Raw genomic sequence first — 72089 nt, forward strand, 5'->3', positions numbered from 1 at the left:
TGTTTTCTGGCCATGTTTTCAGTATCTATATTTTTGTAGGATATTTCTGTTAAGGTTGTTAGAGTTAATTATCCTTAATCATAATCTAAAAACTCTCAGACCTACTTAATGCTGGAAACACAAAGACATATAGTTTTATTCTTTGTCTTTCCTTTTACTAGACTTTATACTGACTACAACTCTCTTCTCCAAAATCTTTACATCTTCTCTATGGCACTGCTATATTCAACATGTTATAATGGATGAATCCACATTTTACATCACAATGGGAAAATTAGTCAATTGAATACAATTATTTTTAGGATTCCTGGACCAAGTGCTGAAGTGGGGTAGGGGATTCCCTCATATACAACACCTAACAATTCTCAGACACCACAGTGTCTCAACTCAATTTTGCCATTATTTACTTGAATGATTATCATATTTCCCAGGTTAAGGGTTCAGTCCTGGAAGCCTGCCCCTCACCCCTAATTTCAGATGACAGAGGCAACCCAGTATCTATTACCTGTGTTCTGATCTACAAGCTACAAATTGTATGTTCCAATGACCTTCTTTTTAGGTTTGATTAATTTGCTAAGAGCCCCATAGAGCTCAGGAAAACACTTAATGTTTCAACATCCAGGTGAAGAGAGACATAGGGCAAGGTTATGGACAAAGAAGCTTCTGTCCTCCTGGAACTTGGGTCCTTGGCTCAGTGACACACAAGAGTGTTCAGGTTCTCTAAACCTGGGAGTGCTTCAAAAGAGAACGACTAAAAAGCTTTCCCTCTTGGGTTTTTTGGAGGCTTCATGAAAGAGGTCTGATTGTGGCCATTGGCTTGTTTAACCTTCAGTCCCTGTCACTTCCCTGGAGGTCTCAGGGTGGGACTGAAAATTCCAACCTTCTAATCACCTAGTTGGTCCTCCAGGCAGTGAGACCTAATAAAGTTTCTTTGGAAAGGAAACCTCATTAATATAATGAAAGACACCTTTCTCATTCCCAACACTTATGAAATTCCAAGTGTTTTGAGAACTGTGAACCAGAAACAGAGATGAAAACCAAATCTATATTTCTTATAATAAATAAATCTTTATAATAATGAATAAATTTGATAATACATTATAAAATTTAGTATAATAAAGAATAATAAAGTTATTTAATGAAAAAACATATTTTACGCTATTCAGACCTCTAAAGAATAAAGCCTATCTATGATAGTGATAAAAAGATATGTTTTATGAAAACTCACTGAGAAATTACCTCGGTGACATTTTTCTATTATCTATGGGAAGTTGTAAACTCTTCAGTGATAAAAATTTACATAAGAAAATAAGACTCCTGGGACTGGATATTAGAAGACATTTATACACGCATGTTGAATTTAATTTCAGGGTTTTTTTTTTTTAAGTTTATTTATTTTTTAAAATAATCTTCACACCAATATGGGGCTTGAACCCATGACCCTGAGATCAAGAGTCACAGGTTCTTCCAACTGAGTGAACCAGGCACCTTGATTTCAAGTTTTGATTAATCAATTTATTACTTTGTCTTATGATTTAAAAAAAAATGTTTAACACATGAAAAAGTGCTCAACATCACTTAGCATTGGGGAAATACAAATCAAAACTGCAGTGAGATACCACCTCACACTAGTCAGAATGGCTAAAATTAACCAGTCAGGAAATGACAGATGTTGGAGAGGATGCGGAGAAAGGGGAAACCCTCCTACACTGTTTGTAGGAATGCAAGCTGGTGCAGGCACTCTGGAAAACAATATGGATGTTCCTCAAAAAGTTGAAAATAGAGCTACCCTACAACTCAACAATCGCACTACTGGGTATTTACCCTAAAGATACAAATGTAATGATCCAAAGGGGCACACGCACCAGAATGCTTACAGCAGCAATATCCACAATAGCCACACTATGAAAAGAACCTAGATGTCCATCAACAGATGAATGGGTAAAGATGATGTTGTATATATATATATATATATACACACACACACACACACACACACACACACACACACACACACATACATACAATGGAATACTATGGAACCATCAAGAGAAATAAAATCTTGCCATTTGCAATGACATGGTTGGAAATAAAGGGTATTATGCTAAGCAAAATAAGTCAATCAGAGAAAGACAATTATCACATGATCTCTCTGATATGAAGAATTTGAGAGGCAGGGCAGGGGTTCGTGGGGGGGTAGGGGAGAAATGAAACAAGATAGGATTAGGAGGGAGACTCTTAATCTCACAGAATCAACTGAGGGTTGCTGGGAGGTAGGGGATTAGGGATAGGGTGGCTGGGTTATGAACATTGCAGAGGGTATGTGCTATGGTGAGTGCTGTGAATTGTGTAAGCCTGATGATTCAGAGTAGTGTACCCCTGGGGTAAGTAATACATTATATGTAAAATAAAATAAAATAAAATATAAAAAAATGAACAACTCATAGAGATAGATATTATCATACAAAAAATGTTTAAAACTACATTTTGAAAAATCTTAGTGTTTAAAGTATCATTAGAAAAATAACACTGCTTACTTGAACTCTATAGTTTCTAATCACTGTTTTGTTAACATTTTAATTAAGGGTTCACTTTTGAAATATTTCATTGGTTTTGTTAACATTTTAATTAAGGGTTCACTTTTGAAATATTTCATTGAAACAAATATTTTTAGAACAATATTTTTAGAACATAATAGAACATTATTCACATTTTTTGCAGCTACAATTTGGGCTTTTAAGTGAATATGAAGTGCAAATTGCAAATGTAATCTCAGCAACACAACAATGCTCTCATGGGTTTAGGTTGAGCTGGAGATGATTTATCTTGTTTATTTTTAAATGACTTTTGTTTACATCAATTTAACAAAATTAAAATTCCCATTCAAGTCCTCACATAATGGATTTGTCTTATTTCCTGCTTATCTAAATTAATAGAGTTTAGAAGGAACTCAGTGTTAAATACCCTAAGAAAATATATATTTGTGGTTTGAATGGTTTAGTCATTTTATTTTGTCCCTCTACCGGATATCCTTTGGAGTCACTAACAAAACATCAGTCAATACTTGAAACATAAAAATGTGAAAATACTAACTTGTCTTAATCTTTTGTGTAGTGCTATATTAGAGGGAAAGATAAATAGATGAGGAAATCAATAGAATACTAGGAATCTGCAGTTGGGCAAAATCATCTAACACAAAGTCTATTTTATAATAATAAATATAGTGATTTATTGAATACTGCACTGAAAGTGAAAAACAGATGGGCACAAAACGATAGCAAATATATCATTTCTTTAACCTTGTGATCACATGGCTGACTGGGAGCCACTGCCACTGCTCAGCATCAGGAGAGAAGATCATAGACGATATCACTAGCTCCAGAAAGGACAAAATTCAAAATCAAAAGTACAGTTTCTACTTCATGCATTTTAGTTTTGCACATTGAAGGATCAAAAAAACTGTAAGTTGAACCATCATAAATTGGGGACTCTCTGTAGTTTCTCTTTAAATTGTCCCTGTCATGCAATAGAAGTGGTGGGTGGAAACATTTTGTGAACAGAAGTCACTGCACGAAAACTAATGATGTATTTTATGGTGACTAACATAACACAATAAAATAATAATAATAATAATAATAAGAGGAAGTCGAAATAGCCATGCCCATCTAGATTAAAAGCAAATATTTCCCAACTCCTTTTCAAATTTCTCTTTCAATTTGTTTTGCTTGGCTGCAGTCTCTGATCAAACAGTAGCTTTTGTAATGGTATTGACAGAAATGTGGTTTCCCCATGTGTACCTATTCTGTGTGGCAGAGCCAGGCAGGGACTCCAGCACCAAAGCCTTTTCACTCAAGAACTGACCCATGTGCAGGTAAGAACTCAGGGACTGGAATGTCAGAGAGACCCTAGAAGGGCATACAGCCATGCTTTTATGGCCTGGATCATGATTTTCTAGTTGGAAATCTCCGTATTGAAAGAATTGGAAAAAATGGAACAAAAGGAACTAATTGACCTTGGGGAGATCTGGGAGTGAAAAAAATGCTCTGGATGGGGGATAGGCTCTGAGGGCATCACAGAGGGGATGCTTTGCAAGGGCTAGGAATTGTCTGACCCTGTGAATTCCTTCTCCTTAATCAAGTTTCTTCAGCTTCAAAGTCTTTGGTTCCCCAGAAACAGAATAAGATTATGAAAGGCATATTTGTATATTTTCTATCTTGAAAATGAATACTCTTCCTCTTTCAGTGCTTGGTTTTGTTTGGTTTTTGACCTGTTAACATTTCTTTCTGAAAGCACAGAACATACAAATTAATAATAGTATTAATAAAGTAGAAGTCATTTTGGTTGTTTTTTTTTTTTTTTTAATTACTTGGTAAATGATAGTCATGAAGTTACTTTTTGTCCTTTGGTACTGTAACAGACACAGAATTTTGAAATCAGTTAATTTTGAACATTTTGTTCTTTATTCTAATGATGAGAAAGTGGGTTTCCAGAAAATGTGTTATTTATCAATATCACAAATAATAAGAAAACCTAAGTCAAACCTCCAGTATTTAAATCTAGCCAGGATTAGTATTATTTTTATTATATCATACTTTATTGAGTTAATAGGTTATTTGAGTTGTTATTAGCTACATTGAATTATTAAGTATTATATAAACATTTAGTCATATGTATCATATATATATATATTTACACTCTATTTGTCTTTTGCATAACAAATCAATAATAAAGGAAATGTGGGTGGTTTGAAAAACTATGATAAAACATTTTATATGCATTATATTTTCATTGAGTAAACAAGAAAGTATTGAACATATACAGAACAAAAATAGATTTGAAGGATATCAATTAACTGTCAACATCAGTTTTGTTGGATGCTGAAAATACTGGTAATTGTTATTGATATTTTATACCTTTTTTATTAAAAACTTTTTAAATTTAAATTTACATATAATAAAATTCACATATTAAAAAGTACATTTTGAAGAGTTTTAATAGATGTGTGTATGACAAAAACATCATAACTATAAAGATAATCAATATATTGGAGCACCTGGGTGGTTCAGTTAAACATCTGACTCTTAATTTCAGCTCAGGTCATGATCTTAAGGTCCTGGGGTCAAGCCCCAAGCTGAGCTCCAAGCTCAGAGGAAATGTGCTTGTGATTCTCCCTCTCCCTCGACCTTTGCCCCTCCCGTCACTCACTCTCTTTCTCTCAAATAAATAAATAAAACAAGCAAACAAAAACACAAAAAGAAGATAATCAACGTATTTCTCACTTCAAATGTTCTCTTGGTCTTTTATTTAATCAGTTTCTTCCCATCTGTTATCCCTAGAAAATCACAGATCTGCTTTCTCTCATTGTACATTAATCAGTATTTTCTGGGTTTATGTAAATAGAATTATATCTGCTCTTATGTATCCTACTTTTTTACTAAGAAAATCAGATTTAGGGGCCCCTGGGTGGTTCAGTTGGTTGAGCGTCCAACTTTTGGTTTCAGCTCAGTTAATGATCTTAGGATCATAGGATTAAGCCCTGCATGGGGGTCCATGAAAGTTAACATTCTTTCTTTCCCTCTGACCCTTCCCACCGGTGTCTAGCCTTGGCAGGTACAGGTGTCCCAGAAAGAGGGGTGACATCGATGAGATGAATGGGAGAACCACACAGCGAGTTCTGGTCAGTAGTCAGGCATCTCCATCTTTATTCTGATTACCGAGCTTCTTATATGGGCAGTTTAATTGGGGTAGGGGGTTACAAGCACCCATCAGATAATTTCTCTTTGTTCACCACATGTTAGTTAGTTTAATTAAGCCATGGCTCCAGGGATGGGGAAGAGGGTCTTGCTTCTTGAGTAATCATGTCCTTCAGAAAGCCATGGGAAGTAGCACAAATATGTGCTTTTTAGTAACTTATTTTGGGGTCTGCAGTGAATGAGATATAGGTTAATGGAAAACGAGAAGCTATAGGGATGAACTAGATAACAAAGAACTGTAGGTAAACAAGAGAGAGGTTAATGGAAAACGAGAAGCCATCTGAAGAAACTATATATAGGAGAGAAGTAGGAACGAGAAGGCGTTACCTTTGTAGGAGGCAGGATGTGAGGCAGGGTGTATTTTAATTTCTTGACTTGTGAAAGCCTTGGACAAACATCAACTTAAATAGGAAACCGTTTATTACAGTACACATTTGAAGTTCCCCATTGTCTTAGGTACAGAATAATGTATCTCCTTGGAGCTGCTCTGGCCCATAAATCTGAGAGATGTTTGCCTCAGATTATCAAGGGGCTCTTTGTTTGAGAGAGATACAGGGATCAGAGGAAAAGACAAGAGAATAATAGACCATGCTTATCTGCAGGGTTATCCCACCCTCGGTGGTCACCTGCGGGGTGATCCCGCCCTCAGCAGGTTAAGCCTGCATTAGTTCAAACCTTAACCTAGTGAGGCAATGCCCTCCACCAGGCCTCATGGCTCCCAACACCTCCCCCTCTCGCTCTCTTTCTAATAAATAGATGTTTTAAAAAATTAAAAAAAAAAAACAAATAAAAACAAAAAAAAACAGATTTATTTGTTGCATACAATAGTTTGATTTTATTATTACTGATTAGCATCCCATGTACAGAGATATACCATAGATTTGTTTTCCTTTTTTTACTCATATATCTATGGATATTTGATCTCTTGCCAGTTTTCAAATACTAAAAATGAAACCACTGTGAATATTCATGCACAGGGATTGGGGCTGATACATGGTTTTATTTCTTATGTGTAAAGACAAAGTATGGATGTGTGAAATATATGGTAGGAATAATTTTAACTTTTAACATATTGCCAAATGTATTTAGAGGGATTATACCATTTAAATTTCCATTAATCCGACACCTAAGTGGCACAGTTGATTGATAATCCACCTCTTGGTTTCAGCTCAGGTCATGATTTCATGGGTTGTGGGATTGAGCCCCATGTCGAGCCAAGCAGGGAGTCCACTTGAGGTTCTCTCCCTCTGCCCCTCCCCCACCACTCCCCCTCTGTCTCTCTTTCTTTCCTTCTCCCCCTCTCTCTAAAGATGTAAATGGAATCTTTAAACAACAAATAAATTTCCATTAACAATATATGAGAAGGGCACCTGTGTGCCTCAGTCAGGTTATCTGCCTTCAGCTCAGGTCATGATCTCAGGGTTCTGGGGTGGAGCCTTGAATCAGGCTTCCTGCTCCAGGGAGGATCTGCTTCTTCCTCTTCCTCTGCCCTTTTCCCCTCTGCTTGTGTTTTCTCTCTCTCTCAATCTCTCTCTCAAATAAATGAATAAATAAAATCTTAAAAGAAAAAAAATGTATGTATAAGAATTCCAGTTGCTCCTCACCCTCACCAACCCTTGAAATGGTCAGCCTTTTAAATCTTAACTGTTCTAGCATTGTGGAGGAGTTTCTCCATGTGGTTTGAACTTGCAATTTTATGATATCTAATTATGTTGAACATATCCCATTTTCTTACTGACAGTCCTGTATCCTCTTTGGTGAAATGTGTGTTCAAATATTGCTTGGTTTGATTTGGTTTGATTTTGCTTACCTTCTTACTGTTGACTTTTTAAGAGTCTGTTACATATTCTAGAAACAAGTATTTGTTATATATTATATAACCTACTTTATATAGTTTACAATGGTTTTTTTCCAGTCTATGACTTGCTTTTTACATTTGTAACAGTGATGTTAGAAAAGAAAACATTTTTAATTTTCATTGAGTCTAATTTATTAAATTTTATTTCACTGTTGGTTTTCTTTGTCTCTTATATTTAGATGTATGATGGCTTCCAAGTTAATTTCCATATGTTTGTGACATAAGGGATGAGAATTTTTTTTTTTTTTTTGTATATGACTATCAGTTCTTTCAACCTCAATTGTTAAAAGATTCTTCTTCTTCCTTCGTATTGCCTTACTACTTGTTCTGAAAATCAATTGACAAAATATGTCTTCATCTATTACTGGACTCTTTATTCTGATTTATTGATCTATATGACTATTTTTATTCCAGTTGCACAGTTTCTTCCTTATACAGCTTTGTAATGAGGTAGTATTAGTTCTCCAACATTGTTTTCAGTGTCAAAATTGTCTTGCCTTATGTTATCTTTGGAATTTCAATATAGATTTCAGATTAAGTTGTCAAATTCTATAAAAGGAAAAACCTGCAGGAATTTGAGGTTTTTATTGGCATTGCATTGAAAATATGTTATATATACATTTAAGTTTGTATAAATAACTTCTTAAGAATGTTGAGTTTTACCATCCATGATCTGTCCTTTTTAGTTAGTTAGGTCTTCCTTATTATCTTAGTAATGTCCTATTGTTATTGCTATTGTTAGAAGGGGGCCATGAGCCAAGAAATATGAAGTCTATAGAAGCTAGAAAAGACAAAGAGTGCATGCTCTCCTAGACTCCACAAAACAAATGCACCTCTCCCACATTTATTTTAAATCCTTAAAACTCATTTTGGACTTCTGACCTCCAGATTGTAATTTGATAAATTTTTTTTTAATTTAAATTGCTAATTTTGTAGTAATTTGTTATAGCAACATTGGGCAAATAATATATATGTTGAATTTCATTGGTTGATTTTTGTATATTGACACAAAATTGCATTTTTGGGTTGCACAACAGTATATTGTGATTTTTTTTTAGGATTTTATTTATTTATTTGACAGACAGAGATCCCAAGTAGGCAGAGAGGCAGGCAGAGAGAGAGGGAGGGAAGTCGCTCCCTGCTGAGCAGAGAGCCCGATGTGGGACTCAATCCCAGGACCCTGGGATCATGACCTGAGCCGAAAGCAGAGGCTTTAACCCACTGAACCACCCAGGCACCCCATATTATGATGTTTTAACCATTGTGTATTATCGTAGTTGACATACTCATGTTAAAAATATTAGTCTATGTTTCTGATAGATATTGAACTACAGAATTTTTTCTTCATGAAAACTCTTGGGGAGGTTTCTTAATCAGGGTAATTATGACCTCATAGTACATGTACCAAAGCTTATCTGTGCTTCAGTTTTCAGGAAGTTTATATAAAATAAATATCACTTCTTAATTAAATGTTAAATTAAATATTAACATAACTAGTAAAGTCATCTAAACCAGAAGTTCTCATTTGGAATGTTTAAATACAAATCAAGTGTTTTTATTATTTTTACATCTTTTCATGTTATTATCTCTTCTTGAATGAACTTTAGAAATTTAGGACTTTTAAATCCATTTGGTTTATCTAGGTAATTAAATTTATTGAACACATTGCTTATATTATTCTCTTATGTTAACTCTCTGCTTTCTGATATTAAGATGTGTTGTCTTTCCCTCCTTAACCTGTTCAATTTGATAAATCTTTGCCAGGGACTAGCTTTGGTCATTGATTTTTTTTTCTATCGTATTCTAAAAATTTCATTTATTCTACTCTATTATTCTATCCCATCTACATGCTTTCCATTTAATTTGAGGTTTTGCTTGTTGGGTTGCTTTGTTGTTTCTTAGAGTGAAAGTGAAGGTCATTTTTATTTGATCCTTTTAAATAGTCATCAGGTACTATAAATAACTTACTTGTACATTTCTTTAGGGGCATCCTACAAATTTTGATGTGTCTTTATTTTTCCTTTTTAACTTATAAAACTTTTTAGCTTCTCTTTGACAGTTTCTGTAAAATAATTATTGGACTTCTCTGCTCACCACTCTATTATTGATTGAGAAATAAGCAACTTGTCATATTGTAGAACCTATGTGCTAGCCAATTTTATGACATGTTTTCATTAAGGTCTGAGAAATTTTGACTGTGTTGACTTAAAAATGGATACAGATTTGCTCTGTTTGTCTGTACTTATCAGAGATTGTAGAATATCTCTACTTCACAAAGATAAATAATCTACAAGATATATTTCAGTTGCTTATGTTTGGCCTTTGTTCCTATGGACTGGTCTGCTCACCATCATACTATATCCTTCCTTTGAGATGATATGATAAAACTTCTGCGTCCTGGACATGAGGAAAGCTGATTTAAGGAGTCGCCTTTATAAAGAAAATTTGTAAAGAAATACATATACTCTGAAAGGGACTTGAGGAACTCAAACATTCATTTCATTTACATAGAAAAGTATTTCAGCTATAAACCATAAACCTTGAATGGACTTACATAGGCATAATTATCCTTCAGGATTCCATTATGATTTCTACCATGGATTTCATGTTTAAATTTTTATTTTTATTTATTTATTTATTTTTAAAGATTTTATTTATTTATTTGACAGAGATCACAAGTAGGCAGAGAGGCAGGCAGAGAGAGAGAGAGGAAGGGAAGCAGGCTCCCCGCTGAGCAGAGAGCCCAATGCAGGGCTCGATCCCAGGACCCTGAGATCATGACCCGAGCCGAAGGCAGAGGCTTTAACCCACTGAGCCACCCAGGCACCCCTCATGTTTAAATTTTTAAAAGGAAGCTTTTTTTTTTAAAGAATGAAAACGATACCAATGAATGTAACTAGATAATTAAAGAGAAAATTGGAAATAATAAATGCCTTTTCAGATGAAAATTGTATTTAAAAAGCATTTCCCTAATAACGCTATCATTTTGAATAATCGGGTGAAGATTTTCAAAATATTTAAATAAAATCTAGGCTTTTTATATTTATTCCATTATTTATTAAGATATTCCAAAACTTTTCTTATTCCCTACTGATATATAATACACAGTGAAACACATTAGATATAATGATGTAATTCATTTAGAAAATTTAATTACAGTTCTATGAGAAGAGTTGGTGCATAAGTGTGGAGCAATTTCAAAGTGTAGCGTTCTGCCAAAATCACTAAAAGGACACATCATATACATTAAAATACTGGTTTATGGGGTGCCTGGGTGGCTCAGTTGGTTAAGCATATGTTTTCTGCTCAGGTCATGATCCCTGTTTCTTCCTCTCCCTCTGCCTGCCTCTCCCCTTGCTTGTGTGCTCTCTCTCTCTCTCTCTGTCAAATAATAAAATCTTTAAAAAATAAAATAAATTTGATACTGGTTTCATTAATACACTCATCTGCTGACATTGAGATTTTGCCCATATGACTGAAAAATATCTTAATTTGTTACACTTTTAGGTAATATGAGAGAATAAGCTGCCTCTCAAAAGCATCTCTCACTGTTACCAAATGCTTCAAATTATGGAAAATGTACTTGCTGTATTCCGTGCATATCCCTTTGTCCCAATAACTGTGTATCAAGGCTTTTTCTTGCCCTATAGGTCTCCTTTGTAGAAAATACAAACACCCATCAGTAGTTCAGAAAGTAGTTCAGAAAAGACTGTATCACAAAACATTGCCCAACAAATGGAGGATAACTCTAAAATTATATTAATTTTTATTCAGGATGACGTTAAAATTTTTCTTGTTTTCACCTGCTGCTGTCTTCCTGCCTGCCTGATGATAAGAATATGTAAAGATTTTATGTTTTCTTATTACTTTCAAGGTAAGGATAAGAGCTAACCCTTAAATAGACCTTACTATGTTACAGACATTTGTTGACACAAGGCACACTGCTCACCAATTCTCCTAAAGATCCTGTTGGCCAAGTTCTACTCTTTATCTTATTCTGCTAATGAAGGAACCAAGGCAAAAAGAAGCTAAATCTTGTATCCAAGGTCACACAACTTTAGCAGTCTGGCTCTAAGGACCCAGGCCTATTTAATAGAGCTCCTCTGGCTAACATAAACATGCTGAAAACCTCAGAAATTACTTCATTACAATGGGTCCATTAATTTTCTGTGACTAAACAGACAAAAAATACTTCACTTTTTTCTTCCATGAGAGGATAAGCATTTATCAGGTAAATATATAATCCAATATAGATACCTGATTTGAAATTATGACAGGAACTTTTATATCAAATTTAAATATAAAATGGAAAGCTGTCCCAGATGGGGAGGGGTGTGACAGACTGTCAGCATGGCATCAATCTATGAGCCCTGATGCTCACTCCTCATTGAAGACAACAACATCAGCAATCACAGGGCAGAAGTAAAGTGCTAAAAAGTATGCCAAAGAATATAACTATAATAATTTGCTAAAATTCAATAATAACCTTCACTATGAATAATCTAAGCTTTGCTATAAAAAAAGCATTTTCATCATTTACACAAAGCCTGTTATCTGTTTTATTATACGTTTATTTTTTTGATTTTTAATTGTGGTAAAAATGTATAACATAAATATTTTAACTGTATAGTTCTGTGTGTGAAGTGTTTTCATATTACTGCGCAACAGCTCCACAGAACATTTCATCTTATTAAAAACTGAAGCTATATATATATACTCATTGAACAAACACTGTCTTCATTTTGAAATCAAAACAAAATTTTGATTATTTTTCTACATGGGTTTTTATATTTATTTTACAAAACATATTTTTAAGAGAAGCTGCAGTCAATAGTTTTTTGGGTTTTTTTTTAAGATTTTATTTATTTATTTATTTATTTACTTGAGAGAGAGAGACAGCATGAGAGGGGTGAGGGGCAGAGGCAGATGGAGAGGCAGAGGGAGAAGCAGTCTCCCCATTGATTAGGGAGCTCAATGTGGGGCTCATCCCAGGGCCCGGGGATCATGACCTAAGTCGAAGGCAGACACTTAACCGACTGAGCCACCCAGGTGCCCTGCAGTCAATAGTTTTAATAGAGAAATGAGTGGTATTCATATTTTCAAATGCCAAATAAGAAAGAATAAAGTAGAAAGCAGTTTAATTCTCTGAATGAAAGAAACCCACCATGTGTTAGGTTATCAGGTAGATTTTGAGGCTTCCATCATTCATCTGTCTTCCCAAAGCAAGTGGCTGGTAGAGTTCTCAGCCCATGCCCCAAATCTCACAGTCATTGGAACAGGAGCCCTTGATGACGTGTCTTGCTTCAGAAGAAGAAACCGAGGCCCAGAGGAGGTAAATGACTTCCCTGAAATTATACAGTAAGTAAGGAACAGAGCGCTAATTCCAACTCAGACAGACTAGCTTCGTTTTTGATGAACCCTGGGACAGTGTCTCTCAAACTTGAGTGTGTTTTGGAATCAGCTGGAGGACTTTTATAAAGTGTAGCGTCCTGGGTCCTCTGAGTTCCTGGGTCAAAAGATCTGGGATGGAGACCACACCTAGGTCCCAGCTGATTCTGATGCTGCCAGCCAGTATCATCACTATAGACAACTTTAAGCGAGGGGTTCCATAGCTGTCTTCCCTGGGCAGATAAATACTGGCAAATCTCCATCCCAGTTTTTTTATATCCCATATAATGAGAGAGAAATGGCCTTTTTGCTATGAACCTGCTGTGTGAACAGACTGGGTTTTATTAAAAATAAGATTTCAGGAAACCTTAGGTGCTTGGGATTGATAAACCTCGCATTTTTTTTTTAATCTCCTAGAAGTATCACTCAGATTTTGGGGATCCTAAAGCTTGTTCCTTAACCCTAAAGTGTCCTAAACTAAGAAGGGTTAGAAATAATGCAGGCTATAGATGGTGACTGTAAGGGAAAGCTTCTTCCCTCAAAGGACAAAGGGGAGAAAGCAAGTAAATAGAAAAATACTTCAAAATTTGTTTCTCAGTTATCTTAAAAGCCAATGTGTTATTTAGGGGCATCTGGGTGGCTTAGTCGCTTTAGCATCTGACTCTTGATTTTTAGCTCAGGTTGTGATCTCAGGGTCTTGAGATCAAGTCCCGTGTCAGGCTCCTTGTAGTGGGTGTGGAGCCTGCTCAAGGTTCTCTCTCTCTCCCCCTCCCTCTGGCCCTACTCCTGGTGCATGCTCTCTCTTTCTCTAAAAAAAAAAAAAAAAAAAAAGGCCAATGTGTTGCTTAAACAGAAAACAAAAACCAATAGCTATCATGAGCATTCTTGTAGTTGACAGGCATTCAGTGCTTACTAAGAACCTTATTATAGTAACTCATTTAATTTCCATTTAATTCCTTCAATAATCATGTAGGGTAGATAATATTATTATCTCCATTTTATAGATTATAAATCGGAACCCCACAGAACTTAGGTAACTTATCCAAAGTCTTAAATTTTGGAACTCAGATTAGAATGTAAGTAGGCCATCTCAAGGGGTGCTCCTCTTAATTATTCACTTCAGTTAGGGTAAAAAGGCTTTAAAATTTTTAGTTTTCAGATCAGCAATTGGTGTGCCCAGGAGCTGCTATACAATTAAAGAATATAAGGACAGTATAGTTCTGATTTCAAAAACCTTAGTATTGAGAATTAAAGACAAATAAAAAGAAAACATTAGGAAGTAATGAGGGAATGAATTTAAGTGGTAAGGTACAAATGTAGGAGATCAGTATGATTGATTAAGAGCACAGTAAAACTGACTAGCATTGCAAGGGGGATAGAAGAGCTGAACTCTTCCAGGAACAATGCACAGGGCAATGAATATAACGAAGCTGATAGAATTAGCAGCAGCTAATTAAAGGAACAGGAATAGAACTGAAAAGACAAACACAACTGCCAGGCAGAGGTTTAAAAAAAAAAAAAGGAATAAAGGTCAGTACAGAGCATTAGGATGTGATAAAATAGAACCACTCGTTAAAACCAGCATTTATGGCTTACTACAAACATAAATAATCACTTGCAATTTTAAACACGGATGTATCACAAAAAGGGAGTAGCATACTAACAGTAATAGAGGTAATATCTAGAGACCCTTTTTAAAAAGATACATGAATTGCAAACTAAATGATGCATATTGCAAGTAATTTGCCCAATTAAGATAATCATACTGATAGAGGTTAGCATGTATGGTGTTTACTGGGGAGAAGATCTCCAGTTTTACATCTTCTTGTGGAGGTAGTGAGAGAAGCAAGATTGGACACACAGAGAAGATGAGTTAGGATGGAGTCAGAGACCCAACAACCCCTACAGAAAGTGCCACAAAAATGTACATTGCCTGCCATTTACAGTCCCCACACCTACTTGTCTTGAATGTGGGTTTTCCCAAAGAAGGGATTACTATGATGGACAGGGCAATGTTTAGAAAAAATAGACAGGAGGGCTGCCTGTGGTCAGGACTGACAGCCTGTTGGGGGAATAAGTCTTTCAGCGCAGAAAGGGACCTGCCTAATACATCACAGCATGCATGGATGTGATCATCCCTGAGTTAGCCAGATAAATTCGGATCTAAGCACTTGATAACCTGTCATAACTGACAAGATTTCTTTAGTATAATTATTGCCAGGAGATCTTATCCCTGGATGGGGTGTGTTCTGTCATCTCTATTTTTCAGTTACATATAGTGTTGACAGAAATGTGTATCTTTGTATGAAATAATCAAAAGCTGCAAAACCACGTTATTACTCTGTGCCAGGCTATTGAGTTATTAATTCATCTAGAATATTCAATAACATGAAGGGTAATCCTAGAAATGAGCACAAGATGGCAGCATATACATACGATAGCTATATTTTTATTTGCACCAAGGAAAATAATGAAACTCTATTAGATGACTATCTTAAACTTATTTTAGAGAGAAGATCAATGCCTTACAAAAAAAAAACAAAAACAAAAACAAAAACAAAAAACAAAAAACCTTACAGTAAAAACAACCTCCACACTTTATTGGCAGTCTGTTGTAGTCCTTCAAGGGGACATACACAATGAGGGAATGGGAGGCTTAGGGAGGTTATTTGTCCCACAGCTTCTGATAGAGAGGTTCTGCCTTTCATCTGACCTATAGAATAGCTATTGCTGACACCCACCTGATAACATTTGTGCCTCAGTTTCCTCATTTCTAAATGGGGATAATAACACTACTGTCTCCCTTGTGAGTTACTGTGAAGTTAGAGAGAAAATCTACACTGAATCTATAACAGATACTGGTATGTTATATTAGCTATTAATGTTTACTTTTACACGCAATTTACCAATGAGATGCCAGGCACCTAATTTTAATCTAAACTGGCATTCATTAATTGTGCAAGTAGTACAAGATTTAGCATATCACAACTATATCACATAGGGCATTTCATTAAATAATTGGAAAAAATTGGGAGTGTGGAAATGGGTCACATTTCCAGATGTAGAAACTGAAAGACAGAGAGGCTAGATATTAACATGTCTGAGGAAAGCTGTGAACAAATGACTAGGATGGATTTCTAACCCTCCTCTGATTTACTGGAAGCATTTTCTTCGACTCTTTACTGCATCTGAAAGAAAAGCTGTATCTGCATATTATTACTAAATTACTAAATTTTGATTTTGTGACTCAACCATTGATACATTAAATTGAGATATTGGTCTTCTTCTTCCAACCAGAATATTTAAGAATAATATGATTATTTAAAAGTTTAGCTTGCACGATTGAAGATACCGATGTCCCCTCTTTTTGAGTTTGCATTATACCCCTTCACGTGTGTAAAAGAACTACATTAGTACCTGTTTTCACTAACTGAAAGAAATCCAGAGGATTTTCGCTTTTATAGAAAAAAGGCAAAAATAGCTTTCAGCATTCATTTTGCTTTAACCTTTTATGAGGCAGAGCATACCCCAAGCAGGAAGAAACCAGCATCTCAGCATCAAGCTTCCAAAGCACTGACTATCCTCTGAGCATCTGGGCTTTATCTGCATTTATTTTCTGCACCCATTAGCAGATGCAACCTAAGGTATCAGAAAATCCTAGTGGAGGTTATTTTTTAGGTTTGGGGCTGCTTAAAAATTTCTCCCCATAAATTAACAGTAATGCTTCCTCCCTTTACTTTATTTTTTTTTACTTTTACTTTATTTTACTTTATTTATTCCTCCCTTTATTTTGGCTTATGAAAAATTTCATAGAAACTTTCCACTTTCAGATATTGGGAGAAACCTATATTGCTAGTACTGGATTTTTAGAGGAAAAAAAAAAAAAACACCCTAGAATCTTCTGGAAATTTTAATATGACTGTGTGCTTGATTCTTATTCTTGTACTGTAGAGTCGAGTGAAACTGCACAAAATTCCAAAATGTTGTCAAAGCAGTGTGAACTCAGAGAACAACACAAAGGAGTGGTAGATTATTAGTAACTGTATGTATGTCATTTGAGCCAAGTCTGTGCTCAAGAATCACAGGAACGGGGTCACGTGACAATGATAACGTCTGCCATCCAGTCAGTATTTGTCTTTGTACCCATTCATGACAGTGAATGTGACAGTGAATGTGACCACTGCTTCCGTGTGTTTTTTTTTTCTTTTTTAAAATCTGGTTATTTAAATCTTAGAGATCTCAATCGCCAAGAGAAAAGAATCTAAAAGAAAAAGCTGAAAGTTATAGAATGCTTGCATAATACAATGATGACCAGATTGATGACAGATAGATGGTAGGTTTCCACTCTGGGTAACATTCTCAGCTGCCCGCCGTATCACCTCAGGGATTTCTTTCGCTTTGGGAAATGTGTGATATACAACCATACTAAGTTGGCCATAAGAACAATTTTCAGTGCTGTAAAACTAACCCAGCTCGTGGCAACATGAAGACCATAAAAAATAAGTGTTTGCTGCTTATTTCCAGAAAAGCCATTAGCATTTTCTACACAAGCACTTTTTAATAGCTTTTTCAAAAGTATTTTTATTACCACATAATAAAAAAGTGCTGAGGTAAATTTCATATGCACAGATTATTGGACATCTTAGCCCAATATTGTTGAAGATTAATTAACAGGCAAATTGAAAACTAAAGTGTTTTACTCACCACAAACTTTTTTTTATTTTTATTTTTTTATTGTGTTCAACTAATCAACATATAGTACATCATTAGTTTTTAATGTAGTGTTCAATGATTCATTAGTTGCATATAACATCCAGTCCTCATCACCACATGTGCCCTCCTTAATACCCATCACCTGGCTGCCCCATCCCCCACCCCCCTCCCTTCTGTAACCCTCAGTTTGTTTCTTGGATTCCAGAGTCTTTCATGGCAGGCTCCAGAAGACAGACCGCCAGAAGACAGACTGGAAGAACAGGTGAATGATAAGCAGAAAATAATTTTTTATATTGTATACTTTAACATAGGTCACGTGTCAAGTGTTATTTTAAAATTTCCTGTTGTGTATAGCACATGCATGTCTTTCCCACTCCCTCATTTGCCCACTTTATTAATACACAGCAGAAAAAAAAATGAGCTCTTACAAAACTTTAGATAAAAAGTAGCATTGTGTGCAGAAGCCAGCAGACCGATGTTTTTAAAAGAACCATGTTATTAAACCTTCCTACTGGGTAACAGTAATAAGACAGCATTATGAACATTTCAACACCTCAGAATTTCAGCAGAAATATGATACTTTTAAGCTTCCTAAAGCAAAAATGCCTAGAGTCTGGATGAAAATAGAATCAACTTTAGTAAACATTGAATCCACTTTCTGCTTCTGTGGTTAACAGAAATGGGCACTGCTATGTTTCCTTTCATCAACCTGTTTAAAAAAAAAAAAAACTAAATGTGTGGATATTTAACTATGCAAAATATCTATGTTTATAACTGATATTAAGTGTATCTATAGAAAATACAAGCCTGATTATACAAACGCTACTATAAATTCCGTGATTTTTTAAAAAGTTCTGTCGACTTGTTCCTTGATATGTGGTGTTTTTATTTTTTCACGTTGTTCCTGGTGGTTCCATCCTTCATATTTAAATATTAAATACATTTACTGAAAAAAAGTTTACTACTAAAATTACACTGAAGTGGTTATTTTATATACTTTATTAGAAAAAATATGGTATATACAGCAAGGGGAAACAGAAAACAATATCCCACAAATATAGAGAATGAAACACTCCTCGCTCAAAACTTGAGATAACCTATATAGAAAATAATGTCAATACAAAGTATATAACACTGTCAGTTGTCCAAGCACATTGGACATCTGTTAGAGCTCTAACCAACGTTGGCAGAAAACATGATGCTGCTTTGTCATATGCCAACATGAATAGACTTAAATACACTTCCAATAGTGGTCATTCTTATGAATTTCTGGCTATTTGGGGCCATGAGAATGATTCCTGTGGCATATTTGGAAAGCAGAACTGAAGAGCCATTTTGTAGCTCTGGGATATTGCTGCTGATCTGCTAAGTTAACTTGTTAGTCAGAAGCAGCAAGTGTGGGGCGCCTGGGTGGCTCAGTCAGTTAAACATCTGCCTTTGGCTCAGTTAATGATCCCAGGGTCCTGGGATCCAGTCCCATGGCAGGATCCCTTCTCAGCAGAAAGCCTGCTTCTCCCACTCTCCCCACTTATTCATGCTCCCTCACTCTCTGTCAAATAAATAAATCAAATTTTGAAGAAGAAGAAGGAGGAGGAAGAAGAGGAGGAAGAGAAGGAGAAGAAGAAGAAGAAGAAGAGGCAAATGCATGGCAAATCTTCCCCTGGATCTTCTTTCAGTTTCTACACTATCTGGGGTGGGTAGACATAATTAACTCCAAGATGAAGGGTCTTATTCTGCCAGGCATCTGTTCCACTGTATGAGAGATAACAAGAACAGACATGATTTTCAGATTCTGGGTTGGCTCATTTGTCCTGGATGTCTCTCACTCTTTAATCCGTCATTCTTCCCAGCTGCCTCTCCAGTGGCCTTAATCTCCAATAGGAGTTGTGAAGAATAAGCCTTGCAGAATGAGTCTTACAGTTAAAATTCAATCTTACAGTTGAAACCTTAGTCATCTTCCACAATTGTGTAAGATCAAATACCTGCAACAAATCTATGCATATGTGGCTTCTCAAAAACAAAACAAAACAAAACAAAAAACAAACAAACAAAACCCATCTCTGGTACAGCACACACTCTTTTCCAGTACTGTAGGGGAGGAAGAACTTCTTCACCCCCATGGCCCCTCTAGCTGGATTTAGAATCAAACTGACAAGAGACAGATTAGCAGGAGAAAATCAAATTTAATAGGTGTACATACACAAAGACATGGAATTCCAAAGACATGAAGGGACAGGAAGTTTATATGAGGTAGGCAGAGGGGTAGAGCCTGAGTAGACAAAGGTGAGAAGGTCATTAGCAGGAAGGTGAAAGGAGATGTTTTGAAAATCAAAGGTTGATCTATCATGCAGTTTCTTAAGTAAAGAGAGGAGTCTCTGTTAATAGCTCTCCATTCCAATGTAAATTTAGGCAGTGGAGGGGCAGCAAAGAGCTTTTCTTGCACTGGCTGGCTTTTGATTATGTCTAACTCAAAATAATCCAATAGTCCAAGTAAATTCTTATCAAGATGGAACAAATTCTGGTCCCTATAAGAAATTTCAGGGGCACCTGGGTGGCTCAGTCAGTTAAGCATCTGCCTTCCACTCAGGTCATGATCCAGAGTCCTAGGAATGAGCCCCAGGTCAGGCTCCCTACTCAGCAGGGAGCCTGCTTCTTCCTCTCCTTCTGACACTCCCCTGCTTGTGCTCTCTCTCTCTGTTGATAAATAAATAAAAATTAAAAAAAAAAAAAGAAATTTCAGTGTTTTAAAGCTAATTAAAAATTTACAGATTAGGGGTGCCTAGGTGGCTCAGTGGGTTAAGTCACTGCCTTCGGCTCAGGTCTTGATCTCAGGGTCCTGGGATCGAGCCCCGCATCGGGCTCTCTGCTCAGAAGGGAGCCTGCTTCCTCCTCTCTCTCTGCCTCTCTGCCTGCCTCTCTGCCTGCTTGTGATCTCTCTCTGTCAAATAAATAAATAAAATCTTTGAAAAAAAATTTACAGATTACACTGATATCTAATATAAAAACAAATTAAAATCAATTACACAAACATCTGGAACATTCTCAAATTTTTGTGATCTAAGCGGTGGATGCATATCTAAAAAGTCATGGCATCTAGGAGAATTCTAAATAAAATTAGAAAGCATTTTCAATGAAATAAAAAATGTATATAACATTCAAATACCTTCAGGATGAAATTAAAGAAGTGCCTATGTGGGAACTTATTTATTTATTTATTTATTTATTTATTTATTTTTAAAAATTCGTTATTTATTTATTTATTTTTCAGAGAGAGAGAGAGCACAAGCAGGCAGAGGCAGGCAGAGGCAGAGAGAGAAGCAGGCTCCCTGCTGAGCAAGGATTTTTTTTTTCCCCTCAATGGGAGACTTGATCCCAGGATCCTGGGATCATGACCTGAGCCCAAGGCAGCAGCTTAACTAACTGAGCCACCCAGGGGAACCATATGTAGGAATTTATAAGACTAAATGCCTACATAAGAAAAGGATGAAATTATTATCATTATACTTCTAAGTAATCAAGACAGTATGGTATTTGCTCAAGATAAAGAGATATATAAATAATCAATTTATTTTCAACCTCTTTGCACTTAGTGGGGAAATATCTTTCAACAGATGAGGTTGGAATATTGCATATGTGCATATATAACAAAATTTAACTTTGATCCATATATGGAAACTTACTAAAAATTAACTCAAAATGATTGCTTGGTATAAATGTAACATGTGAAACTCTAAAATGTCTGGAAGGAAACAATAATATTTGTAACCTTTGGCAGGCAAAGATTTCTTAGAATGAATGCCAAGAACAAGATTTATTTTTAAAAATTGATAATTTACTCTTTATTAAAATTAGAAGTGTTTGATTTTGGAAAGGCAGTATTAAATTAAAGAAACACAACTCAAAAATGGTATAAATTAATTCAAAATTACATGTGTAATACTGGAACTGTATCCAGATTCATGTAAAAATTCCCACACATCAACTAGAAGACAAAAAAATTATAATTTGCAAAGTTTTGAACAGACAATTCACCAAAAAAGATATATAGATGAAAAAAAAAAAAACACACACACAGGAAAAGATGTTTTACAATACTCACCATTAGAGACAACCACATTAAAATCAAAACAATATGCCACTACACACCCATTAGAATGACAAATTAAAAAGACCACAATCCCGTGAGAATGTGGAGTAACAAGAATTCCCCTGCTCTGCTGATGGAAATGTTAACAAGGGTACAAAACCTTTCAAAAATAATTTGGCAGCATCTTAGAAGTTAAAAATTAACCAGCCATAGGACTTGGCTCCACTCTTAATGTATTTAATGAAGAGAAATGAAATCATAGTCCACGCAAAGAGTTTTACAGGAATGTTCATAGCATTTTGTTCTATTGGCCCAAAATTAGAAATCACTCAACTGTCTATCAACAGGTAAATAAGAGCCTTCAGATTTTCTACAAAATATTAATTTTTCAGAGTTATGAGATTTCTTTTAGTTAAATTGAAGAAGGATTTGAAAAATTACTGGGAACCTAGTGATGTAGGAAAGATGACATTAGGGTTCTAAGCTGACGCCAATCTCAAAGAATTCTTGAGATGTCTTTGGTGCAAAGAGGTGATTTTACTAAGGCACTGGCACAGGACCCCTGGGCAGAAAAGAACTGCACTGGGGTCATGAGGAGTGGCCCATTATATACTTTCAAGTTGGGAGGGGGTTAGGGACAGCGTAAGTTTCTAAGGAATTTTGGAAACAAGGTTTCCAGGAACTCGAGGGGGCTAGATGTTGCTGGGAAAAGGTCATTTATTACCATCTAATAAAACCTTAGTCATGAGACCCTTTAGATATATATCGGTGGGCCATCCATATGCTTGAGGGGTTTAGAGATAAAGGAAGTTTCCAAAGGAATTTTTATATGTTAAAGTAAATTTACAGGATCCTGGGGTGGGGCTGTGGGGGGGGGGGGTCAGACTAGGATTGTCTTTTGCCCTTAGCAAAGTATTAACATCTAGGCAGTTGAGTCCCTAGAGGAATGTCACTCTGCCTGTTTCAAGGACTTATCAATGGGCTATACATAGTAAGGAAATTCAATGACTTTCCTTCTGCCTTTGTTTCCCACATCTCCCAGTACTGTATGGGAAGCGAGGATAAGGACAAAACATGTCTGTCAAACTTACTACAGATCTACTGTTTGGTATTAAAATTGGGGTTCCGATAGTGATGTAGCTAAGGCCATAAGTCTCTCCAAGAGTACAACATAGAAAGTGAATGACAAAAAAGCAAGCATGATTATCTACGCAGGCACACTTCAGGGATACTGTGGATTTGCTTTCAGACCACTGCAATGAAGTAAATACAGCAACAAAGTGAGTCAAATGATTTATTTGGTCTCCTAGTGCACATAAAAATTATGTTTACACCGCAGTCGATTAAGTGTTCAATAGCATTATGTCTAAAAAAAAGTACAGATCTTATTTTAAAAATATTTTATTGCTAAAAATTCATCCATCATTTGAGCTTTCAGCAAGTCATAATCACTGATCACAGATTACCATACCAAATGTAATAATAATTAAAAAGTTTGAAATACTCCAAGATTACCAAAATGGGACCCAGAGACACAAAGTGAGCAAATGCTGCTGGCAAAATGTCACTAATAAGACTTGCTGAACACAACCATCACAAACCTTCAATGTATTAAAAAAACATGGTATTTGAGAAGCAAAATGGAGAGAAGCCCATTAAAAAAAAGTTTGTATGCAGAATACCACTTAGAATAAAAATAAACATGCTTACCACTGCATAATTATAACATGCTTTATCAAAAGAGAGTGGTTCAAATAAATTTTTGGTAAAATATCAGCAGAAGTAAGAAATGGGTATGCAGAGATTTGACAAGATGGCACAACAGTTTCATTAAATTCATGTAGGATTGATTTTCATACATTGTAGACATATTACACACTCACAGTTGTCTTACTTCACCTTGTGACTATATGAAATGTCTGAAACATAATTCCATCTGCTCAAAATATTATGTATTCGCAAAAGATTTCCTTCTGAAAGAATTAATGTCCATTTACAAAACAAAATATACTTTAAGTTGCCAGTGGATTTGTAAGGGCTTATTTAGCCAGAGCAAGTCCATCCAGTTAAACAATGATCTTGAATGACTTTGTTGTTTATACAGTAAAACTTAAACTGTCCCTGTCCCCCTCTTCCCCCCAGGGGACTTACCTAAAAAAACAAGTCCTGAAAACCAGTCCCAGATAACAAAGCCCAAATATAAGGGTGGGTCAGGCCAGGTGGAGGTATCCAATCAGTGGGGGCGCATACTGTCTCCCTAGCTAACAAGGAGTGTGGGCTCTGCCTTTTGGGCGCCTTTTGGGCACCAATTCTGACCAAGGTGATAGGCTAGTTCAAATAGCTACTACAGGGTAAATTGTAATTCAATTGGTCACTTATGTGGGACCTAGCCTGACTGTGTAGCTTTCTCTGTGCGTTACAATCTCATTGGCCACCTGTGTGTGGCCAGGCCCAACCACACAGCCTTTGCTCTATAAAAGTTAGTCTGTGAGGCCAGGAGGGGTCGCCTCTTTGTAAGAGACAGCCCTGGCTGGTCAGTTTGATTCTCGATGCTTGGCGCGACATAAAGCTTTGCTTGACCTTCGCTTTCTATCAGTCTCACTCCTTTAATCATGGACCCATTATTAGGAGACTTTTCAGATTCTGAAGTCCATTACTCAGATTGCAACTTTCTGAAAAATGGCAACAGCTAACTCTCTAGAGAGTTAGAAGTGCCTTCTGTGGGTCTTCCATGATCAGATCGGGGCCCCCAAATGTGGGACTACAAACAGGGTGGAAGCCAGTGGTGCTGGAGGCAAAAAAAAAATTTACCTGAGGCAGAACAAAGGAGATAGAAGTTTATTGCCTTCACTTCAGGGGAGCTGTGGGCAGGACAGCAGAGGAGAGGCTGTCTGACTTGCCGCAGTGATTTGGGCTGTTTTTAAAGGGGGAAGGTGAGGCATCGTGGGGTCCTATGGAATTTTCGCTTTCTTGGTAAGTGTGGCTGTTAAGTAGCCCTTTGGCCAGAGCCTATTGATATTTTGAGGTTGGTCACCTGCCGGGCCTGTCTGCGTTCAGCCAGGGGGCGCTGTGGGCCCTTTTCCTTCCCTCTACATTGCATTACTTAAGCCTATTGTCTAAAATGAGCTCTGCACTTTTCTACCCTTTTAAGACTGAATCTGTCATCCAAAAATTCCAAATTAACATAACCACAAATTTTCAATTTGGGAATGAAAGTGAGGGAAACAACTACAAAAGGGTAAAGCAGATTCTTCATCTCATGAAGAATGAAAATTGTTGAAAGACGGTTTCTCAGACTGCTTCTTGATTGCAGTATTTTCAGGGGGTAAATATTTTTAACAGTTTCCCTTAAATTTCCTGTCATCCAAGGAAGTGGGGAGCAGAAACATTTTGAGAACAGAAATCAAAATTTCCCGGGGCACCTGGGTGGTTCAGTCCCTAAGCCTCTGCCTTCTGGCTCAGGTCATGATCCCAGGGCCCTGAGAAATGCTCTGGATGGGGGGTGGGCTCTGAGAGCATCACAGAGGAGATGCTTTGCAAGGGCTAGGAATTGTCTGACCCTGAGAATTCCTTCTCCTTAATCAAGTTTCTTCAGCTTCAAAGTCTTTGGTTCCCCAGAAACAGAATAAGATTATGAAAGACATATTTGTATATTTTCTATCTTGAAAATGAATATTCTTCCTCTTTCAGTGCTTGGTTTTGTTTGGTTTTTGACCTGTTAACATTTCTTTCTGAAAGCACAGACATAAAAATTAACAATAGTATTAATAAAGTAGAAATAATTTTGGTTGTTTTTTAAAAAAAAATTACTTAGTAAATGATAGTCATGAAGTTGCTTTTTGTCCTTTGGTACTGTAACAGACATAGAGTTTTGAAATCATTTCATACTTCGTTCTAAATATAAGGAAGTTGATTTTTCGAAGATATAAGACTTATCAGGATGTTAATATTAAAAAAGATAATAAGAAAACTGAAGCCAAACCTCTAGTATTTTAAATCCAGGATTAGTATTATTGTTATATCACAACTGCATTGAGTTAGAGTTTTATAAATATATGTGTATATATATATGTACACATCTATATGTATTTATACATATCTATACGTGTATAATACAGCCTAATTTATTTTTGTTAAGTTTTATCTTATAGTTGGTGAGTTTTATGTCTTATATTTAGAACTATGATGAATTTTAAGTTTTTTTTTTTCCCCCGAGTGGATTTTCATATACTTTGCAAAGTAAGGGATGAGACTGATATTTTGGTGTATGCCTAACCAACTGTTTCAGCTTCAGTTTTTGAAAAGATAGTCCTTCATCCATTGAATTTACTTGATACCTGTTTGAAAATCAATTGTTAGATATGTGTTCATCTATTACTAGACTCTGTATTTTGATTCATTTATCTACATGACTATTTTTGTTCCAATAGCACACTTTCTTATTTATACATCTTTATAATAAGTATTGAAGTCAAGTAGTATAAGACCTCTAACTTTTGTCTTTTACGTGAAAATTATCTTGGTCATACTCATCCTTTGTTTTTTGATGTAAATTTCAAAATCAGCTTGCTTATTTCTAAAAAAGAAGTACTCTCCTAACGTTGGGATTATTGGTGATATTGCACTGAAAATATGCATGTGCTAGTGCAATATTGAGTTTTATCCTCCATGATATCTCGTCTTTATTTAGGTTTATCTCATTACCCCATAAAAATGTCTTATTGTTATGAGAATACAGGTCTTAAATGTCTTTTGTTAAATTTATTAACAAGAATTTCATATTTGTATGCTATAATATTTAGATTATAAAATTTCAGTTTCTAATGGGTTAGTGCAAATATGCAAAAATACCATAAATTTTGTATATTGATATATATTTTGCAACCTCTCTTAAATCACTTATTAATTCTAGTTGCTTTTGTATACAGGTTTTGTGGGATTTTCTTTATAGATGATTTAGGTGTTAGATGAAAGGTGTTTTACCTTTACATTTTCTATGTCTATGCTTCCTCCCTCCTCCCAGTTTTATTGAGATTTAATTGACATATAACATTGTATGACTTTAAGGTGTACAACGTAATTGATGTGTGTGTATTTTATACATATATTTTTTTCTTTTTTAAGTTTTTATTTAAATTGAACTTCATTAACATGCAGTATAATGTTAGTTTCAGGAGTAGAATTTAATGATTCATCACTTACATATAACACCCAGTGCTCATCATAAGTGCCCTCTTTAATCCTTATCAGCCATTTAGCCTATCCCTCTTCCCCTCTCCTCCAGCAATCCTCAGTTTGTTCTCTATGATTAAGAGTCTGTTTCCTGATTTGCCTCTCTTCCCCCACCAATGTTCATCTCTTTTGTTTCTTAAATTGCATGTATGAGTGAAAACATAATATATATATATCACAATAAATTTGGTTAACAATGATCACCTCACACAGTTAAAAAGAACCGTCATTAGTGTAAAATTCCTATCCATAGAATGTCCAGTCCATTATGCTTTGGACCAATATGATGCCAGTGATTCAGAAATTCTCAAAACTAGTCCTGGAGAAATGAAAACTAATATACTAAGAAACCATTAATTAAAACACACTATATACTACTATTTATTCATTTTAAGCTATGAACCCAAATTGCCTATAGGAATCCAAATTCTGTATTTAATGTGATAAATTCTGTCTGAAGGAAGACTAAGTAGCAATTTTCTGGTAACAGGCAAAATAAGAAGATACCTATATAACACACTGTCCACTGATTGACCAGCTATCCAAGCAGAAGTTGCTACCCTACATTACACTGTCAAGAAATAAATAGTTCCATCAGGCCATAACCTGTTGAAGATGATCATCTTATTAAATAGCAACAATGTTGCCAATAATACTAATAGTGTTTCCTGACTCTTTTCAAGTTCTAAGCACTTTTAATATGCCAAAAGTTTGGCTTTCATAAACAAACCTATAATGTAGCAGAAGACATGGAGGTACAGAGGTGGTAAACAACTTTCCCCAAATCATATAGTTATTAAATGACAGACCAACAGTTCCAAGTCACTCTAATTTCATTCATAATGTACCCTAGGACAGTGCTTCCTAATCTTGAAAGCACTAAGAGTTACTTGAAGAACTTTTTTAAACACAGATTCCTGGGCCCCACTGTCTGAGATCCTGATCTGGAAAGTCTCCGGTGGAGACCCCTGCAAGCTCCCAGCTGAAGCTGATGCTACCGGCCAGTACTGTCCGCACAGCGAGCTCTAAGTTATAGAGGCAATTCATAACTGTCTTCATTGGGCAGCAGCCCAGAGGCTAGACTGTCATCTGAGAATCAAGCTGTCCAGATTCGAAGTCAGGGGGTCCTGCCAGATAAACCAATATTGACAAACCTATTTCCCAGTTCCCTGGCACCCCATAAAAAGAGAATTGTCTTTCCACTATAAACCTGGTGTGTGAGCAGAGTAGGTGCTACAAAACAAAACAAATTTAGGGCAGTCTCAGAAATACCAGGTGATTAGCCTCCTATGAATCTCCCAGAAGTATCACTCAGGTTTTTGTGCAACCTTATCCTGGTTTCTTTAACTCTGCATCAGCCTAGAGTAACAGGGGTTAGTAATAGTGCAGGCCTTGAGGAGTGATTCTAAAGGACATCTTCCTCATGCAAATGATGAAGAGGAGGAAGCAGAGGAATAGAGAAATGATTTTGAAACTTATCTCTTGGACTTCTCTGCCTAAAGTGTTACTGGAACAAAACATTCAAAATTAGTAGCTATTAGACATTTCTCCAATGAAGACATACAAATGGCATCATTAGCCATCAGGGAAATTCAAATCAAAACCACATTGAGATACCACCTGGCACCAGTTAGAATGGCAAAGATTAAAAAAGCAGGAAACAACAAATGTTGGAGAGGATGTGGAGAAAGGGGAACCCTCTTATATTCTTGGTGGGAATGCAAGTTGGTGCTGCCACTTTGGAAAACAGTGTGGAGATTCCTCAAAAAATTAAAAATAGAGATACCTTATGATCCAGCAATTGCACTACTGGATATTTACCCCAAAGACACAGATGTAGTGAAAAGAAGGGCCATTTGTACCCCAATGTTCACAGCAGCAATGTCCACAATAGCAAAACTCTAGAAAGAGCCAAGATGCCCTTCAACAGATGAATGGTTGAAGATGTGGCCCATATATACAATGGAATATTACTCAGCCATCAGAAAAGATGAATACCCAACTTTTGAATCAACATGCATGGGACTGGAGGAGATTATGCTGAGTGAAAGAAGTCAAGAAGAGAAAGTCAATTATCATATGGTTTCACTTACTTGTGGAACATAAGGAATAGCATGGAGGACATTAAGAGAAAGAAAGGAAAAGTGAAGGGGGGCAATCAGAGGGGACGATGAACCATAAGAGACTGTGGACTCTGAGAGACAAACTGAGAGTGTTAGAGGGGAGGGGGATGGGGGGATGGGTGAGCCTGGTGATGGTTATTAAGGAGGAAACATATTGCATGGAGCACTGGGTGTTATATGTAAAGAATGAATCTTGGAACACTACATTAAAAAAAATTAGTAACTATCATAGGCCTTCTTATATTACAAGTGTTGTTAGCTGACACACATATGGTGCTTACTATCAACATTCTTCTAGAACCTTCTTAAATTAACTCATTTAATTTCTTCAATAATCTTATAATGTAGGTAATAACATCCTTATTTTAAAGATTATAAATCTGAACCTCAGAGAAATTAGGTATCTTATCTGAAGTTGTAAGTATTGGAACCCACATACAAATGCAAAGGAGCCAATTCCCAGTACCTGGGATATAAAAGTTGCTGGGGAAATAGGTTCTAAAAGTTCTCATCACAAGGAAAAAATTTTAACCAGATGTGCAGATGAATGTTAACTGCACTTATTGTGGTGACATTTTACAATATATGTACGTCAGGTCATTGTGGGTACATCTTAATCTTTATATAGAGTTTGTGTCCATTGCGCCTTAATAAAACTGGGGGGGGGGGAGGAGAAAAATATATATATATATATAATCTGGCATTTACAGTTACCACATCTACCAGTTCTTGAATATGGGTTGCCACTTGCAAGAGTTTATGGACATGAATAAGGGCAATTTTTAGAGAAAACAGACAAGAGAGCTCTCTGGTCAGGACCTCCAGCTGTTGCAGGAATAAGTCTTTCAGTGCAGAAAGGGACCTGGATAATGCATCACAGTGTGCATGGATGCAATCATCCCTGAGTTAGCCAGGTAAATTTCAGATCTAAGCACTTGAAAACCTGGTCATAACAGATAAGATTTCTTCACCAGTGAGTACATTACTGTTATCATTGCCAGGAGAGCCCATTCCTGGATTGAGAGTGTTCTGTCAATAATATTCCTTTGGTTGCATAGTTTTGATAGAATATGGATCTTTGTTATGAAATAATTAAAAGCTGAAAAATCTCTTTTTCCCCCCTCTGTGCCAGGCTCTTCTTACTTCATTCCCATGGTTCAGAAAATTTATTCACATGAAGGATAATTCTAGAAAATGATCACAAGATGGCAGCATGTCCATATGATAGTTAAACTTTAAGAGAAACCAAGGAGAATTAAACTCAGACTGATAGCCTAAACCTATTCTAATGAGTGGCCGAAGGATTTCATAAAAGCTTAAAGTAAACGAATGAACAAAATAACTTCCAACACTTTGTCGACAGTCTGTTGCAGTCCTTCAAGGGTTCTTACACAATGAGGGGATGGGAGTATAAGGGAGATCCTTTGTCCCACACCTTCTGTTAGAGAGGTTTTACCCTTATCTAACTTGTAGAATCTACCGCTGACCTCCACCTGATAACGTCTGTGCCTCAGTTTCCTCACTTGCAATTAGGGATAATAATACTAGTGCCTCCTTTGTAGAGAAGCTTGTGAGGCTAAAGTAAGGGAAAATACGTACTGAATCCATAACAGATCCTGCCATGTGGTATTAACTATTAATTTATATTATTCATAATTTGTAATCGAGATGCCTGACACCGTATTTGCTTCTAATTTATCATTTATTAATTGTGCACATGGTTAAAGACTCAATATATTGCATTTGTATTGCATGGCACATTAAATCTTTGGAACAAACTTTGGATGTGAATAATGGGACATATCTATAGATGCAGAAACTGAGATACAAAGAGATGAATTAAATGTGCCTGAAGTAAAACTGCTAATAAATACCTGGGCTGGGTTTCTAACCCTGTTCTGGTTGACTGGAATCATTTCCACCAACTTTGTACTATATTTGAACATGATTGCCAAATTTTGATTTTGTGAATTCAATGGGTAATATGTTAAATTGAAATATTGTTCTTCCTCTTCCAATCAGAATATTTAAGAATAATCTCATTATTTAAATTTTTGGTTTACACAACTCTAAGAATGGGACACGTGGGAGCAGAAACAATTTAAATTGTACAGCCATTCTGGAAAACAGTATGGAGTTTCCACAAGATGTTAAAAATAGAGCTAACCTATGACTCAGCAATTGCACTACTAGGTATTTATCCCAAAGATACAATGTAGTGAAAAGAAGGGGCACATGCACCCCAATGTTCATAGAAGCAGTGTCCACAATAGCCAAACTGTGGAAGGAGCCAGGATGTTCTTCAACAGATGAATGGATAAAGAAGATATGGTTCAGATGTACAATGGAATATTACTCAGCCATCAGAAAGAATGAATACCTACCATTTACATTCACATAGATGGAACTGGAGGGGATTATGTTAAGTGAAATAGATCAAACAGAGAAAATAATTATCATATGGTTTTATTCATATGTGGAACATAAGGAATAGCACAGAGGACAACAGGGGAAGGGAGGGAGAATTGAATGGGAAGAAATCAGAGAGGGAGACGAACCATATGAGAATATTGACTCTGGGAAACAAACTGAGAGTTTCAGAAGGGGGTAGAGGGGGGTGGGGTTGGGGGATGGGGTAGCAGGGTGATGGGCATTAAGGAGGGCACCCGTTGTGATGAGCACTGGGTTTTATATGCAACTAACGAATCATTGAACACTACATCGAAAAGTAATGATGTACTATATGCTGGCTAACTGAACATAATAAACAAACAAACAAACAAACAAAATGTAACACCTGGATCTGTAGATGAAGTCAGTTTAATGCATATGAAATAAAATTTATGAGAACAGCATTCCTACATTAAAAAATTGTGGAAATTATGTAAGTTTAAAGTGAACAATAAAAGAAAGAGATAAATAAAAATGTTACTTATAAAGAAAAATAAAAAACTCGTTTGACTTTAGATTTCTCCAGAATACTACATAGCAGAAGTTATTGGAAGAATGATGGATAACTGAGTTTAAAAAAAAAAAAAAAAAAAAAAAAAAAAAAAAAAGGAAGCTTGTGTGTGCTTGTCCATGGGAAAGAGCCAGGATAGGAAAAGAGCCAGGATAGGAAAAACACTGCAATGTTAGAGACATACCCACAGTATATTATTAATGCCAGACAAGCATCAATTGCTTTTGAGAGTCAGGAAGCCAGAGGTTAGAATGAGAAAGATTTTGCAAGTGAACAGAATTTCAAGGGGTAAGATTACTTGAGGACAATGGAACAGTACAAGATCAACCAACTCAAAATGCATGGAGGGCTTAGGGAATATTGAGGATACTGATATGGGGATAGAGAATGCTAGAAATGTTTGCTCTAATTTTAAGATTTTGAGACTAATCAATACTCCAGTCCTACTTATTTTTATATTTTTTTCACTCATTCTAAGTCACTATTTGGATAAAAGGAGATTCTGTGCATCACAAAAGTAAAACACACTTCTCTCCCATTCTGTGTCATACATACACAGTCCATGGATAGAATATTCATTGGTTGTATTGGATCGATCTATTGATCATATTTGGTTTATCCATTATTGTTCTATCCATTGACTGTATTGAGATTTTGAGTAATTGTGAAGGAAGTCATCAGGCATCAGAAGAACATTTATCTTCATCCCTAGGACACTATAAGTAGGATAGTACTTTACAACAAAAAAATTTAATAACTGGAACTCATTATAAGAAGAATTTAACCAATTAGTAATAATTTGTTCTTAGAAATCAAACACATGCATGATAGGATATCTTAATTCACTTCAATATTATCAGGTGCAGTGATTGGTTTCAGCTAACAGTGTTAGCATTTGGTTATGGAAAGTTACAGCCCAGTTTCATACTCTATAAAAATTGCAGGTGTTGTAAGAGAAAACTTTCACAGTGTGTGATCTTTGCAAATCAAGTTCTTCTCTCCGTTCCAGATGCTTTCAGAAAATTCTGAAATACTGAAGTCACATAGCAACTTTAACGATCATATCAGTAGTATAAATATAGAAATAGTATATTGGAAAAGATGATCTCAAAAGTGGTAAGATACCACACACACACACACACACACACACACACACACACACATGCACATACATCTTCCTTACAATCAAAACCAAGGCAATATTTTTAACAAATAATACCTAATTACATCGGTTTTATATGTAGATATTGATGTGGCTAAATGTGAATCATCTTGAATTTTTTTAAAAGATTTTATTTACTTGAGAGAAAGCAAGAGAGATCATGAGAGAAAGCACTAGTGGGAGAGAGGAACAGAAGGAGAGGCAGAAGCAGACTCCCCAGTGAGCAGGAAGCCTGACACAACTCTTGGACCTAGGAGCCTGAGATCATGACCTGAGCCAAAGGCAGCTGCTTAACCAAGTGAGCCACCCAGGTGCTCCATACTTTGTATGTTTTTTAGGTGAATTTTATATTTAAATTTATTAGGTAGTTCATCAAGGAAACCATACGAAAAGTCAGGCAATCACAAAAGATGCTTTTTCCTTTGGCCTAACGTTGGTTTCCTGCAAAATTTATATATTGAAATCTTAATGACCCATGCCATGGCATTAAGAGATTGGATTTGAGGAGATGATTATGTCATGAGGGCAGAATGTTCAAGAAATGGAATTAATGCCCTAATAGAAACTTACCTTGCACCTCCAGTCATGTGAGGACATAGCAAGAAGTCAGCCATCTGTGAACCAGACATCCTTCACCAGGACCCAATAAAGCATGCTGTGATCTTGAACTGCCAGACTCAAGAAATGTGAGAAATAATTTTCTGTTATTTATAAACCATCAGTCTGTGGTATTTTATTATGGCAATCTGAACAGACCTGGGCAGTATTCCAATAAACAGGCAAGAGCTACAAGGAAATATTTTTTAAAATTTAGCTATATACCATTTACTGCATGAAAATTCTAAAAATTGTGATTGTATTGATTTGATCTGAGAGTATAATTTTTTCCTGGTGAAAGAATCTACCCAGAGTTTGTTTTTGTTTTGTGTTGTGTTGTTTATTTTTTAAAACAGTCTCAACAGAAATATTTTAACTCTTTTCATTACTTAAGGTATCTTTATTTTATTCTTTCATTTAATTGCAAATACAAGACATAAAGTTTTTGTTTAAAATGTTTTTTTCCAAGGGTGTCAGAGTGGCTCAGTCAGTTAAGTGTCTGACTCTTGATTTCAGTTCAGGTCATGATCCCAAGGTTGTGAGATAAAGCCCTGTGTTGGGCTCTTCACTTAGCTCAGAGTCTGCTTGAGATTCTCTGTTTCCCTCTCCCCCTCCTCCTCCCCCACAATTTGCTCTCTAAATAAATAAAGAAAGAAAATCTTTTAAAAATTAAAAATAATTAAAATGTACTTTTCCTTAAGTACTTAAAAGAGATTTCCCTATTTCCCCATTTTTACGTTGAAAAGTTAGGTATCAATTTCAATCTATCCTATCATGTGATTTGCTTTTCCATTATGGAGATTTTAAACATTTTCTTCCTGCATTTGATTTTGTTTAAATTCACTATACTGTTTCTAAGTATATGTTTGTTTTAATTCACAGTTATTTTGCATGGTATATTATAAACACTTTTAATTTGAGATCATATGTTGTTATTTACATACATATTATTTTCTCCAATATTTTATCATATTTCTTTATACTTTCTTGATTTCTATGACCTTCTATAATGAATATTGACACTCCCTTTAGTTTCATATCTTAACTTTGTTCTCAGCCCTCTAACATTTGGTCCATTTCTAATTCATTCTGAGTTTCTCCACCAATATATTTACTCATTAATTCATTCCCAACCTATTTTTATATCTAATTTACTATGTAACCCCCTTTTTTGAGTTTCTCATTTCAACTCCTTTTTTTTTATTTCTGTTATCTCCAACTAGTTATGTTTTATAATCACTTGATTGTCATTTAGATTTTCTTTCCTTTTTAAAAAGATTTTATTTATTTATTTATTTATTTATTTGACAGAGAGACACCCAGCGAAAGAGGGAACACAAATGGAGGGGGGCGGGTAGAAGAGGGAGAGGCAGGCTTCCCGCTGAGCAGGGAGTCTGGTGCCAGCCTCAATCCCAGGACCCTGGGATTATGACCTGAGCTGAAGGCAGACACCCAATGACTGAGCCACCCAGGCACCCTGTTGTTTAGATTTTCATTATACTTATTTCCCTTAAAGATATGTGTTGAGTTCATTTTCTTGTATTGACTTTTTAATGCCTCAGCTTGTTTTAATATGTTTTGTCCCTTTGTTGTCTTTCTTTCATAATACTGGGAATAGTCAGATGTATTGAATTTTCCCTAGGGACATACTTGTTATTTAGTTACTTATAACTCCAGGGATCAGAACGACATTATTCTGACTTTATTTTTTGTAGTGTGATTGGTGGAATTGGAAAAAGACATTCATTCTGAGAAGCTTTATGTTACAGTCCATGGTCATCTGTTCCCTACCCTCTGTCCCCACAAATGGAAATTCTCTGTCTTCAAGATGACATTTCTGCAGCTCTATCTCACAACTTCTCTTCCTGGCTGACCGCATCTCTTTTAATTGTGAAGGACCAGAGGCTGCCAGTACTAAGTATTTTTGTTTTTCTGCATTCTTGGCTCTTCACTCTACCTGCCTCCAGCATTGTCTCAATGTTACTCATAATTGGCAAAGGAAGAGCAACACATATCTATCTCTATCTCTAGAACACTCTTCTCAAGATTAGGGTATATGTTTCTTCTTTCTCCTCTAAGTTCTTGCAGTATCTTTTAATTTGATGCCTGATTTTGATGACTGCTCTGATCTAAATTTTAAACCAAATCAGAATGAATTTCATCAAACTTCACATCTCTTCTAACTATTACCACAATGAAACCCATCCTTTCTCAGTCAATGGCTCCACAGGCACTGGATCTTGACATCCACAGGGTGTAAGAGAGAGAGAAACAATGTAACAATAATCCTATAAAGCAGCCCATTTCTTCTCTTTGGACTTTCAACATCTGCTGAGGCTATGTTTTTGTGCCCACTCCCCCACCTCCCCAACCCCTGCCAAAAAGGATCCACCCATCTTAGGATCCAGCTACATTACATCTGTTTTACTGCAAAAAAAAAGTGCCTCTTAAAATTCCTGTCTCATTTCTGTCATCTCCAGAGCTAGATGAAGAACAGAGAACAAGCTTGTGTCTCCACCTTATAAGGACTTTGGTGTTGTCTGACCATGTTTTGGAGTGTATATATTCTTAAGGGATATTCCTGTTAAGGTTGTCAGAATTAATTATCCCTGTCTCCTTCATGGTCTATCTAATAACCTCCTTAGTTCCTCTACTTAATGCTGTAGACACAAAGACAAACATTCTCATTGTCTTTCAATTTGCTAGGTGTTAGGTTTTGCAGACCTCTAGAGGATATAGCATAATCGTGTTGAAAGATGGAAAGGTTTGTTTTGTGAGAAGTCAGTGAGTAATTGCCCTAGGCACAGTCTTCTAATTCCTATCAGAATTTGTAAACTTTGCAGTAGCAAAATTCAAGTAAGCAAATGAGATTCCTGAGTGTGTATATTAGAAGAAAATTACACAGGCTTATTTTTTTTTAAGATTTTATGTATTTTTTGAGGGGGGAGAAAGAGCAGGAGTGGGGGAAGGGAGGGGCAGAGGAAGAGGGAGAAGCAGGCCACCTGCAGAGCAGGGAGCCCAGAGATGAGGCTTGATCCCAGGACTCTGAGATCATGACCTGAGCTGAAGGCAGATGCTTAAGAGACTGAGCCACCCAGATGCCCCTGTGCAGGCATTTAGAAGGTGTTTTCAAGTTTTGATAACCAATATATTACTTTATTTTATGACAGAAATAATCTTAAAGCTAAATTTTAAAAATCTTATTAACTGAATTATCATAGACATGTCAGATAAATAACTAGTATCCAAAATCTATAAAGAACTTATCAAACTCCACCCAAAGAACAAATAATCCAATTAAGAAATGGACAGAAGACACGAACAGACATTTCTCCAAAGAAAATATCCAAATAGCCAACAGATATATGAAAAAGTGCTCAACATCATTGGGCATCAGGGAAATACAAATCAAAACCACAGTGAGATACCACCTCACACCAGTCAGATTGGCTAAAATTAACCAGTCAGGAAACGACAAGTGTTGGTGAGGATGCGGAGAAAGGGGAACTCTCCTACACTGTTGGTGAGAATGTAAGCTGGTGCAGCCACTCTGGAAAACAGTATGGATATTCCTCAAAAAGTTGAAAATAGAGCTACTGTATGGCCCAGCCATCTCACTACTGGGTATTTACCCTAAAGATACAAATGTAGTGATCCAAAGGGGCATGTGCCCCTGAATCTTTATAGCAGCAATGTCCAAAATAGCCAAACTATGGGAAGAGTCTAAATGTTCATCAACAAGTGAATGGATAAAGAAGATGTGTTATATATATATATATATATATATATATATATATATATATATATATACACAATGGAATACTATGCAGCCATCAAAAATGAACTCTTGCCATTTGTGATGACGTGGTTGGAAATAAACGGTATTATGCTAAGAGAAGAAAGTCAGAGAAAGACAATTATCATATGATCTCTCTGATATGAGGAATTTGAGAGGCAGCATGGGGGTTGTAGGGGGAATGGAGGGAAAAATGAAACAACATGGGACTGGGTAGGGAGACAAACCATAAGAGACTCTTAATCTCAGGAAATAAACTGAGATTGGCTGGAGTGGAGGGGGAGGGGAGCTATGGAGTAGCTGTGTGATGGACACTGGGGAGGGTATGTGCTATGGTGATTGGTGTGAATTGTGTAAGACTGATGAATCACAGACCTGTACCCCTGAAACAAATAATATATTATATGTTAGTTTAAAAAAAAAAGAAAAGAAAAAGAAAAAGAACTGTTAGTATGAATTTGGACTCCTTAACTCCTTACTTTTTTAAAGATTTAATTGAAAGGATCACTTTAAAATACAAATTAAAAAGTTTTAGATCACAATTTTCTTTACTCTGAGGATGAATCTATGTGTTGGATTCTTAAGTGAATATGAAACACAATCTAATTTCAGCAATACACCAATCCTTCCTTAGGATTAATTTGAGCTGGAGATGATTTGTCTCATTTATTTTTAAATGGTTCTTGTTTACATCAGTTTACTAAAATTAAAATCCCCGTCTTAGTCTTCATATTATGGGTTTGTCCTATTCCATGCTTCCCTGAGTTAGTAACTAGTAAGAGAGTTCGGTAAGAATTCAGTGTGCAAAGATCCTATAGAAAGTAGATATTTGTGATCTGGGTGATTTAGTCATTTTGTTTTGTCCCTATAGTTATCTGAAGCCCTTTACATTCATTAAGAAGAAAAAAACAGCTCAGGCACCAAATCTCAAACCTGAAAATAATAGAAATCATCAGTGCAATGTCACAAATCATGTTAGTCCTTTCCTTGATTTCCTGTTTGCTTTCGGGAGGTCATGATCAACTCATCTGTACTGACAATGGGGAAATGTGTCCTTGTGGTTTGATGTCTAACAGCTGAGTGTCTCACAGTCCTCAGCTCAGATTCCAACTCTGCCACTTGTGGCATGTGCCCTTAAGAGAATTGCTTCTTTGTAAATCTCAGCTCTCTCACCTGTAGAAAGGGACAGTGGACAGATTGCAGCAGTTTCAGTGGGAGGATTAAATGAGATCTCACATGTTAAACTGCTGTCATTGTGCCTAGAACATCAAAACTGCTCAATGAATAATAATTGTTGGGATAAACATTTAAAAAAAAAAAGAAAAGAGTCCCTATTTGACAAAACTTAACAATACTGTATTGTCTTAACATTAATTTGTTTTAATATTTATGCAATAAAAGTATGTTAATGAAAAGCATAGATAAATAGATAAATCAATAAAATATTTGGAAGATGAAACTAGTACTTTAAAATGTTTGTATTGTTCCTCTTTCCACACTGTTACTCTATGAGTCTTTCAGCTTGTTGAAAGTGGTTCTGCTTGAATAATCAAGAAACAAAGTTGTGTCACCACGTTTTTACCTCTAATAACAATAATAAAAGCTCATGGAAATTTTTTACAATGCAAGATTAGTAGCTCATGGCTAGTTTCCTAATGGAGATTATTGTTTCATAAAAGCGAAGTGTTACTATTTAACAAGAAATTGATTCATTGTGGTCATAGAACAAATGATTAAATTTGCTTATAGGCATATAGATTATTGCTCATCTCAGCACCAAGACCCTGTACATAGAATAGTGGAATGCACATGCCATGTAAATTTTCAATAGAAATGTGAATTGAAGCTAAACTGCACTAAATTTTCAACCACTTACTAATTGGACAGGTAATAGATTATTTCCATTTCTTATGTCCTTTCTCAAAGTTGATTTTTATACTATTTTTCTTAAATTGACCCTCTCTGGTACAAATACACACTATTTTTCAGTACACACAGATATTTATTAAGATAGAATGTATTCTGGTCCTTCTAAGATATCTCAATGTTTCAAAACTACTTCACAGCACACAAAGTATACTGATCTCTGACTACAGTGGAAATAAATTATAAGTCAATTATAGAAATATATCTAGAACATTTTCAATTTTTTTGGAAACTAAATAACTCACAACTAAATAACTCATGAAACCTGAGATGAATGGAAAATAAGAAGCTACTTGAACTAAATGAAAATAAAAACAAATATTCAATAATTTTGGATAAAATTAAAACAGTGCCAACTGGGAAATTTATGTTACAAAATGCCTATGTTAGAAAAGAAGGAAGTTCTTATAATTCTAGGTAATTTTTTGTAATTCTGGGTAATCAAGACAACATGGTATTTTCATCAAGATAAACAGAGTCTAGGAGAGACAGATATAGTCATAAGTGATCAATTTATTTTCAATAAAGTTGCAAAACATTCCATTGAAAAAAGAAAGCCCTTCAACAAATAATGTTGCAATGGTTTGGTACCCACGTGCATAAAAACTGGATTTTGATCCATACATTGAAACTTATAAAAAAGTTAACTCAAAATGGATCTTTGACATTAAATGTAACAGCTAAAACATCCAGAAGAAACAAACAAAAATATTTGTGATAGTTAGTAGGCAAAATTTTCTTAGAGTCAACAAAAAATGAAGTTCAAAAGTGAAAAAAAGTTGATAATTTGGTCTTTTTCCAAATTAGGAATATACAATTGATATTTAAAAGATACTGTTAAGCAAGAAAAACACAATTCCAAAACTTGTAGAAATTATTTCAAAATTGCATATGTGATACTGGAATTGTATCCAGATTTACATAAAAATTCCAACAATAAAAAAAACCCAAAAAATATATAATTTGCAAAATTTTGAACAAATGTTTCACATAGAAGACAGGAAATATACACATAAAAAGATGTTCAGCATCATTTGTTATTAGAGAACTCCAAATGATGAGATACAACTATAACCCACTGGAACAAAAATTAAAAAGACTAAATGTCTGCAAGAAAGAATAGCAATTGGAACTCGAATGTACTGCTGGTGGAAATGTTAAATGGGGCAACCATATTGTAAACAGTTGGTAAGTCTTAGAAGTAAAAAAAATTAACCACCAACAGACTTGTCCATTCCACACCTAATGATTTAACCAAGAAAAATGAAATCTTATATCTACACAAATATTTGCACATGAACATTCATAACAAGTTTTTCTTTGTTAGTAAAAAGCCAGAAACTACTCTAAACACATCAGCAGGTGAATAAGAGCCATCTGATTTTCTAGGTAGTATAAGTAATTAGAAGTAAGTTTCCCCTCTGTTCAGCTGAACAAGGATTTGAAAAGTTACTATGTACACATAGCTGTGATTTGGAAGCATGGGTACATCAGCTGGTCAAAAAATATCCATAGAGCCCCTGCTTGTGACTACAGTTGGAGATACAATAGAAATAGTGCCAAAGCCAGGAAATCTTTAAGTGTCTCCTAGATTAGGGTGTAGAAGGTGAGTAACAGAAAAGTAAGCATGATATTCAAAACAACGAATAGCAGTTAATCAACTTATCACTGCAAAGTTGTAACACAACCCACCAAAACAGAGTGAATTAAATAAATTGTTGTTAAAACATTGGCAGAAGCTGGAGTTGAACATGCATAAGCAATGTGTAATAATGTTATCTAATTCCCTACGCACATTCTTACCCTAAAATAAAAGTTTTTCAAACAATTGCAAAAAAAGAAAACTATATGTGTATGTAAAACTTGCAGATATCTAGAATCTTCTCAATAATAGAGAAAATACTGTATGTTCTCAAAGGAATTCCTTTTGAAGCAATTAGAGCTCATTTATAAGATACACTTTAAATTACCTGTGGATTCTTAAATTCATTAAACAGATCAAACTTTCTAAAAAAAATAATGCCAATAACTAACTCTCCTTAGCAGGTTAGTGGTTTTTCCTTGTCCTTGGACACTGACTTCATCTATATTCCATAAAATTCCATATTAACTTATCTGCAGATCTCTAATTTGGGAATATATTTCCGGATTGATATCCTATACAAGACCTTGAGAGAAGACACAAGACATTTTACTATCATCTCTATAAAATAATTTTTCCTTTCCCTGTATACTCAAATAAGTTCAATTTGAGAATAACTTCTGTTTAAAACATTGTTTTCCTTTGGACTTCCTCCTTGAAGTGTTAGCTCTAGCAAAATCTTTATTTGTAACTGATGAGTATCAATATTAAAAAAATAGCAAAATTTAAAAGTGTCAGGAAATGTCATTGTGGATATTCTCATACATTCCATAGTCACAAAGCGAAGGGACAGAACTCTGAGTATCAATTTATTTATTGGAAAACCTCTACAAATCTATGAAAATCAGTCCCACATGAATTAATGGAATGTGTTTTCCTTCTTTATCAAGTCTCTTTGTACTCATTCATTGCTTAACTTCTGTGCTCTGTCTTATTTTCTCTCTGGGGACATAACGTGCTCACCTCATGCTTTTTAATTATTCATATTCATGATGTGAGGCAGAAATCCAGGTGGCCTATATTACCTGCCCTAGAGAAGCAGTTCAGTACCTGAGCTGGCCATTGCTGCTGTTTAATGTGTCAAGGACCAGAGATGAATACTCTTTCCTGGGTTTTCCTAAGCTGTTTTAATTTCTTTGGTGTGGAAGTTCAGATAAGGTTTGGATTTTTTGTTTTTGTTTTTGTTTTAAGATTTTATTTATTTACTTATTTGACAGAGAGAGCGAGAGAGCACACAAGCAGGGGAAACAGTAGAGGAAGAGGAAGAAGTCGTCTCCCTGCTGAACAGGGAGCCAAATATGGGACTTGATACCAGGACCCCAGGATCAAGACCTGAGCAGAAGGCAGATGTTTAACCAACTGAACCACCCAGATGCCCCAAGAGTTGAGGTATTTTTGAGAAGAGAGACATAAAACACAATGCAAAAGAAGGCAGGCACGACCATCAGGTGGACCCCCTGGATTTGATTTCCACATATTTTGGGCCATTCTGAACTGAGGCTCATGGCCGCTCAACTACTCTAAGTACCTGTGATGCAGGAGGGGGCTGCGTTTAGAGTAAATGGGTGAGAAACTGGTATGCAGCTGTAGACCTGGGGGACACTGTGGAGACACTGAGCAGTAAATTAGCAATGTGAACCTTCTTTTGTCCTAGGGCAAGACAGATCACTCCTGAATACTATGCTTGATCAAGAGCCTACACCGTGAATGAATGGCTAAATGAACAAATGTTTATCCCAAGGTCCTTGGGTGTTGAACACCCTCTGTGGCTGCTTACGAGTCATGGTCCCTGTTACAACCCATAGGCTTCTCTGATTTGCTTTCACTCTTCTCTACCAGCTTGCAGCAGCGTAGACTAAAATGTTAGTTCATTTGGTTTCAAAGTTTGCACATCATTTCCTACTGTTAGCTTTTCACCAAACCTGAGCCCCCACGTTCACTCACCTTTAAGAGAAAACATTGCCGGCAAAAATACTATTGAATTTGCCTCTTTTTATAGGATGCTGTTTATATGATCAGAGATACATTTTAAAAAGGAAATAACCTGGAACAGTATTTACAAGTTTGGGAGAGCATGATAATCCCTATTTCCTTTTTTCAGAGACTATTTGTGGAGAAAATATGAAATTGGCATATTATCCAGTTTCAAGGTCAAATGTAATTAAAAGCTCGTGTTATAAGTCTAAATATTTCCAGAAAAAGGAATGGACATCATCAGATGAGAACATAGCAACTAACTATTATAAACAGGTAACTCGTGTGCTGGAAAATACATACATTGTTTAAGTGATACAGCATGAGTGACAAAAAGGTGGGAACAACTAAAAGTCTGCCATCTTAATGCGCATGTACTCTTGGCCCACTGAGTTCCTCTCTTTACACATTTGATTTTCTAGGAAGTCACAAAACCATAAAATATCAGTCTTATTTGTAAATCACATTTGTGATATTTATAAATAATACAAATAATAACCTCTACTCTGTTCATAGTACAGAGATTCCCATAAAGTATACCACATTTATCACTTTAAAATTACGTGGCATTTATGCTCAGTGGCATAATATTCACATAATTGTGTAACCATCACCTCCAGAAATTTTTAGTTTTCCAAGCTCAAACTGTACTCAGAAGACCATTAACTCCTCGTTTCCCTGGGACCTCAGCTCCTGGAAATCACATTCTACTTTCTGTATTTATCAGTTTGACTGTGCTAGGTACCTCATACAAATGGAAACACACATTGTTTTTCTATTTGTGACTAGTTTATTTCACACAGCAAATATCTTCAAATCTGTGTTCATCCATGTTGTAGCATGTGTCACAATTCCCTTCCTTTTTATTTCATTATATGTTCATACAACATTTTATTTATTCACTTACCTATCAATGGACACTGAGATTGCTTCCATATTTTAGCTATTGTGAATAATGCTACTATAAAAATAGATACAAATATCTCTTTGAGATCTTATTTCCAATTATCTTGGATATTTACCCAGAAGAAGAATTACTGGATCACATAGTAGTTATATGTTTAATTTTTAGAATACTGTTTTCTTCAGGAGGTGTTTCATTTTGTGTTCCCACCAACACGGTGCAAAAGTTCCATTTACTCTACATTGATGCCAACACTTCTCCCTCCCTGCCTCTCCCTCCCTCCCTCCCTTTTTTCCTCTCTTCCCTCCCTCTTTCTCCCTTTTATCCTTTCTTCCTTTGGTAGTTCCCCACCTCAGGGGCAAATGTGGCACTTCATTATAGTTTTGATGCACATTCCCCTAAGGATTAGTGATGTTGAGCATCTCTTTAGGTGCTTATTGACAAAGTGGGTATTCAAGTCCTTTGACTATTTTTGTAAGGTTGTTTTTCTGTTGTTGAGTTTTAGGAGTTCTATTTATATTCTGAATATTTAGGTAAATAGCAGATACATGATTTGAAAATACTGTCTATTTTGTGAGTTACATTTTTACTGTGTTACTGTGTGATAATGTCTTTTGATGAACAAACTTCTTTAATTTTTGTGAAGTCTAGTTTACTTTTCTTCCTTTTTTGTCTATGACTTTGGTGTCGGATCCAAGAAATTATTACCAATTCAGTGTCATGACACTTTTGCCCTTATGTTTTCTACTAAGAGTTTTATGGTTTTAAGTTTTTCATTTAGGCCTTTGACCCATTTTGTGGTATTTTTGTATAGTGTTAGATAAGGATCTAACTTGATTCTCTTGCATGTGGATAGTCAATTTTCCCAGTACATTTATTGAAAAAATTGTCTTTTTCCACATTTAATGGTCTTGATATTCTTATCAAAAATTACTTGATCAAACATATGAGGGTTTATTTCTGGGATCTCTATTCTAATCCACTGGCCTATATGTCTCTCTTTATGCTAGTACCACAGTGTTTAGATAACTATAGCTTTGTGGTAAGTTTGAAAGGAAGTGCAATTCCTACAACTTTATTCTTTTCAAAAATTGTTTTGGCTCTCTGGGGTCCCTCACAATTCCATGTGAATTTAAGGACAGGTTTTTCTACTTCTGCAAAAACATTCTTGGTATTTTTATACGGATTGCTTTGAGTTTGTAGATAAATTTGAATAGCATTGACATTTTAACGATATTAAAATTTCTAAACTAAGAACACAAAATTTGTTTCTGTTTATATTTATTTATGTCTTTTTAAATTTCTTTCAGCAATGTTTTGTAGTTTTTATTTTATAGGTCTTTGACCTTTTTGGTTAAGTTAATTCTCAAGTATTTTATTCTTATTGATACTATTATAAGTGCAATTACTTTGCAATTTCCTTTTCAGATTATTTATTATTAGTGTATAAAATACAACAGATTTTTGAATGTTGACTTTGTATCTTGCCACTTTGCTGAATTCATTTTTTTTGTTTGTTTGAATGGGGTTTTTGGTGCATTATTTAAGGTTTTCTGCATCAAAATGGCATCCTCTATAAAGAGAGGAAGATAATTTTTCCTTTCCAATTTGGTAAGTTTTATTTCTTTTTATTGCCTAATTTCTCTAGTTAGAGCTTCCAGTACTACATTTAATAAAGTGTTATGACAGATATTAGAGAAAAAGCATTCAGTCTTTCATCATTGAGTATGTTTGCTGTGAATTTTTCACATATCACTTTTATAATATTCTGGTGGTTTTCCATCTTTTCCTAGTTTGTTGCATGTTTTTATCATGAAACAGTGATGAATTTTGTCAAATGCTTTTTCTGAATCAACTGAGATAATCATGTTTTTTTTTCCCTCTTTATGTTAATCTGGTGTATTACATTGATTGATTTTCATATATTGAACCATTCTTGTGTTCCAGGAATAAGTCCCACTTGATCATGGTGTTTAATTCTTGTAATATGCTGCTGAATTGTTTGCTAGTATTTGGTTGAGGGTTTTTGCTTCAATATTCATAAGAGATATTGATCTACAGTTTTCTATTTTAAAATTGCCTTCGTCTGATTTTAGTATCAGAGTAATACTGACATTTTAAAATGAGTTAGGAAGTGCTCCCTTCTCTTCATTTTTTTTTTTTTAAGTTAGAGAAGAATTCATACTAGTTCTCTTTCAAAGGTTTGGTAGAATGCACCAGTAAAGCCATCAAGTCCAGGGCTTTTCTTTATCAGGAAATTTTTGATTACTGATTCTAGCACCTTACTAGTTATAAATCCATTGATTTTTTTTTTTTTAATTTCTTCATGATTCTGTCTTGGTATGGTTTGTGTTTCTAGGAATTTGTCCATTTCACCTAAAATTATTTATAGTGTTCTCTTCTAATCATTTTTCTTTCTATAAAATCAGTAGTAATGTCCTTACTTTCATTTATCTTAGTAATTTGAGTCCTTTTTTTTCCCTTAGGCCATTTAGATAAAGGTTTGTCAATTTTGTTATCTTTTCAAAGGATAACTTTTTTTTATTTTGTCCATTGTTTTTTCTATCCTAAATTTCATTTACGTCTGTCTTAATCTTTATTATTTCCTTTCTTCTGCAACCTATGAATTTAGTTTGTTTTTATCTAGTCCCTAGTTAGATTAATTTGATTAATTTGAAATCTTAAAGTTAACTTATTTAACATTGCATTTTTGTGTCCCATAAATTTAATTGTATTATATCTCTTTTCATTAGCATTTTCTAATTTCTCAGTAGTCTGACAATAGAGTAAGGTAATAAAAACAGATCATTCCTGCTTACCCTAGATTATATTTAAGACAAAGGCTGACACTAAGCTATGCTGATAACAGAAATATTTAAAAATATAAAAACAGAAGCATACCACATTGCCTTGAATAAACAAGGAGTCATAGAACCATCTCTTTATTGGTACTATAGTTTTTGTATCTCAATATAATTAAGATTTGACCTGGTTGAAGATTTTTTGTTTCGTTTCGCTTCATTTTGTTTTAATAATAAGAGGAAGTGTCAAAAAAGATGTGGCAATAGAGAACCTGCAGGAACCTTCGCCCTCAGAAACATTCTTATTCCACGGTTTCTTCACTTCCCCAGCTCTCACTCCAAGCCAGGTACCGCTACTCCGGCGTCACGCTCAGCACTGGCAGTTTGAATCTGCAAGGGCCACACGTTCCAAATCCAAATGGACAAGACCATTAACCAATCATAGAGCCAGGTTTCCTTTTCCGGAGTTCAATGATGTCTGCCCTATGGAAGACAGTGATGAGAAGAAAGGGGCGGGCCAAAGGGAAAGGCGTTGGAAAGCACCACCTATCCAACCTCCCATCAGCAGTAAAGTGATTCTTCAGCATTGGGATCTAGCTTTCAGCTTCTGTCTTTATATTGTCAAGATGTCTCTTTCTAAGAAGTTAACTTTGGACAAGCTAGATGTTAAAGGCAAGCGAGTCATCATGAGAGTAGATTTTAATGTCCCCATGAAGAGGAACCAGATTACAAATAACCAGAGAATCAAAGCTTCCATCCCAAGCATCAAGTACTGTCTAGATAATGGAGCCAGGTCAGTAGTTCTTATGAGTCATCTAGGTCGACCTGATGGTGTTCCCATGCCAGATAAATACTCACTAGAGCCTGTTGCTGCTGAGCTCAAATCCTTACTGGGCAAGGATGTTTTGTTTCTAAAGGACTGTGTGGGCCCAGAAGTGGAGAAAGCCTGTGCCAACCCAGCTGCTGGTTCAGTTATCCTACTGGAGAACCTGCGCTTTCATGTGGAGGAAGAAGGAAAAGGCCAAGATCCTTCTGGAAATAAGCTTAAAGCTGAACTAGATAAAATAAAAGCCTTCCGAGCATCACTCTCCAAACTAGGGGATGTCTATGTCAATGATGCTTTTGGCACTGCTCACCGGGCCCACAGTTCTATGGTGGGAGTGGATCTGCCCCAGAAGGCATCTGGATTCCTGATGAAAAAAGAGCTGGATTATTTTGCCAAAGCCTTGGAAAATCCAGAGAGACCCTTTCTGGCTATACTTGGTGGAGCCAAAGTAGCAGATAAAATCCAACTTATCCAAAATATGCTGGATAAGGTCAATGAGATGATAATTGGCGGTGGAATGGCTTTTACCTTCCTTAAGGTACTAAACAACATGGAGATTGGTGCATCCCTCTTTGATGAAGAGGGGGCCAAGATTGTCAAAGATATCATGGCAAAAGCCAGTGAGAAAGGTGTGAACATTACCTTTCCTGTTGACTTTGTCACTGCTGACAAATTTGAGGAGAATGCTAAGGTTGGCTACGCCACTGTAGCATCAGGCATACCTGCTGGCTGGATGGCTTTGGACTGTGGTCCTGAGACCAATAAGAAAAATGTTCAAGTTGTGGCCCAAGCCAAGCTAATTGTGTGGAATGGTCCTGTAGGCGTATTTGAATGGGATGCCTTTGCTAAGGGAACAAAAGCTCTTATGGATGAAATTGTGAAAGCCACTTCTAGGGGCTGCATCACTATTATAGGAGGTGGTGACACTGCTACCTGCTGTGCCAAATGGAACACTGAAGATAAAGTCAGCCATGTGAGCACTGGAGGAGGTGCTAGTCTGGAACTCCTGGAAGGTAAAGTCCTTCCTGGAGTGGAAGCCCTCAGCAACCTATAGCTGACAATTTTCTTTTCCACTATTTCCTGTCCGTAGGCTTTAATTCAACTTAGTGCTCTACATTACATCTTGACTTTTGTTAGAGTTTATGCCTACCAAGGCCTAGGCAATGACTAAGGGATTAGTTATCAGGAACTCTTATCATCAATACAACAATGCAACTCATTTTAGTTCTGTCATGCATTTGCCTGCTCTCTTCAAGATCTCAGTTGAACTTGTGATTCATAGGTAGGATATACTCTTACATTGCATATTAAAGTGAGTTGAATAAGCTTAATCTCTCTTTTATATTTTACTCCAGATTTGTTATTGTTTTACTACTTGAAACATGGAAAATAAGACAAAACCCAAGTTGTTGGGGAAGGTTGGGATAGAAGCTAACAAACTTTTAAACAATAAAAGTGCTCAAATAAATCAAAAAAAATATTTACATTTAAGAATTCCTGGGTAACAAAGCTCTGCTAAAAGGTCATTTCTTACTAAATAAGGAAGAAGAAAAATTAGAGGTATTTATCAAACTCAAGAAGTTAAAAAAAATGGAAAGAAACTAAACCCAAGAAAGGAATTATGTCTGTGTGTGTGTGGATACACAAGAGAATATACATATGTGTCTGTGAGAATATACATAGGTGTCTGTAAGAATGGGAGCTACAGATCAAATCTGGGCTTTAAATAAAGAAGAAATTATTTTATTTTTAAAGCAGATATTGTTTAATAAATAGATAATACAACTACTAAATCTTAAAACTGGGTTTTAAAGATAAACAAAAAAATATGTAAATAGTCATAAAAAAGAAATATAAAAATTCTTTTGTATTAGAAGATAGAATAAGAAAATACTCAGAAATGTAGAAGAAATTAAAATACTTATTGGAAAATATTTTGTCTAGTTCTGTAGAAAAAGAGCTGCCATAGGCAGTGCCGTTAATTTAAGAGCAAAAATGCACAACTAAAAATCAATAGAGTCTATTACTAAAAGAAAGTGGAGGGGTCACAAAGACTGAGGGGACAGTAATGGCTTCCAATAGACTGTCACTCTGGCCCCCCCCAGTACCCATGTACAAGTATCCATATATCATTCCTAGATAAAGAAAACACCATTTCCCCAAGAGGTATCATCAAAGTCCAGTTACTGCATCCCACTCAAAATTGGGTACCTCTGGGTGATGCATAATCTTTCCATGTGGTCCAGTGAGGAGCCCAACAGTCTAGTGAACAGAAAAGTGCAGTCATTTATTTCTCTCCTACCTCTGACACCCATACACAACATACAATGGTGGGAAAGAAATAGAAAAGCAGCAATTAAAAACTCTGACCTAAAAAAGTCATTAGTTCATTGCAATTGTGAAATAAATGATACTGGCTCAGAATTTCAAAAGCCCCTTGAACCAGCAGTGAAAGAACTTCCGTGGTCAGACTGGTTTTGTTCTCTGGGACGAAGTTTCTTATTCATTGTCCTCTTTTGGCCCCATGTTTTGTCACCTGGGAAATTTTCCTTGTTTCCTCATCTTCCCCACCATCTGTCAAAACAGTTGTTGAGTTGGGCCATATTGGGCTACTGCACAGCTTTCTTGGCTTCCTCTCTGCTGGGGCAGTTTAAGAAATCAAGGATTTCTTCATATATCACACAGTTGAAAACCTCTGAAGGCCAAGCTACTGTCTTTTCAACTTTCTGAAGAATCAAGATCCCTGTGTAGAAGAAGCTCACTCAAAAATGTCTTCTAGTGATGTTTCTTCATCCTCTGACTCTTGCTTATAATTAATTGGTGGCTTTGTTGGGCTTACTTTCCTTTTCTTCATTTTCTTATGACCTTCTAAAAAAGTAGGCAGGAGTGGGAAGGCAACACCTATAACTTGATTATTTATCTGTGACCTCCTCATATTTTTGGCTGAGGAGTCTGAATGGGAGGCTTTTGAGTAAAACTCTGATAATCTTTCTTTTGTGGTTTGTGAGATTAAGAGAGTTAATTTTTCCAACTCTGAGAAAACTCAGATGCCTGGTGTATTGGCTAACCTAAAATAGGTTTCAGGCAACAAGGAGATTGTCCAGTATTTCCTGGATATGCTCATTTTTTTAAATTGTGGTATTTTGCTTAAAACAGCATGTAACATCCCAAACATACTGATATTTTGCCTCTTTCTAAACACTTTCCCCATAGCTTTAGGCTCTATAGGAATGTGTTCTGCCTACTACAGTACCATAGACAGCAGAAAATTATCAGCACCTTCCAGCTTTCCATGCCACTTTACCCATTTCCTTCCACCTGACATCTAAGCAAATGCCGTGTTTTTTGAGTTGTTTTTTTTTTAAGGCATCTCACTTACAGGTAACAATTGCTACATTAGTTAGTCTCTAGACTAGTGGTCTTCACCAGGGACAACTTTTTTTTTTTTTTAAGATTTTATTTATTTATTTGACAGACAGAGATCACAAGTAGGCAGAGAAGCAGGCAGAGAGAGAGGGGTAAGCGGGCTCTCTGCTGAGCAGAAAGCCTGATGTGGGGCTCAATCCCAGGATCCTGAGATCATGACCTGAGCTGAAGGCAGAGGCTTTAACCCACTGAGCCACCCAGGCGCACCCATCAGGGACAATTTTTACTTATACAGGGCATTTGCCAAAGAATGGAAACATCTTTATTAATCACAGCTGAGATGAGAAGAGGTACTATAGGCATCTTATAGCTATGGATAAGGGTGCTACTAAACAATCTATGACGCATAGCACAACCTTCACAACAAGGTACCATCTAGCCCAAAATATCAACAAAAATGTGTCTTTCTTTCTTATGTGACATTCCAGGGTCATTAGGGGAAAGTAGCCACGTCTTGAGTTTATCCAAGGACTCAGGCTAGCAAAATGGCTCTGTTAGCAAGACACCCAGCTTCCATCTCTACAAGCAGGAAGATCAATTCAATCGTTGATGTTTTCCAGGCAACTGGGTAGAGAAAGAGGAATCCAGAGCAAGCGCCATGTCTTTGAGAAAGAGAACTGGAAGTTCTTATGGCCTGAACTTAGCCAAATGATCATATCTAGCTCATAGGAAACAAGAACAATGCATTCTTTGACTGGGTGATTATGGGCTTAGTTAAACTATTAACTGGGGCTCCTGGGTGGCTCAGTAGGTTAAGCCTCTGCCTTCAGCTCAGGTCATGATCTCAGGACCCTGGGATTGAGCCCCGAATTGGGCTCTCTGCTCAGCAGGGAGCCTGCTTCCCCCTCTCTTTCTGCCTGTCTTTCTGCCTACTTGTGATCTCTGTCTGTCAAATAAATAAATAAAATCTTTAAAAAAAAAAACTATTACTAACAAGACAATAAAGGTGAATTTAAGACAGCATCAAACAGAAAAACCTATTAAAAATCTTAAAAGGCACCAAAAGATCTTGGAGATCATGTTTTTGTACATGATTTTTTAAAAAGATTTTATTTATTTATTTGAGTGAGAGAGAGATCACGAGTGGTATGAGGGGCAGGGGGAAAAACAGATTCTCCATTGAGCAAGGAGCTTGATTCAGGGCTTGATCACATGACTCTGGGATCATGACCTGAGTTCAAGGCAGACCCTTACCCGACTGAGCCACCCAGGTGCCCCTTTTGTACCTGATTTAACCTAAGATAAAGAAGAACATTTAGAGAATAAGTACACATCATGGGGAAACAATTATAAAAGAAATTAAAATGAGTTAAGAAGACAATAATATGAGATTGAAAAGCAGACAAAAGGTTAAAAAAAAAGAGGTGACAAATTCAAGTACTGCTAGTACAGAATATCAGATGGTGTTAGAAGAGTTAAATAAAATAATTGAAACTGTAGGGAAAAGAATCAGTGCCTTGAAAAACCTGAACTCGGTAAAGACCTACAAGGTAAGAAATAATTACTTGTGTGTGTGTGAATATATATACACATACTTACATATCACATACATACACATATGACACACACACACACAGACCCAAATATTTTGGGGGCGACGAGGTGGCTCAGTTGGTTAAACATCTGACTCTTGATTTCAGCTCAGGTCATGATCTCAGGGTTGTGAGATTGAGCCCCCATGCTTGGGATCCTCTCCCTCTACCTTTGCCCCTTCTCCTCATACTCTCTCTCAAAAAACAAATAATATATATATATATATATATATATATATATAGAGAGAGAGAGAGAGAGAGAGAGAGAGAGTTATAATTGAAATTTTATTTTATTAATTTTATTTTATTGTTTAAATTTATTTTTATTTTTTAAAGTTTTTATTCAAATTCCAGATAGTTAACATGCAGTGTAATATTAGTTTCAGGTATAAAAATTTAGTGACTCAACACTTCCATACAGCACCCAGTGCTCATCAGAGCAAGTACATTCTTTAATCCCCATCACCTATTTCACCTATTTTTATAGTCACATTTTGTAATTATGTACCTTAAAAATACTTAAAAGTTTTCTACTTATTAAAACCAATTCAAAGTAGAAACTTAAAATTAAGGTGTTACCACAAGATGGTGGTCTATTTAAAGAAGCATGCATACATTTATTGGTCTATAATTAGATAAACAACTAATTGCCCAGAAAATCTTCAGTTCTTAGACCAAGCCATCAGCAAATAAAGCCTCTAGGTATGCTACCTAAAGATGATATGTCCCATCAGGAGGAAAAAGGCAATATAGATTTGTAGTGAGGAATGCCCAGTAGTGGGTTCTCAGAAGCTTGGGATTAAAAATACTATCAGGTACACTAGAGGCCTCAGATATATGCTGTTAGAGCAATGTGTGTGCTCAGTGTGTGCTTCCCAGTCAGCAGCAGCAACACCCAGAAACTTGTTAGAAAACTTCTTAGAAATGCAGATTACTGAGGTATCCTTAAAACCTACTGAATCACAACTGCTGGGGGTTGTTGTCTGCTTTGAGAAGTTCTTCAATGTGTTTCTTTCAGTTAAAATTTGAGAACCATTGGTATAGAACAAAGATCACTTTAAAAGGAAAAAGAAAAATGGGCAAAAGATGTGGACGTTTTACTATAAAGGGAAAAAGAAATGACCAATAAACATGTGAAGGCATTAAAAAAAAAAAGGAAACAGGAATTGTTCTAAGGATAATCATGTCACTATCTAGCTTTAACTATGGCAAATCATTTTCACTTCTCTGGACTTTTTCATTTGAAAAATGATATCTATATATAATCTGAGATTATTTCTAGTTTCCAAATTATGTCTCTGAAACCCTGATTGGTATACTTGAGACTATAGGCTACAATTTTTATCTAAGGCTCTTGCCAAATAGAGAAAAGTGGCTCAGAAGCTAATAGACAAATGACATAGAGGTCTAAATTAAAAGAAAACAAACAAACAAAAAAACAAGAACACCAGAACACCAGAACTTTGGCTCTCTGGCTATCCATTCCTTTTGCAATTTGACTCTTACTTCCTATATATGAAAGCCGATGTCCCCAAAACTACAGTGTCTGAGAACTTAAAAATATATAAATAGAATAAAATAAAATGAAATAGATTCAATTACTTTTTACCTTATTAGATTCATTTAGATAAAAGGAAGGTAAATCTGAAGTTTGTGTCTATAGGAGAAAATTGATAGTTCAGGAAGAGCTGCACATTTAAGGATCTGGTTTATTTTTGTTTGTTTCTTTGAAGCTATCATTTGATTGCTAGTGCAGATAGCAAAAAAAAATAATCATAGTATATTCTTGTACAGTTTAAATTGGTCGTTGATCATTTTTTCAAACAAGAAAATTTTATCTACAATTAAGAAGAAAGTGGATTTATCTGGCTAGGGCCAGATATTACCCTACAAGAAGCTTTACTTCAATATCCCCCAATCCACACAATCAGACGAATGGATCACACCTCTGGGGTGTTTTCTTCTTCATGCAAACTTCTTGATTTACTCTTTTATATTATTGGAATTCTTTGCTTACACATCCATTTCCTCCAGATCTTGAAGGTCAGAGACTACATCTTACTCAAGGCTCTATTCCAGGGCTAGCTCAGTATTTAGCACAAAGCACATAGGAGGTTTCTCTTGGTGATGCTGAGCTTTGTAAATTGAAAGTGTAATTCACATGATATTCAAAGACAAATTATAAAGTAGAAGTTGCACAACGAGAACATAAATGTCCTGATGTGAACAGCCGTGCAGCAGGAACTCCGTTCTCACAACCAGGAAGTTTCTTTTCCTGTCAAAAGAAACTCAATATTCCATTTAACATAACACATTACAGAAAAGAAAGCAAGCTAGTCAGGATACAAGGTATTCAAGATATAAGTTTATTAAAGAAAACACAAAAAGTAGAATTTCTATATAACAAGTGGGAAGTCTTTATGGAAAGTCACAGGAAGTTGATAATGCATATTCTGCAAGCTTTAACAGGGGGAAGACAGACACATCCTTAACTCCTTGTCTACAAAATGGAAATTATATTAAGATAGATCAGGGGTGTGTGTGTGTGTGCATATGAAGATTACAGGAGATCGTCTTTCTACAGTGATCGTCTTTCTACAGTGCTCATCAGTGTTTGACAAAAGTTCTAAACACTTCTATCATTAACAGTAGAAAGGTGGTTTATCTATACTGCCACTTTTAGGATTAAGAACATTTCAGGAGATCAGAGTTCCATTGGAAAGAAGTATTAATATATATAATGTATAATAATATAATAATATATAATAAAATAATATGAATATAAATATAAAATATTTAAATATAAAATATGAAATAAATATAAATATAGATATAAAATAAAATAATAATATATATGGTTTCAACGAAACCATATATATTAAATAAATTCAGTCTGGTGCCATAAAACATGTCAAGCCCTTTGTTCACCTGTAGTCTTGCACTATCCTTGGCAATGTTTGGACTGCATATGCTCTGGAGTACACTGAAGTCTACTCTCCTTGAGCTCCAGGCATCTGCTCAGTTTTTAACACCTGCTTGGACTGTCAAATTTCTAACACATCCTGTTCCCTCATAATGAAAAGGGCCACTATATCACTACTGAAGTTCTGACATACACTATCTTTTCTTTTTCTTTTTGGTTTTAGTTCTTTTACCTGATACCTTGAAGGTGTAGTACAACTTCCATTGATCTATAGCCAAGGGAAGAGCAAGGACTACTATAGTTTAGTAGAGAGCTGTTTATGTGATATCTTGCTGTACATTACCCTTTTTTTTTTTAACCTGGTTTTGCATGTATTCCAAATAATTTCTTTGAAGAGGAGACTATGTCTTATTGATTTGGGCATCTGCAACACATAAAACCTTATCTGATACACTGTAGGAGCTCAACAAGTTCTTATTAAATGAACCAATAATTAAATGACAAATTATAACTACCCTTCCTTTTCACATGGGTTAGTAATAGACTCAATTTATTGAGAACTTACTTTAACCCTTGGACTAAGCACTTCATCAGGGGTAAGTCATTTAATCCTTAGAACTATACTACCAGGTAAAGTCATCCCATTAACAAGTAAAAAATGTTAAGCTGAGAGAGAATGAGCATCTTGTCTAGGGTTGAGTACTGGAGACTATAGCCTGTGTTCTAACCATAGGATCCCATAGGATCTTTATTTTAAAAAAAAATTATTTATTTATTAATTATTAAAAAAAAAGATTTATTTATTTGAGAGATGTGGGAAGGAGTAGAGGGAGAGAGAAAATCCTGAAGTGGACTCCCCACTGAGCATGAAGTCCCAGAGTTCTGTCCCAGAACCCTGAGATCATGACCTAAACCAAAATCAAGAGTCAGGTGCTCAACTAACCGAGCCACCTGGGCGCCCCTCATAGGGTCTTTTCTCATTCAGGCAGGCTAAAACAATGATCCACAAAGATTTTTAGAGATGTGAGAGAAAAAATTAAGAAGCTATATTCTTGAAACTAATATTGTGTATCAACTATACATCAATAAAAAATAAAAATAAAGCATAAAAAATAAGTCATATATAGATACATATGTAGGTATCTATATTTTTCTATCTATATTTTGTTTTTCAATATTTCCTATTAGTTTTGATAATAACTGATCATTTTTTTCATATGGCTCCATTGAGAGAGGTTTTATTTTTTGTTCTGGGGGAAAGAATTACCTTTTGAGATTGCCATTACCTTTATAATTTTTTGAGAATGGAGGTTTCCACTGTCTGTGAAAAATAAGTTTCTCGTTAAAATATTCACAGACTAGGCCCCTTGAGGTTAATAATTTCTTTTAAACATCACCACATAAGTATGAGCAAGGTTTTTAATGTAGAAATACCTGAAACTAATGTAACATTGTGTAGCAAGTATACTTCAGGAAAAAGTGGATTTTTTACAGTATTTATAATATTTAATGCTTGAGTGTAGAAATTCAAGAAAATATAAAATTATCTCTACACCTTCCTTTTGGTGCCTTAATTAAAGAAGGCTTTCCCTGATACCTATAATTTAGATTACCCTTTTGCAGAGTCCTTAGAGGTTCTCCGTCTTGAAGCAATTCACCATTCAAGATGGGCAAGAGACACTTTGCAGAAATTTAAGGAAGGCAAATTAACACAAAGTTTCAATCAACACAAAATCAGCAAGAATCTGTAGATACAGTCTCAGAAAGATCATTTTTAGGAAAGAGTACACATCTGGCATTGGAGGATTCCCATAAAACTACATGGATCTACACTTCTCTCAAAACTATTCATCTAGTCTTGTTATATTTACTGCATTTTGGAAAACACCATTGTCAGTGGTCCAAACTGATCTATTTCTATTTCATACATGTGATTTTATCCACATTTGCATCAGAGAATGTTAACAAACCACTTATTTAGCTTCAAGAATTTAGATTCAGAAATGAATGCAGAATGGGAGAGAAAAAAACTACTTAGCAAACAGAACAATCTTAGACTTAGTGCTTAGTGAGGAAACTGAAGATCTATAGGACATGAGAAATTAGAATTGTTCCCTCCAAATGGACATAAACTATGCCTATGAATTTTTTGGAATGCTAAAATATCCAAAATAAATAACTAGTTGTCCTCTAGGAGTGTGTCCTGTGGTTCTAAGAAGTTCATGATGATTGAGGTTTCCTAGGTTGGAAAGAACATTATAACTAGTACAGGCTTGATTACATGTTTAGGAGGACTAAGAATTTCAAATCTAAAGGTGATACTCAGCAGAAAATCTTGCCAACAAGACAGAAATAATTTGAAAGGAGGTGATCAAGAGTTATTATCTTGCAGGAGATATTCCAAAGAGAAATCCACACTTCCACTATCCTATTTGGAGCAGGGTCAAACTGAGAAGGTAAGCCAAACGTAGTTAAATATACCGAGATTCTGCAGACAGAGCCAAGACTACAGTGGGAACAAGATAAAAAATAACTGAGAGGCTTGAATGATACTAAAAATTAATTTAGAGCATTTAGAGCATTTACTCCTAACGTGTCAATATTTGGGTTGTGAACATCTTGGAGGCACCCAGTGGTGTTTCAGAACTCATTCTTGCAATCACTTATAATAACATAAGCAATTGTTTCTTAGTTTATATTCCAAACTCTTGATACATGCTTACCCATTACATTATAATGACAGTATTACATGTGTATAAAGTCATTAATGTTGGTGTCATTTCATCTCATTTCTTAGGTATGGAGATACTCTCTATTTTAGCAGTGGACTCCAAGTGGAACTAACTAAAGAAAACACTGTCTTTCTTCCTGAGTCAACCACACTGTTTAAGTACTAGTATAATGATTTTATAGGACCACAGTATTACACACATCTTAAAACATGTTTATGCTAAACTAGGAAGTACCATTTATGCCTCCTTTCCTTCTTTCTGTATGATTTGCATTATATAAACTGAGGCTGGAATGCACTAGATGGTATAGTATAATGTCAATTATATAGTTTGAGGCAACATTTCTGTCTGCAGAAATGCAGAAAAGTATGTGTTTGCACCTCCCACATTTCTATCTAAACAGGAACAAATATTCTAGAAGAGTAATGCCAGTAGATCTTTAGAAGATATACCAAACTTGGAAAGTCCCAAAGTAATGGCAAAATTCAGCCAGGTTCACTAAACACATGGGAAAGGCCAGAAAAATTTATAAAAGTGTATTTTTTGCAAGAATATGACATACTATTTTACCTGGTCAATAATTAATGATTATGGTTCAAAGAATCACAAGGCTTCCAAGCTCAAAGACATTTTCTACAACTGGGACAAGAATGAGACTAAAGAGAATCAAATCAGACAATTATTTGTCTAGATCTTCAGACTGACATATATAAAGAACAGTTTATGTCATTTATTTCCACAAAGAATTTTCAATAACTGGAAATTATCCTTTTCTAAAAGTACAATAATTAATATCATGAAGAACATCATATCCTGAAGACAAATATTCATTATTTTTCTTTTCTGTTTTACCACCAGTTCTTAAAATATTTTCATTTGAATAAAAACAAATTATGCAAATAACATTTTTTTCTGATTTTAAAAATAATGCAGTTTCTTTATCATGTGCAATGAGTACTGTATGCTAATAATATGCTACCAATTAAATAATGTTCAGGAAAGCTCAGGGTTTAAAAGCGAAATATGTAATGAAATTAATAGACTATCTGTGAGTTAGGCATCCCTTAGCTGAATCTCTGATTCTACTGTCTACACAGGACCAGAATGAACAATAAAACTGGGAGATACTTGAACCTTTGTCCCATACCACCTCTTTTAAAATTTTAAAATCATTAGCCCCTGTCGACTTTCTAATAATACAATACAGGCTGTCTTGGTAGAGTTAGAGATCATACTCAATCTTATTTGGATACCATCTCAAGCAAAGTGTCACACAAATTCTCCATAGCCTCCTGAATTACTGTTTATTTTTCTACTTATCCTATGGTCCCCATTTCCTCTTCAAGAATAAAGTTTGCAAGGTTGTTTAAAACACCAGAGACTCTGTGAAATGTGTAAACCTGGCAATTCACAGACCTGTGCCCTTGGGGCTAATAATACATTATATGTTAATTAAAAAAAAAAAAACACACCAGAGACTGAGAGTGTGCCTGGACATGTGCTGGGATCCCAAGATAACAGGTAAAAGTACTGGGATGCTTCCTCAATTCCATTCCATATGTAAAGGGTTGGACAACAACCCAAAGCAGAGAATGGGAATGGGGCCCATACAGGAACTGGTTTGGCTTGATCACTCTTCCAAAATGGCACTGAAGAGCGTTCCAGGCACAGGAAGGAGCCTTAGAATTTTCACTTCAAAACAGAGTGGTCCTCTGAGACTTATGTCATAGCACAGTTATTTTAACAATGCATTTACAAATAATGCTGAGTTCACATATAAGAAATTCTTACTTTTCATTTCTTCAGTTTGCCAGTCTTTATCTTGCTACATAATCATAAATTCATTAAGTTTATTTACCTCTTTCTTTGATCATATACTGATATATCAGGTTCCTCATTAACTATCCCAACTTTATTTTGTTCTGGTGTCCATCTATACAACTGTTCTTTCATTTCCTATAGTCTTTGTACTGAATGGCTGATGATGTTCTTATTCTTTTAACTCCAAATGTATCCTCAAAAGAAGCTGAGATCATCTGACAATTTCATTAAGTCTTCTGGTATAGCCACACATCAAAATTTTTGTATTGAAATATGTGTAATTTATTATGAATAATTTTATTTTCCTGTTACATTATACATGGGCATTATTAATAACGATCTCCTAAAAAATTATGCCTAGAAATATGGTTGATACTATTTTTAGACATGGGCTGGCAGGGTTCCTGCCCCATGGATATATTTTAATTGGGTCTCAAGGGTGCTCCTGTGGTATAGAGTAACACCCTTGAAAATATCTAAGTCTCCCAGAAGTGTGGGCCCCAGTACTTATTACTCCCCTATGGGCTGCTCTCCAATGCTCAGGCCCATATATGGGGTATAGGTGCCCCCTAAAGAAACACAACTGAACCCATAGGGTGCCTCACGCTCCATGGCAAGGCCTTAGTTCCAGGTGAGCTGCCTGGTGAATAGATAGCTCCCACCTGTCAGTGTAGTATTTTTTTTTTTTTACGTGATCAAATGATATTGGGCCAATAGAATGGTGTTTACATGCTGATTTTAGGTGAGCTGAATGGTTTATGTAGAAAGGGGTCCCACACAAAGTATTTTCTCAGGGCTTCACATACTCTAGGGGAAACCCTCCCTGAATATGTTATTCCCTGAATTTCTTTTAAAATAATAAAGGAGATGTTAAAAAAAAGATTTTGTGATAAAAGAGAAGCATTGGGAACAAAGAGAACAAACTTCTAGTTATAAAATAAGTAAGTAAAGGAGATATAATGTACAAAAAAAAAATAAACAAAATGAGAGCATTGGGTCTAATAGGGTTAAGATCCATTGTATCAGACTATGCATTACTGAAATTTCTGTAGGAAGGTTTTGCTTCTTATTTGTTCAGTCTTTTTTTCCAACCCCCAAAGTGGTCAAATTGTGCATTTATTTTTTCTTATTTTATTTTATTTCTTTTTAGTATTCCAGAATTCACTGTTTATGCACCACACCCAGTGCTCCATGCAATATGTGCCCTCCATAATTCCCACCACCAGGCTTACCGAACCCCCACCCTCTTCCCCTCCAAAACCCTCAGTTTGTTTCTCAGAGTCCAGTCTCTCATGGTTTATCTCCCCCTCCGATTTCTCCCAACTTACTTCTCTTTACCATCTCCCAATGTCCTCTGTGTTTTTCCTTATCCTCCACAAATAAGTGAAACCATATGATAATTGACTCTCTCTGCTTGACTTATTTCACTCAGCAGAATCTCCTCCAGTCCACTCCATGTTGATACAAAAGTTGGGTATTCATCCTTTCAGATGGAGGCATAATACTCCATTGTATATATTGACCATATCTTCTTTATCCATTCATCCGTTGAAGGGCATCTTGGTTCTTTCCACAGTTTGGTGACTGTGGCCATAGCTGTTATGAACATTGGGGTACAGATGGCCCTTCTTTTCACTACATCAGTATCTTTGGGGCAAATACCCAGTAGTGCAAATGCAGGATCATAGGGAGCTCTATTTTTAATTTCTTAGGAATCTCCACACTGTTTTCCAAAGTGACTGCACCAACTTGCATTCCCACCAACAGCGTAAGAAGGTTCCCCTTTCTCCACATCCTCTCCAAAACTTGTTTACTGTCTTGTTAATTTTGACCATTCTAAATGGTGTAAGGTGGTGCCTCAATGTGGTTTTCATTTGAATCTCCCTGATGGCTAATGATGATGAACATTTTTTCATATGTCCATTAGCCATTTGTATGTCTTCTTTGGAGAAGTGTCTGTTTATACCTTCTGCCCATTTTTGGACATGATTGTTTGTTTTGTGTGTGTTGAGTTTGAGGAGTTCTTTATAGATCTTGGATATCAGCCCTTGGTCTGAGTGTCATTTGTGAATATGTTCTCCCATTCCGTGGGTTGCCTCATTGTTCTGTTGACTATTTCCTCTACTGTGCAGAAGCTTTGATCTTGATGAAGTCCCAAAAGTAAAAAAAAAGCTTTTGTTTCCTTTGCCTTTGGAGATGTATCTTGAAAAATGTTGCTGTGGCCGATGTAGAAGAGGTTACTGTCAATGTTCTCCTCTAGGATTTTGATAGATTCCTGCCTCACATTGAGGTCTTTTATCCATATCGAGTTTTTCTTTGTGTATGGTGTAAGAGAATGGTTGAGTTTCATTCTTCTATATGTAGCTGTCCAATTTTCCCAGCACCATTTATTGAAAAGACTGTCTTTTTTCCACTGTATACTTTTTCCTGCTTTGTCGAAGGTTATTTGACCATAGAGTTGAGGGTCTATATCTGGGCTCTCTACTCTGTTCCACTGGTCTATGTGTCTATTTTTGTGCCACTACTATGCTGTCTTGGTGATCACAGCTTTGTAGTAAAGCTTGAAACCAGGCAATTTGATGCCCCCAGTTTTGTTTTTCTTTTTCAACATTTCCTTAGCAATTCAGTGTCTATTCTGGATCCATACAAATTTTAGGATTGTTTTTTTCCAGCTCTTTGAAAAATGCCAGTGGAATTTTGATTGGGATAGCATTGAAAGTGCAGATTGCTCTAGGCAGTATAGACATTTTAACGATGTTTATTCTTCTGATCCATGAGCATGGAATGCTCTTCCATCTTTTTGTGTCTTCTTCAATTTCCTTCATGAGTGTTCTGTAGTTCCTTGAGTACAGATCCTTTACCTCTTTGGGTAGGTTTGTTCCCAGGTATCTTATGGTTCTTGGTTCTATAGTAAATGGAATCAATTCTCTAATTTCCCTTTCTATATTTTCATTGTTAGTGTTGTTAAGAAAGCAATGGATTCCTGTACATTGATTTTGTATCCTGCCACATTATGAATTGCTGTATGAGTTCTAGTAGTTTGGGGGTGGAGTCTTTTGGGTTTTCCATATAAATTATCATGTCATCTGTGAAGAGAATGAGTTTGAGTTCTTCATTGCCAATCTGAATACCTTTTGTTTCCCTTTGTTGTCTGATTGCTGTTGCTAGGACTCCTAGTACTATGCTGAACAAGAGTGGTGAGAGTTGTCATGTTCCCGATCTCAAAGGGAAGGCTGTCAGCTTTTCCCCATTGAGGATGATATTCACTGTGGGTTTTTCATAGATAGATTTTATAAAGTTGAGGAATGTTCCCTCTATCCCTATACTTTGAATCATTTTAATCAGGAATGGATGCTGTATATTGTCAAATGCTTTTTCTGCATCAATTGAGAGGACCATGTGGTTCTTCTTGCTTCTCTTATTGATTAGTTCTATATGCAATCTTATTAAAGATATCAGGGAAAGTCAGAGCATGAGGAAGAAAGTTTCTGAGTATAAAGTCTCTAAGGAGAACATAATCACTGTTCTTCCCTTCATACCAGGAATCCTAGCAATTCCCTTGCAAATAGAGCCAAATCATGAAACGGGCCAAGAATTCTTTCTACAAGGTACAGCATTGGCATCTGCCAGTGGACTCTATTCTCCTGGTTGAAGACCTCAATATTCAAAATGTAATTATATATTAGTGAAATCCATGAGCAAGATCTGCTTTGGAGCAATGTGAAGAGAAAAAAGCAAACATAACCCGATTAAAACAAATTATGAAAAGTTACAAACCCACACTGTATAGAATACTTCCAAGTGCAGAAAATTTCTTGTCTCTGTGTAAAGTGACAAGAAGGACTGTGCTTACTCATGTTAAGAACTGGGTTAGAAATCAGATGATAAGTGGCTCCTGGGTAGCTCAATTGGTTAAGCATCTGCCTTCTGCTCAGGTCATGATCTCAGGGTCCTGAGATGGAGTTCTGTATCAGAATCCCTGCCTAGTGGGGAGTCTGCTTCTCCCTCTCCCTCTGCCTCTGTGCCCCCCCAATAAATAAATAAATCAGATGATAGTTAATGCCCTTTTTTAAAATGCCTTTTTAATCACTGAAATATGATTTTACTCAAGGTCTGATGTATTTCACAGTGAGACCTTATTATTTTGCAACTTATAATTGCAAAACAAATCCAGGATCAGTTAGATGCATTCTAACACTTCTGGTTTAAGGCTGGCTGCAACCTCAGAAGAAAAGTGCCAAGGGCCAAGCCATGTTCAACCAAGTGTCTAAAGATTAAAAATAAAGAAGAACTCTTCTTTCATTCAATTAATGATGGAAGGCCTGAAAAATTAATTACAGATAAAACTGTCACATATATTGTGCTTTTAGTGTTTTCTTAAGAGGAAGGAAAATCTTTATTAAACATATATAATTGTACTTATAACAATGATGACAATAATCATAAGAGTTTTCATGTCTTAAACTATGTTCTGAAAAAGATTTACATGTATAGACTAGTTTAATTCTCACAACCACTCCATGAAATATGTACATAATTAACCCCAGTTATAGGAAAAAAAAAACAACTAAAGCATGGAGTTAGCAGCTGGTGGTCGAACTGAGAAGAGGCTACACCAGAGTTGCATGGAACGAGGAACATTTGGTGTTCTGCAGCAGGAAAGGAATTTGAATATCCATCCATGAAAATGTGCAGCTGTAATAATTGCCATTCACCTAATGTTGCTGATATTTTACCTATACACAACTTAAGTCAGGGGACTCCAATATGTCACAGAAGACAAACCATTAAATTTGGAGATGAGAGTATGCTTCAACTTCCAACTTCTTCTATTTATTACTGTATGATCTTAAAACTTTATTTTACTTTTCTGAGCCTCCATTTTTTATGAAATAGAGAGAACAACACTTTTCCATCATGGAGGTTCAAAAATTCAGATGATGTATGTATGTAGGGTGCTTTGTGAACTGTTAAGTGCTAAACAAATGTGGAAAATCAATATGTATTTCTGACCTTCTCATCTCATCCACACATTTCCAGTACTTTCAACATCTTTTCATTTTCTCAAATATGACATTTTTAATACCAGATTTCACTAGTCACTCATCCAACAAATTTATATTCAGCCTGTATGTGCAGAAGAGTCTACAGGAGTCAGTAAAGGCCTTTCTAAAAAACTAATATTTGAGCTAAAAGCTGAAAGACATGAGGCAGCTAGTCATGAAGCTATGACTAGGGGGTAGGACCAGGCCAGAGCAATCCAGGCAAAGAGCCCAGAAAGCATAAAGTGTCTAGAGTGGAAATGAACTTTTATCCTGAAGTGTTAGGAAGTCTCATGTGGCTGGAGCATCATTGCGAGAGGGAGTGTGATTTTCATGGGAATCACATGTGCTATTAGTAGAAAAGAAGCCTTCTGAGTTCGGGGCTAATGGAGGGGAAGTCCAAAAAAAAAAAAAAATTGGATTAGGCAATAAAATGAAGAGGAGCAATGGGTAATTTAAAAGTTGTCTCAGAACTAATCTTGAGAAACATGGCTTGAAAAGTGTTCTACTCAATCTTTCCCTAGGCTTGGGGTGGGGATGGAGGTAGTATCCTTCAAGCAGTAAAAGCACATGGATAAATAACTAAGAAGAGCTGGAGACCCAAATCAAGGCAGAGAGAAATCTAGAATACAAGAGAACAGCATGTGGTAATTATATCTATAAACTTGTCCAGCAGGCAGAACAGAAGTGTCCTTACCCCAGGTAAGAAGGAAATTTGTCTAGGACAGTATCCCTTGAGTAAATAACATAATCTGAATCCACTCAAAGAGATTAGTATTAATTATTCATATGAGTAGACCTATAATTATAGTTTGTTTTCTAATCCTAGTCTAGGATCCCATTGGCCTAAAAACTTTTGCTTTTGCTTAAGATGAAATGAAACGAGCATAGGTCTTTACAATTTTGTATAACTAGGGAGAAAAAATAAAATTTTGGACTAAAATTTATTTAACCTGATCAAGAGTGGATTGCTTTCACTCTGAGTATTCTAGAGACAATTTCTAACCTCAGAAAGGTAGAAATAATAATATAGACAACTGCAATTATTCTATAAGCTTCATATTAAAAGCAGATGAGGTATTTTCCTGAATGAGAGAATCAGAAATTTGGTTTCGTACTCATAAGAACCGGGTTCTGCTGAGTCACAGGTGATCTTTAAACACCAGTGAACTATTAAAACTAGCATAGAAAGGTCACATGGCAAAGAGCAAGGAACTGTGCCAGAGGTAGCAAATCCACATAGGTCACTAAATGGATTTCTTTATTCCTTGGGCCTTAATTTAGAGGGATTAACATTTGACAAAGAACCATTTGCTTAAGGAACAATAAACCAGCAGGCCCAAGCAGCCATCAGTTGACCTTTGAGTGAACGTAATGAACTCAGAGAGTTCATTATGAGTGCACAGAAAGATTAGTTAATACTTAACACGGATTTGCATCCTTCTGGGACACAGATGATGACATTGTATGGTCTTGGAACAAAGCCCCAGGGAAGAACAAACTTTCAATTGTTACAAATCCAAGTCTATTGTGAGGAGATAAAGCTTTTGGATTTACTGGTTCAAGTAGTATGGCTCTAAACTCCTCAAACTGATGTACAATGTTTTGAGATAATTCTCTTCCTTCTCTGCCATTTGCTTACTAACCCAGTGTTGCCATTCTCCACTCACTTATATCCTCATTTCTCTTCCTGTGCTTTGCTTTTGTTGGTGGCCTCATTGGGAACATGAATCACCTTCATCGCCAACCTTCCATATCCCTTACTCTTTCAAAGTTCAGCTCAAAATGCATCACATTCATGAAAACCTCACTGACAAATCTTAACCAACTTTTTTAAAAAAATTGTGTATTCTTTCCAACAAACATTCTTTATTTATTAATTCTTTATTTTTTTGTCAATATATGGTGACATATACTACATGCAGTAAAAGAGCTAAGAACTAGGGACAAATATATTTGAAAATCCAAGGGTCAAGATTATTACTGTTTAGAAAGGAAATGAACATTTATATAAAAAGCCACATTTAAAAAATTATTGAGTTAGAAATATGTACAAAATAAGATGGGAGCATAGGAAACATATTGAAATATGCCTATAGGACCTACTGAAGACCATCACACACACAAAAATTTAAGCTAGGATACAAACAATAAGTAAGAGTTTGGGAAGAATGTAAGTAGGGAAGGAGAATGGTCCACAAAGCAGGTACACAAGCATGAAGACATGGGAGAAGATGTGGCTTTTCAGAGCAGTGAAACAGACTGGGAGAAGTTGGACCCTCGAGCACATGAGGTATGAAGGAGCCAAATCATGAAGAACTGTATATCATGAAAAGATTGTTCTAAGTGTATCACACAGACACTGACCCATTAGAGCTCTTTGAGGCCATAACAGGGGAGCTGAGTCCAAGAGGACATTGCCATGCCATGCCAGGCCTAGCCTTGTTTATCACCAGATTGTGGGAATGTCCACATGGGCTTGGAAGGCAGATGTTAAGAAAGTTCTGCAGTGGAGCAAGGAGCACTTGAAAGGGTAAGAGGAGTGGCAATTTGCTAACTGGTATTTCAAGTTTTCGTTTACAATGGCTAAATAAGTGTTCCATTTAACACTGTATAATTTCTTGTTCATGTCAATATTATTATGACATGTATTTTATTTTTTAGTCTGTTTATTATTATAGTTTAAATCGTATAGAAACATAAACAAATTCCAAGCATGATAATAAAATGATCATTTATGCATCATTATTGTGACATCAGATGGGAAGACAGAATGGAAGAAAGACAAACATGGAGAGCAAGAGCAGTTATAAGGCCAACACCATGATCTAGAAGCTAAATGAAGGCTTGATCTAGAAGCTAAATGAGGGCTTGATCTAGAACAGTGGTACTGGGAATGCAGTTGATGAGCTGGGAGTAGCAATAACTTGGAGGGAAAATCTGCTGTTCTAACTCGTTATGGGTCAGCATAATATGGAGCTAAGAGTCTATGATACATTTCAAAATTTTTAGTCTGTCCTGGATTTTATATTCAAAACATGTGCCTTAGTATTCAGCTCTTACTAGAACAATAATACTAAGAAGTCCCTGATATACATGATATACATACTTGATGTACATAGCTTGCCCTGAACAATAATTTTTAATATTGTCCTCTTTTAGCTTCAAAGTATCATAAATTATATGGCCATCCTAACCAGCTTTAGAAAACTTTTCAAGTGACTCCCTGTATGTATCACCTTTGAAAGAGTTCCTAAAATGTAAGAATCACTTAGGAAGTTTATTAAAAATGCTGAAATATGAACTCCTCTTCCAGAGATTCTGATTCTGTATGTTGAGGATGAAATAAAGTAAAACAAAACATACAACAGTACACAAATGTATAAGCTTTTTTAAAAAAAAAAATCAGTGTCCTTGTTAATTGTGATTCTATCATTAGGAATACTGGATGAATATGTCCAAATGGATTGTCTACTATCTTTTCTCTTTCACCCCACAGAAGATGGAATAATTTATACCTACAATAGGTGCTCACTACATCATATATTGCTTTTATTGCTTAGGTATTTGTGCATGTATTGAACAAAATAACCAAGAATTAAAGTGTCTCTGGGGAAATAATTATGACCTGACCATTTGTGTCATGCCACATAGAAAGCTTCAAGGACATTGTAATTATTCTCTTCTTGCAGCTTGGGAAGTTAAGTGAGGACAACAGAAAGAATGACAAGATGGAGTGGGGGGAACTCAAGGAGATGAAGAGATTTAGTGGGTAATGTGTGAATTGCAGACAATTCCACATGCATTTTTTTTTTTAGCTGACTTATAGAAACTGGCTAAAAAACAAAATCCTTCTTGAGAACTTGAAATTACTTTTGTATAATTGTCATGGTAATCTACATGGCTATGACTGTTCATTAAACTGCCCCACTACCTGTGGTGACTGGTACCATTGGAAAGAACGCAAGATGTCAGGTCACCTGAGCACATTCTGAACATGACCGCTCTTCCTCAGGAAATGTAATGAAGTGACATGTGTCAGAGTCAAAGGACCCAGGCAGGGAAAAAGCAGAATGTGGACTGTCCTTGACTGAAATGATGGAGGAGGCTCTAATGGCACCAAGGCAGTGTCAGAGTTTTCAGAAACATTCCAGAGGACCCTGGGAACTATTACTTACTGCAGTGGAAAACCCTCTATCCTAACCAAGCTCTCTGCTTTGAATGACTTGGATTTAACGACATTTAAGAAGGACAGGATGAGCATAAATGTGGTGTTTTTCAGGCAGAAGTAGCTAAAAGAGCAAACTGTCATGTCAGGATTATACACATTTTAATATGTACAAAAAGAATGACCTGTAGACAAAAGATTACTGTCTATAGGGGTGCCTTTCACCTTCGAGGGAAAAAATTAATTATCTGTAATTTTAATCTGATGGACTAGCTTCTTATTGTGTAACACTGCCCAGTGATATCTACCTTTTCTAATCTGAAATTATAGTTTTATGAAATACCTACTTTCACACATCTTTTTTCTTAGTGTAATAACCTGAGAGATTAGGAATACTATTCATAGTACAATTCATAGATAAGTGACTTAATAGTCAAAAAAAAAAAAAAAAAAAGCATGGTTTTAAATCCAAACATTTTGACCCAATCACCCCTCAGTGCATCTTTGTCATCCATGCTCCACTACTCTGTCCCCAATGGATGATGAACAGTTGTGCTCTCTTTTAAGGGACTTTCAAACATAAAGGATGTCAAGCATCTATAAGTTAATATATTAGATACTATAGAGGCCCATTTAGCTTTTCTAAGCACTTCTGAAATCTCAAAATACAAAAAGCTTACCATGAAATTAGTAATGTATAATCACGAAAGTCTTTTTAAATTGTTTGACTGCTATGACCTATGAATTTTTATGAAAAGAAGTATGTGGGGAGCCTGGGTGGCTCAGTGGGTTAAAGCCTCTGCCTTCGGCTCAGGTCATGATCCCAGGGTCCTGGGATCGGGCCCCACGTCCGGCTCTCTGCTCGGCCGGAAGCCTGCTTCCTCCTCTCTCTCTGCCTGCCTCTCTGCCTACTTGTGATCTCTATCTGTCAAATGAATAAATAAAATCTAAAAAAAAAAAAAAAAAAAAGAAGTATGCACTCAGCAATGGGAAGCCCATATATGCTAATGAAGAGGATAGAGGATGAACAAGCTATTTTCCTTTCCCCCCTCACTCTCTTAGTCTTCCTGTACACCAGAAAAACCTTCCCTGGTGTTTAGGTTGTTTATTTATCTTTCTCAACATCTTCTAAGACAAAGGAAAGAGTCACAAAGGAAATAATCACAGATGATTATTTGCAACATGTCTTTATTTATGAAATAATGCTAATTTTAAAATGCACCTATGTCTATGGCCCTCAGTTTCTTAGCAAGGACACAGAGATGATCATTCATTTTCTTAATGGTCTCTAATAGAATTGGGCCGTAAACACTTGAACTTCTTACTAAATTATACTGATTCTTTCCTATGACATCTAAAAGAAGAAATTGTTCTTATAAATACCCCTGCATTAACTGTTCAACCAAATGAAATGCATTTATGGAAATATTTTATGTGTTCAATAAATATTTTATGGGGTCAGCAAATATCACACTTGAGAGAAGATAATAAAAATGTTTATTTGTTAAGTATTACATGTCAGGGATTGTCTTAAAAGTTTTATGTACAATAATTTTTTTAATCATCAAAGCAGCCTATCATATGAAAATCTACATTTTACAGAAGAGAAAAACTGAGGCTTGGAGAAGATTTTTTTTTTTTTTTTTTAAAGATTTTAATTATTTATTTGACAAACGTAGATCACAAGTAGGTAGAGAGGCAGGCAGAGAGAGAGATGGGGAAGCAGGCTCCCCGCTGAGCAGAGAGCCTGCCGCGGGGCTCAATCTCAGGACCCTGAGATCATGACCCAAGCCAAAGGCAGAGGCTTTAACCTACTGAGCCACCCAGGTGCCCCTGGAGAAGATTTCTTAAAGATGACAGTTTCCAAAGATTCTGCTTTTAGTCAGTAAGCTATAGGTAGTTGTTTACTGGGAAGTGAAAGTCATAGAGAGTTGGGCCAGGAGAGGTCAGCTTTCAGGTAGGAATCCTATTCATCTTTCCAGTGATTAGTTAGTTTCTGTGATCAGCATAGAAATGACAATACAGTTGTCATTGTGACTAAGATGAAAGGAGGGCTGGTCAGGGATGGAGGGAACCTCTGCTTTATTTATTTCATGTTACAGCCAATCCAGTTAGAGTATACTGAGTAAAACCCAAGAATAGAAGATTAATTTTAAGGAGTAAGAAATGCAGTTTTCTCTAAACAAGATGTAGTGTTTAATAGCAATGGTCACTAAAATACTCTATTGCAAGTTCCAGCAGAATCATTGGAATGGATTTGAAATATAGAAACAGGAGCAAATGACTTCCTCTTTTAACATAAAGTTTGTATATGCAAATAAGAACAAGATGAAAGGTACTCACTGATAAAGTTGGACCAACAATGACAATGGTGGATGTCAGTATAGAAAAAGACAAACTAATCATGGCAGATGAGGGAACAAAGGTGGTTGCAAACAAACATTTTGGAAGAATAAGGTAAAACTGCCAATCCAATATAGAAAATGGGTGCACAGATGTTTCCAAGGTGATTTTATCCAAGTGGCTGATCCAGCTATGCTCTCATCTCACCTCACATTTATGTAAAAATAAAATACATTTTAGGAACTAACTGGATACATGGCAGCTGGTTAGCAGGGTTTGATTATTATTTTATTTTATTTTATTTTATGGTGCAATCTATCTTGAGTTCTAAGTTTTCTTATAAAGAACATCTAGAGTA

The 72089-nt window shown here is 35.8% G+C and overlaps 1 protein-coding gene across 1 annotated transcript; it reads left to right on the forward strand.

Moving 5' to 3' along the window:
• Positions 1-47463: 47463 nt before the first annotated feature.
• On the forward strand, positions 47464-49067 carry LOC111152339 (phosphoglycerate kinase 2). The gene has a single exon (XM_022510839.1). The coding sequence runs from the start codon at positions 47545-47547 to the stop codon at positions 48796-48798; it is 1254 nt and encodes a 417-aa protein (XP_022366547.1). The 5' UTR covers positions 47464-47544; the 3' UTR covers positions 48799-49067.
• Positions 49068-72089: the final 23022 nt, after the last annotated feature.

The sequence above is a fragment of the Enhydra lutris genome, unplaced genomic scaffold, assembly GCF_002288905.1.
Source record: "Enhydra lutris kenyoni isolate GAN:26980312 unplaced genomic scaffold, ASM228890v2 scaffoldscaffold28, whole genome shotgun sequence".
Taxonomy (NCBI): Eukaryota; Metazoa; Chordata; class Mammalia; order Carnivora; family Mustelidae; genus Enhydra; species Enhydra lutris.

What these genes read in the sequence shown, in the direction of transcription:
- LOC111152339 (XM_022510839.1), top strand. Translation starts at nt 47,545, where the DNA reads ATGTCTCTTTCTAAGAAGTTAACTTTGGACAAGCTAGATGTTAAAGGC.